The 58,566-nt window shown below is 35.7% G+C and overlaps 1 protein-coding gene across 1 annotated transcript; it reads right to left on the bottom strand.

Moving 5' to 3' along the window:
• Positions 1 to 8,857: 8,857 nt before the first annotated feature.
• Positions 8,858 to 30,281, bottom strand: LOC110610329. The gene is made up of 22 exons (XM_021750200.2): positions 29,231 to 30,281; positions 26,894 to 27,009; positions 25,332 to 25,540; positions 24,487 to 24,606; positions 23,832 to 23,960; positions 23,618 to 23,743; positions 22,280 to 22,335; positions 22,109 to 22,208; positions 21,918 to 22,035; positions 15,994 to 16,203; positions 15,325 to 15,661; positions 14,093 to 14,186; positions 13,417 to 13,525; positions 12,800 to 13,071; positions 12,485 to 12,612; positions 12,117 to 12,351; positions 10,843 to 11,031; positions 10,430 to 10,707; positions 10,007 to 10,220; positions 9,660 to 9,902; positions 9,403 to 9,491; positions 8,858 to 9,315 (listed from the first exon to the last, which is right to left on the bottom strand). The coding sequence occupies exons 1-22, from the start codon at positions 30,055 to 30,057 to the stop codon at positions 9,168 to 9,170; spliced, it is 4,347 nt and encodes a 1,448-aa protein (XP_021605892.1). The 5' UTR covers positions 30,058 to 30,281; the 3' UTR covers positions 8,858 to 9,167.
• Positions 30,282 to 58,566: the final 28,285 nt, after the last annotated feature.

Genomic DNA, 58,566 nt, shown 5'->3' with positions numbered 1-58,566 from the left:
ATCTTCACTTAGCATTTCGATAAATTTGTCTTGATTCCAAAGGAATTATCGGGTGAAGAACGGACATTATATGTTACATAGTCCATCTTGTCTCCCCCTCCAACCCAACTCGATCCTTTCAAGACGAGGACATCCACAAGATCAGCGAGCAGCACATGATCCTCATCCACGAGCTTTATCGTTTTGTGGAATAACATAAATCATCGTTTGATTCCACTTATGCTTGTTGTGACCAAAATTTATCCTCTGATTACACTTAATCGTTTGTCGGATGGTTAAAATCAGTTTGTTTGATGGGTAAGAGTGAACAATTAGGTGGGTAGTCCCGTTCTTTGGTTGACATGCAATGATTTCAGTTGACAGTTAATTCATGTGGATTAATCAATTTGGGATTTGAGGTCATCCATTTACTTGGATAAATGGCCAATATGGTTCGGGTAATATACAGACCGTCTTGGAAGCAATATTCAGATAGAACTGAAATAATTGATCAATCTATATCAATTAGAAATTTATTTTGATTTTATATTTTTTTATTTAATTTAATTTTAAATTTTAAAAAATTAAATTATTTTAATTTATTTCGATTATAAAATTTTTTTGATAAAATTCAATTTGATAATATAAAAAGATTTTAAACAGAAATTAAATATTTCATCTAAATTTCAGAACACAAAATAAAAAGTTAAATCGATTTAACGGAATCAAATCAAATTATATCAGTTTAATTTAAATTAATTTTTTCTTTAATATAATTTAGTTGAATTTTCATAAATATTTATATTTTAATTTTTAATTTATTTAATTTAATTCAATTTTAAATCTAATTAATTAAATATTTATCCTTAGTCTGGAAACATTTGAGTTAAACATCTACCAGGCTAACGATATGACCATTATCCTCTATTGATCAATTCCATATATTTTGTTCTATTTGGAGGTCCTCGCAAATGCTATTTTAGATTTAAACAAATGTGGTTGTCTCATCAGGAGTGTTATCATACTATTGTCAGTAGTTGGTTGGGAGATGTCAGTGGTTCTTCTTTTAATCACAAATTGCAACATTGTAAATATGTTTTGCAAAAATAGGAGAAGGATATTTTTGGCAATGTTGGGATAAAATAATTGTCTTTATGGTAACGGACTCAGTTGAGCTTTGTGTGCCCACTCACTTGATTTATTACTTATATTTTCTCAGTGATGAAGCTGATCCAATTCCAAAATTAGCAAAGCCCGAGTCTCCAAAAGATTATAGGACCATTGTGTTAATGTGGTCTTCAAAATTTTAACAAAGTCTATAGCTAATAAACTAAAAACCATTCTCCTTATGTGATTGAAGATAAAAGTGTTTTTGTCTCTTTGGTTATGCCTTGTGTTTCAACAATCTCATACTCATTCTGACTAATGGCACTCCATCATCATCTTTAGGTCAATGAAAGGCCTTCGACAAGGGATCCCCTACCCTTGAACCTCTTTCTGTTATGTGCTGAAGGATTGTCTTCTCTCATAAAAAAACCTGAGCTTGGAGATTGCCTTCATGGTGTTAAATTATGGCTCCATTTATTAGTCATCTCTTCTTTGCAAATAATAGCTTACTATTTGCTCGAGCTAATGTTAATGAGGCTCAAGTTATCTGGGATTTACTTCATCAGTATAAACAAGCATCTAGACAACAAACTTGAAAAACCCGAACAATTTACAAGTTAGAATGTCAGTGCTAATGTGCAGAATTTGCTTCGATTGAAGTTAGGAGTTTAAGCAGTTGATAATCTAACTGTTTCTTTTGCCACTGTCACTTTGCAATGAACTAGAGCAAATCATAGCTCAATTCTAGTGGGATAACTAGCATTTGGCTTCAAAGGAACACCTTCTACTATAAAGTCAAAAAGGGGTTTGAGGCTTTGAGCTTTACTTCACACGAGTTAAACTTGGCTATGCTCTTCAAACGTATATGGGGTTTATTAAAATTCCTTCATACTTTGGCTGTATGGGTTCTTCATAATATATATTTTCCACATTCTTCTATTTTAGAAGCTCAATTGGGATCTCAACCAAATTATATTTGGTGCAATAATAGTGCATGCAAAAGATTATCCAGCTTCAGGCTTACGATGGAGAGTTGGGAATGGAGATACTATTAGAATTTGGAAGGATGGATGGCTTCCATTGCAATCAAGAGGTTATTTATGGTTCTCCATGTTCACATTTGCCTACTGATGCTATTGTGGATTCTTTGATTTCTGTAGGATCATGGAATCTATTTTCCTACCTTTTGAAACTCAACAAATTTTATAAAGGGCGTGCTCCTCCTACCGTTACCTCCATGACTCAAAATTTGTTCCCTGATCGGTTCATGTATTTTGATCGGAGAAACAGTACCCTTAAGTCTCTCTATAGGTTAAGGTGTTTGTTTTTTTTGGAGGCTGCTCAGGTATATCCTCCCAACAAGGGAAAACTTACAGGGACGCCATGTGCTCATTATCCTATTTGTCCTATATTTGGTGATGCGATAGAGAATACATATCATCTTATCATCTTTTGCCAATGTCCTGCAGTTCAAAGAATGTGGTATCTATGCCCTTTGCGATTGGGTATTTCTCAACTTGTGCTCCCTGAATTTTTATCAGCTTTGATACGTTTATCTAGGGATGGCAGATGGGCGGGTTTTTACGGGTACCCGATCCGCCCAAATCCTATTAGGACGAATTTAGATTTTTACAAAACGGATTTGGGCGGATTCGAATTTAAAAAATTTTACCCGTTTCGGATTCGGGTAGGGTTCGGGATTAGGTGATCGGATACCCGTTACCCGAACCCGATTAACTATACTAACAAAACTAACCCTAATCCCTAATTTATTTTTTCATTTTACTCTTTCCTCTCTTCGTCTACGTCTCTCTCTCTCCCTCGCTTCCCTTCCCATAGTTCTCAGTCACGCCTCTCCCCCACTTCACTGACGACTGCCGGCGGCCCAGTCATCACCGGCGACGTCTCCTTTCTCTCTCCAGTCGACGATAAATCTTCTCTCTCCCCCGTCAATATCTCCTTCTCTCTTTCCAGCGGCGACATCTCCGACTTTCCAGTTGAAGACAACTCTTCCCTCTGCCCGGTCGGCATCGGCGATATCTCCTTCTCTCTCCCCAGTCGGGTGAAATCTACTCTTTTCGATTTACGCTTCTCTCCCCGCACTTCACTGACGCTAGAGACAACCCTTCTCTCCTCAATCGGCGACATTTGCTTTGAGTATAACTCTCTTCAGGTTTCAAGATCTTTTATGTGTATGTTCTTAAAGAATTTTATAATTTGTGAACTATTAATCTGATTATTTGGATATGTTAAAAAATCTAATTATTTGCTATTTGATTAATGTAATACTTTTTTAAAATTTATGGACAATTAATCTAATTATTTGATTATAAATCATTATTTGCTGGGTGCTGAGTTGCTGGATCTTGTCATTGAACATTTCTCCTCCTACTGGGTTGTGCAACTGTTAGATAGTTTATTTGGTTTTGTCATTGAATTGAATTAAAAAAATTATTTGCTGAGTTGCTGGTTTGTATCGGGTTCGGGTATTGTGCGGGTATTGTTAAACGGGTTTGGGACGGGTTCGGATAGTAAAATTAAAATATTAAACGGGTTTGGGACGGATTCGGAAATTGTATATATAATCGGGTTCGGATTTGGGTACTCTCAATTTTGCGGGTACCCTACCCGTTTACATCCCTACGTTTATGGGACACTATTTCTGATGTTATCAGTTTATTTGCTGTAATTGCTTGGAGGATTTGGCAGGGCGAAAGGATCTCCTTTTTAATAACAGGCCTTACGAGATTTTGGATATCATTTCTGAGTCTTTCCTTCTGCAATGCTTACATGGATCTACTCAAAACCCCAACTTCAGTTGCTCATTCTCCATCAAGTTCCTCTCACTAGCAGCTTCCTCAAATAGGATTTCATAAACTAGATACAGATACAAGTGTTTCTGATCTTGGAGAAGTGAAACTGGGTTTTGTATTTCCAAGTGATAAATGAGAAATGTTACTTGCAGGTTTGAAAAGTATTGACGTTAGTCTTGCAGATATATTAGCCAATGATTTTGGACTTGAATTTGCTCTTTGGGATTGCGATTTCTGAAGGATGAAAATGACAATCTTCCTTCCATTACTGCTCTAACTGGCAGCTCCATAACATCCCCATTGCATGCTCTTTGTGTTGATGAAATTAAAGAACTTAAATCTGGTTTTTCTGCATGCTCGTTTGCCTTTGTGTGACGCTCTTTTAATGCCACGGCATCTATGCTCTTACCATATTGTCAAGGGGAGTGTTTGTGCCGGTATGATTTCTGATGAATTGAGATCCATTAGAGTCACCAAATACAGACACCTAGATTGTGGTTTGGTTTATTTGGTGATGAATGAACTGTAATTGGTTTGATAAGAGAAGAATGCCTTCGAGATTTCATATGGGTCCCTTCATGCTCGATCATGAGAAATGGACCTAAAAAATATGGAAAAATGGTCAGAGGCCTACCGGAAAATGTCCCGGTGGAAACCCTCCGACGCTCAAGTCAAATCTGGGACTTTTCAATTGTGTAAAGAGAAATAAAACAGAAAGAGAGCTTTTGAGAGAAGAGAGAGAGTGTGTCCGAGAGTTTCTCTGTGAGTGTGGGAGAGAGTCCGAGCCAAAGATCCTCAGAGGAGTTCCCCCAAGTATAGTTGGTTCAGGAGTATTTATAGCCCGATCGTCCTAGCATTCTTTGACTTACGTCCCATCAGATTGGATGGAGACATCCTATGACAAATATGTCTAAGCGGTTCATTAATGACTGGCAATCGGCTAATAAATATGAAGCCGATTAGCCCATATCAGTCTATTTTACCGCAAGCACATTTATGATCCAAGTGATATACCAAGGAGACGACCAGTGCGTAGGAGGTCGGCATCCTACTCCAGTCTTATTAGGTTATGCTTGGCTCACCCAGTCTATATCGAGGTGGAGTCCATTCCGTCACTAAGGTCGGTACTTTTCATATTTAATTCTCGTTTGTGGTACGAGCTTTGAAGAGGCCTGCCTATTCGTTCTAGGTTTTGGTAAAGTCAGAGGTGTTAATCTTCATACTCTATAAGTTCTGCTTTCTACTGCCCGGTCGGACCAGATGGAAAGGATTGCACGACCTTTCTGAATCCTGTGTACACATGTCATAATCTTATTGGATCCTATTTTTTATATATTATCAAATTCCATTTCGCTTCTCCGAGAGTTATTTATGACGGTTGGAAAAGGGAATCTAATCTGCTGATTCGACACCAACTATTCATTTAGTAAATGCTTATGAATTTCGAATCGAAGGAAAGTGTGATCAATTGAATTAATCAACTTAACATAGATCGCACTAATGGAGTAAATTTTATATTTATAAAAGCGAGAAAATTCTCAATGAATTATTTTTTCAATGTAATATGAAATAGTTTTACCCTTACTTCTAAAAGTCTTTTTATTAGAGGTTTTATATAGATAGTCTTCCATTTGGAAGATCTGATCTTGGCAGTCTTCTTTATGGTAGATCTAATCTTAGTAGTTTTCCTTTTGGAAGGTCTGACTTTGGTTGTCTGCCCTTCCTACTTAACCTTAGTGGGTTGCCCTTCTAGGTCTTATCCTTTCGACCTTGACCTTCCGACCTGACTTTAGTGATCTATCCTTTTGGGTCTTCCCCTCCAGCCTTGGCCTTTTAACATGACCTTATTGTCTGCCCTTCTAGGTCTCCCCGTCTTCCTTTTGGAATGTCTGATCTTGGTAGTTTGCCTTTCCGGCCTAACTTTAGCGGTCTGCCCTTTCGAGTCTTTTTTATGAAAGGTCTAACATCGGTTGTCTAATGAACTTGCGTCATCTGAGAAAGTTCAAAAGTAATTTATTTGTAAATAAATGGTAGACTTGTTTTTGCCTTGCACTTGTTGGTAAAAAGTTTTTACTTTCTTATAATGCACATCTTTTTATTTAATGAAATTGCTTTTGTTTTTTTTATTGTTATTCAATGTTTGATATTTTTTTGCTCTTCTATTTGATTTTTTCTTATTGGACATATTCAGCCTTGTCATTTATATAAGATTTTAATATCTCAATAGATCGACAGGTCATTCATAACTTATTTTAGCCCTGATGGTGCATTGGTCAACAGGTTATTCATAACTTGTTTTAACTCTGATAGCATATCGGGATAACGATACTTTAAGATTCATATAAACGAAAAGAATTTCAGATAAACTATTTGACAAAGATCATAAAAAAATTATTGCAAGTTGCTGTATGGAATCTCTGATCCTTTTTTGTTTCTTTTTTTTTTTTTTGTGTCTTGACGGTTCGACCTCTTTGACTCTCCGTATTCTTCCGAACTCTTTAACCCTGATTTTTCGTCTGAGCTCTTTGGCTCTCTGGTCGGCTTCCAGGCTCTTTAGTCCTGATTCTTCATCCGAACTCTTTGCCCTTAAGCGTCTTCCCAACTCTTAGCTCTTATTATTTTCCAAAGTATTTTTGCTCTTAAGTGTCTTCTAGACTCTTAGCTATGACTATTTTTCCGAGTATTTTCGCTCTTGTGCATCTTCTGAGCTCTTAGACCTGATTTTTAGTCTGAGCACTTTTAGCTCTTTGTATTCTTTCGGACTCTTTTAGCCCTGGTTATTCGTCCGAACTCTTTTGCTCTTTGTCATCTTTTGGGCTCCTAGCCCCGATTATTCGTGCGAGCTCTTTTGCTCTTTGTCATCTTGGCTCTAGGCATGGGTCTCTGTTCGAGCACTTTGGCTCTTAGACATCTTTTGGGCTCTTAGCCCTGATTCTTCGTCTGAACACATTACTTTTAAGCATCTTCCAGACTTTTTGTTAGTTCGAACATTTTGCTTTTAAGCGTCTTCTGAGCTCTTAGCCCTAGGTCTTCATCTGAGCACTTTTCTCTTAACCGTCTTCCGAACTTTTTGCCCTGGACCTTAGTCCAAGCATTTTTCTCTTAAGCATCTTCCGAACTCTTAGTCCTGATTCTATTTCCGAGCATTTTTGCTTTTAGCATTACTTTATGCTTGGATATTCTGACCCTCACTTTGCTTTAAAAATTTATCTACAAAATAAAAGTTTGCACAATACGTATGTAACAATGAATACTCATTGTAAATTCAGTAATATTTACCAAAAAATGATATGTCACGCATGGCATTTAACCTTATATTTCAAATGAATGTAAACATTAAATTTGACTAATAATATATGATTCAAAGAGTTCAATAAATAATATTTTGTATGTGTGAATTTCTCTAAAACGTTCATGCTAATTTTAGCTAATAATAAAATTTTTGCACTAGGCTGAAATTCTATAATGTTTGTATTTGTATAATCATGAATTTCATCTAAAATTTAATTTACGTAAATAGTCATGATAATAAAACGTCTTGATCTAGAGAAGGATCTATATAGCTTAGTTAAATCACGCACATCACTCTTCTCCCACGATTGATGGACCGCCCTTATGTTGCACTTTCTTTTCACACCAGCATCTTCCTCTATCTAACTTTCACCATGTGGCTTTTAAATGTAGCTGGTGATTCTCGGGTCTTTCCACCACCTCTCTTCTCTCCTATCTTTCCTATTGCTAGTTAGTAGCCTTTCTTGGCTTGCCATATAAATCTCAATGGGTTTGTTTGAAAATTTTGGCGACAAATTAGTCTTCTTTGTTCCCACAGACAGCGCCAATTGATATGGACATTGTGATTGGTTTGATAAGAGGAGAATACCTTTGAAATTTTATGAGTCCCTCCATCGAGAATCTTGAAAAAGGAGCCTACAAAATATGAAAAAGGAGCCTACAAAATATGAAAAAATGATCAAGAGTCTACCGGATATGCCCTGGTGAAGACCCTCTGATGCTCAAGTCAGATCTAGGATTTTTAATGGTGTAAAGAGAAATAAAACCGAGAGGAAAAGAGAAGAGAAAGCTTCTAAGAAAAGAGAGTGTCCAAGAGTTTCTTTGTGAATGTAGGAGAGAGAGAGTGAGCCAGAAATCCCTAGGAGTTCCCAAGTATGATTGGCTCAGGGTATTTATATCCCGATCGTCCTGGTGTTCTCTGACTTATCTCCCGTCAAATTAGATGAAAACATCTTGTAGCAAATATATCAAGCGGCTCATTAATAACTGGCATTTGGCTAATAAATGCGAAACCAGTAAACTCATACTTTATTTATCTTATACATCACGTCAATTTATTTTACTGTACACACATCAAGTGATGTACCAAGAAGACGACTAGTAAAAGGTTGACATCCTACCTCAATCTCATCGGATCATACTCAGCTCACCAAGTTTGTATTCAAATGAGATCCACTTGGTCACTAAGATTGATACTCTCCATATTTAATACTCGTTCACAATACGAGCTTTAAATGAGAAGGTCTGCTATCAGTCTTGAGCTTTGATAAAGTCAAAGGTATTGAAAGTCTAATTTTCGTACTCCATAAGTCGATCTTTCTACTGAACAGTCAAACTGCTATCCATTTTGAGTTTTGATAAAGTTAAGTATTGAAAGTCTAATCTTCATACTCCATAGGTCGGTCTTTTTACTGAACGGTCGAATCAAATGAAAAGATTCACACGACCTCTCTAAATTCTGTCTAAATTCTGTGTATACATAGTCATGATTTCACGGGCCAAATAGGTTATCAATTTCCCTACTTATTTTTTATTGTTAGCTCACAGGATTTCTGTGATGACCATTCTCCTTCGGGAGTACACGCGTAACGTTTGCAAATTCTGTTAATGAAGTATTTCTTCTCAAAAAAAATAAATAAATAAATAAAAGATCAACAACTCAAACATGAAGTTTAAATTAATATGGTTAGAATGCAATCTTTTATGTGGATGGGTATTAAGCCCCTAATATTTACATTGCATCATACATTAGAAACGCAATACAGGAAAAGAAAATATGTATCCTGACTGCATATCGTTCAAAGAAAATACATGAATGAATGCTTTCTCTCTCTCCTATTTTCTATTTCTACTGCTGTGTCAACCATTTCTTTTTGCTCTCAAATAAAAATAATATATATTTTTCTTTTTTGAAAAAAAAAAAAAGCATAGAAAACAAGAAAAGAACCTCCTCAATGTAGAATGTCTTCGACATTATCACGACTGCCAGAAGAGCTCAAAGTCATTACTGTACAGCGACCGATCTTGAATCTCCAAATTTGCAACATGCCAATTAATAAGTTGCGATTGTAGAATCTTACAGAGAACCAGTCCTGACGGAAATATCCACCATTCACTTTCATCCCTGCATCATCGCACCCACCAGTGCTATGTTAGTTTCAAAACCCTAAACTAACCAATCAATTTCATGGAAGCTAAAGAATAAACTCACATGCTAATATTCCATGGCTGAAATGGGAATTTTTTACTCGAGGAAGATTGATTGTGATAGTGAACATACCCACAAATAAACGCGACAGCCTGGCAGAAGGTCACGGGGAAGGGTTAAAAAAGGCACACAACCATTGAAGAAGACAATAAAAGATCATAATCTTGCTGCCATCCAACTAAATGAGAACTACTTTGTTAAGGTTACTGATGCAATAGATGGATGGAGCATGTCTGAAAATGGATTAAAAAGCAACTCACAACATTAATTAAGGACGTAAGATTCCACAAAGCATAGATACGTGCAAGGCCAGCAGAACGCCTAGGTCCATGACTGAATAAAGCGTTGATTCCAGCAGGAAATGGCAGGAGAATACCAAGAGGTAAAATAAACAAAACCAGAAACACGTCTACAAATGAAATTGAATACAACTGGAGCAAAGTAAGCAATACTAAACTAAAATCTCCTAGAAGCAGCATTGAGATGACCAAACCAACAAGATCCTACAAGAACAAAATAAGACATGCACGAAAAAGTTAAATTGCTAGTATACTTCGACTAGAAAAATTAGAAGTAAGCTCATAAGCTCATTTGATCCAAGAGATACCTGGTGGCCAACAGGTTTAGTATTATGAATTATGAAAGAGAGAAGGCAAAATATATCTGTCTTCTCTTCAAGCATTTGTAAAGTGTTAGCATCCACACTGCCCCCGTAACCCTTTTTCTGCCTTGTATAACTTCCTCTGATTATGGGGGCTTGGCTTGACAGTGTTTCAACTCCCAAATGACCAGATGAATTTCCTCTATAAGCACCCTTCATACTGATTAAAATGTGGTCAGAAGAAAACCATGTTAAATTCCAATGAATTTGCCAAATGTATGCGCACAATGCAAATGTATGCACATTTATGAATATGGGCATCACAGCTGATGTAAAATAACGAGTCTATGATAGACTCATTATGAGGTCAAAACATGAAGGCTAACAGATCAAGTGGCAATATACTTGAATATGCATGAAAACCATTACCATGACTCTTGTTCAGTTTGTTTAGTGCCATCAATACTTTCGACAGTTTCTTCTTCAACAGCATAAACCAAGAGTCCATACTGGCAATAACCACAAGCTGTGGCCTGAAACCACGCAAGATCTACACGTATCCCATGGACTCTCAAAGCAGGATTGCCATGAGTTTCAAGCCATCTAACGACAGAACGAAATGTTAGTCTTAGCTGCCCCCTACGAACTAGGCGTAGTTGTGCATTCAAACCAGCCACCATTCGATACCAAGTTGTAGGAGGGACCATCTGCATGCCAAAAGGACAATAAAATGAATATAATCGGCAACAAGCACACAGAATTTTGGTGAAGTCAAACTATTCCCCTAAACTGTAAACTTGATGGTAAAACAAACTTGAGTTCCCAAAAATCAGAAAATAAACCTGGCTTATAAGGCTGGTAAGGATATTATCACTTTGAATTGAGAAGGGAGCCAAGTAACTTCCATCACCTCCAAAAATTATAGACATTGGAAATCTTTGACCTAAGGGAGGAGGAAGATCTGTCCTCTTTTCATCTCCACCAAGGAAGAAGTCCAGATATGCAAGCATTAAGTCAGGAGTTGCAGCTACCTACAGTGACAAAAGGACAAGTACTTCTGGACTCAAAAGGCTGCATGCACATGCAAATATCATACTTTGCCCCACAACAAGATCTTGATTTTCGAGAGATGCATATAAGATAGATCACCATTTTAAACTCTAAGATAGGTTTTCGTATTAAAACAATTAAAGATTCCTATCCACAAAATACTACTACCTTCATCCCACAATGACTATCGTTTTAGAGAATTTTTTTGTCCCAAACGACTCGCTTTGAGAATTTCAAGATAACATTAATTTTTATTTTCCATATATATCCTTACTAATCTTTAAGTCATTTAATATATGTGAAAAAAGCATGACCATCTAAAGGGTATTGTAGACAAATTATTATAATTTTTTCTAAAATTAAGGCTACTAATTAGTTTTATTGGTCTGGGTGTAATATTGTGGGATGGAGGTAGTATTATTTTGTAAACAGGGAAGGTAACAGTCCTCAGAGTACAGCAACTGACTGGAAACTAAGACATTATGCAATGAGATTTCTAGTAGCATTGAACACATTCAAATAAATTAATTGATATAGACAGCCCTAAAGCTCATGGAAAATAAAGCATTAGAAATTTATAGCACAAAAGTGGTTGGAGGCAGCAAAAAAAAAAAAAAAAAAGAAAATATCACACATGATTTGGACAACACAGAAAGGTTCAATTAACTAATAACCCCAATCAAATTAGAATGAAAACTTACATTAAGATAGGATAAAGAGAAAATACAGAGCAACCAAACATTCTCTCACATGTAACTAGCATTTAATGTTCTTGTGCTTATCCATCAAAACAAAGAATCTCACTTGCATTAATGAACCAACACTGAAGACACTTGACTCTCATCATACACAAATAAGGATCTGATACACCTTAGGGAGGAAAATAAGAAATGCGGAAGAGATAGAAATCAATATACCGACTTAAGTAAAGACAAACATTTAGTGACGCAGAATATATTATGAACAACATACATGAAGATCTGAGTAGCAAGAGGGCAACCATGCTACAAGGATTCAATTACTACACAACCTAACAAACCAGACAAAATGCTTAAAGAATACAAACCTTAAGCCCTTCATAAAGAGCTCGTGAACGACAAGAACGTAAGCAAGCATGATCATACTCAGATCGAACAAACTCACGCAATCTTTGTAATTTGATTCTTCTGCGCCACTGTTGCCATGACCATGCCAGGGGATATGCCAGAACAGAAAGAATGCTGTACATGGCACCTTCCCACCATTGATAAGCAGTTATAGAATTGATCTCATCCACAAATGTACCGTATGCACCCTCGTATCTGCAAGTTCAAATAAATGAGAAACAAATCAGCTTGACAATAGTAGAATATTAGCAAAATCCAAAGATGGAACAGCTGAAGATCACATATCACCATGATAGAAACCATTCCAACTGAAAACTATGTAACTTACACAATTTCTGTTATTTGCTCAGGAGGAGTGTGTGGAAGATGCCAAGGTTCACTAAAAGTATTAGGACCCATAAAATACATTCTGTGCACATGGCTCTGAGACTCCTCAGCTCTATTTGTTTCCAAGACCTGAAAAGTGATTTTTAACCATTAAACCTACCCGTCCCCAAAAAAAAAAAAACAACACACACACACACAAAGTAACACCCTCCTCTAAAAAACACAAAAAGCACAAGAAGAAACAAATGCTTCAAAAGCACGGGATTAAATAGAAAATTTTCAAATTTTCAGAAATTAGTAATCATCATTGCAAAACCTCATTCAGCGACTCCAAGAAAGGGAATGAGTGATCAATTTGAGAGCCATGATGAGTGGGAGCTGGGCCTGGTAATTCATCAACACCAACAAACTTCATCCGCGCAACACTAAGTACCAAGGCTAAGAGGATGAGAAGACCCATGAGAAGAAGACAAAATAACCATGGACCACCAAAAGTGTAAATCAACTCTTCAAGTGTCGTATAACAATGCGGCATATGAAATCTGTCTGAGATGCATTTGTAAGGACATGGTGTTTCAGCAATACCACCTGTTTAAGAGGACAAAGTGACAATTAATTAATCTTTTACAAGCATAAATGTGCTTGAGCAATATTGTGTATTTACCATTAGTGAAACACCAGAAGTGTTCATTCATCCCAAGATTATATGTCCTATTGCATTCACAGTAGAATTCAGATAGTCACAGCTATGATTATATACCCCAATAGAAATGATAGTTTCAGATATCTAAAATATCTACTAAAACATAAACATTGTTAACTTCTATAGACGACTGATTTAAAAAATGCATGAATCAAAGTGCGTTGGGCTGCCAACCACGTGCACCCAGGTTTTAGTCTTTAACATCATCATGACCATTGCATTCACAATACCTCGGACAGCAACATAAATAGCACGATGGGGAAGCTCATTGAGAGGGCATGGATGGCAAAGAGCTCTATCAGATCCAGTGACATTCTTATAAGTGCCAGCTGGACATTCCTGAAGATGCCAATAAATAAATAAACTGTCATATAAACTTCAACCAAGCAAAACAACCACTGAAGGCATATTGCACTTAAAAAGTAGTAAAATTTCAGCAACCATCAATCATGATACTAGCTTTCCTAACTAGCCATTGTGGTAACCATATATTTGAGGGAAAGGGGCTCCCCACTTGTATAGGCCCATTGGACAACCATTATTCCCATCCAGCATCTACTTAATTCCAACACACACACACAAAAAAAAAAAAAAAAGAAAAAAAGAAAAAGAATGAAGTGTGACCCATAATTTTCAAAATAATTTCAGCATTGCAGGAAAGGGGATAACAATAAACTCCCAAAAACTGCACTATTAAGGCAAATTCTCTTCCTTTGGTCTGTCTAACTATTGCCGGAAGCTTGCCACCCTTCCAGTTCTACAGTAAGTGAAAATATCACATTCTTCTTTCAGTCATAATCTACTAAATGATGGAAGAATTAAAAGTCCTTGACGGTACACATATAATATACAGATGAGGAATGGCAATGAAAAGTTAAAAATAGCACCAATAAACTGCAATGTTACCTTGCAAAATACTCCATAAAGCCCTCTTGGGCAAGCTTTCCCAGTCACTGTTCCATTTTCTCCAGCATGACCCTCATCTCTACCCAAACCTCCACTGTAAAGTTAAAAAGATCAAAAGGATATTGGGTCAACTATGATTAGCATTGCTAGTAAAAACCTAGGATAGCTTCCCCCATAATGCAACAATGCCTATTACGTTAAGTGAATCAAAGAAAAGATTTCTACTCAGAAACAACTAATTCAAAAAAAAAAGAGAAGGGAAAAAAGAACTGCCCTATTGATGAGCAGCAAATGCAAGTAGATGCCAAAAGGTACAATCAGGTTTTGCCATAAAAACAGAAGAGTCGAGGAATAATAGTTAGACAGCATAACAATCTATAGCTTTGCAGTGGGTAAATACATGAAACAAAATTAAGTGATGCACCTCTCAGGCTCTCAGCAATGTAGGATTAGGACTGTCCTCTGTTCTCAATAATGTCTAAAGAAATTATCAAGACAAAAGCACCACGTAGCAGTCTCCCCCAGGTTACACATACATGGTAATAATCATTGCGACATCCCTCCATCACTAACAATGCCCTTACAGTTGTGCTATGTGGAAGCCTTTGAATAGGCTTTTCCACTCAATATTCCTCAGTCTCTTATTTTGAGATTAAATTTTCTAAAATTCCAAGTAATCATTTATTTCATTAATTAATTGTCTGATTTTAGCTTTTCTGTCAATTTTTGACAGTATTTCACAAAAGTTAAATCCTTAAAGAGAACCCAATTGATGAAAGTGAACCATGTAAGCAACCATAAACCAGATTGAGATGCAAGCTCAGTTGAGTAATTATTATATTACCATGTAGATTCTCAATTTACCTTCTTGTCCAACGGCTTTCAAGAATGTTTGTGTATGGAAACTCAACCAAGCTATATTATAGAATAAATGACCATAAATTCACCATAAATACATCACACAACATAGTATTGGTTAGCATAATCAGAACTCCCAATGAACTCTTTATCTTTGACTTTCCATTAGGTAAACATGATCAAGTACAAATCAATTTTTCATGGCTACAACGAAAAGTCAGGCTTTACATTAAAACTTTCTTTTCATCAATACAAAGCAAAAAACTAAATAAATGTGCCAAGAGAAAAGACATGCTTTCAGGAAAATATTGAAACCAAAAAGAAAATTATCAAGGTGACCACAAGAATATCAAGTATTTGGATAAAATACAAACCCAGTGAGAATGCTTCCTTTTACACTGGCAATGGGCTGGTATACATCTCCAGTGGGAATGTCTGACCAGTGGAAGTGAATCCTTCCACCACCTCCACCACCACCCCCATTCGGGCTACCATAACCCCCAACACTTGAAAGAACAGCAGACTCACCAAGATCTAACGTATGCAAAAACAACAGCATAGTTCCTCCAGAACCACCCCCAGGACCTCCACTGGTACCATTTCTAACAATAAACTCTCTCTGCTTGACAATTTCTTCAAAACTTTCTCCATCAGCTCCCACTGAGCCTTCAACAGACAAACTTGACAAAGGATGCTCCAATGAACCCATTACTGTTCATAGAATTGGAAAGAACAAGAACAAGTGAATGTAGCTATCAGCTCACAAATACATCAATATACTCAATTCTAACATAGCATTAGACGAATAAGGAATTGTGAAGAGAAGAAACAATCAATTAACAAGATGCCACGAAAGTAATAGATTAAAATTAATGAATCAGACACATTAATATCACATGCAGGCGCTAAAAAATCTAGCACAGAGACACATTTTGGATATTACATTGGTCCCTGTTCTACAACAATGTATCCAAAATAGAAGCAAAAAAATAGGTAAAAACAATGAACTACTTGGTCAGTCAATTGAAACAAATTAAGCGTACCTATGATACCACCACCTGCTGTTTTACTGGATGAGTTATCATCTCCACTTCCGCTACCAAGTTCACAAGGAAACTCTGCATTTCCATATGAAATACCACCCTCAACACAGCTACCATTGTAACATCCAAGCCCACCTTTACCGCCATGGCCACCACCACTGCCAATACCATTTTCTAAAACCTGACCTCTACCCACACCACCTGTGCAACCTGCATGAATATAAACACGATGGGTTTGTATTTCCATACAAATCATAATTCTAAAATTAAGTATGCAAGCCTGTGAAGGATAGCATATGCATTCTATCTTTATCAGATTATCCAAGGCATGGCTCAATTCATGTGCAAGCACATAGAATTATTTATGGGTGTGAGCATGAAAAAGTGAAAAAGAAAATATAAAAGAATCTTATAGAATGTTATAAGTTATAGAAAGTAAATATGTTAATATAGGAAGTAAATATTGATAGATGGGTCAGTTGCTTAATCTTAGGGATTATATAATCATAAGCTTGATTTTCCTTCCTGTTTAGATACCGTCTCTCATATATAAATAGGTTGTAATTTCTATTGTGAAATATAACAACAAATATTATCCTTCTACATGGTATCAGAGCCACCCTGTGTCAACAAATTGTGCAGAGCTAGTGGACCTGCGAGGAAAGGGCTACCCGTGAGAGACAAGGTGGAGCCGCCAGAGTGACTAGCGAACCATAATACCCAAGGGTCAGATCCTGATTAGCAATTGTATTTGATCTAGTTGCGACGAGAATGTCGCAAATTTAGCGGGACCGAGTGTGACGGTCAACTGCCTGCTTGTGGCTTTCGTCCCACATCGTCAGATTATAGAAAATCTAAATTGTATATAATAGTTAGTACGAAACCACTAAATAACTTAAGTTAACCATTTTGGGCCAAGTGGAGACTTAGTGCCCTGTTCATTTGGGTTACCCATAAAGGGTAACATTTGGATCTCACCATCGCCGGAGTCGCCACACCATTCCCTTGTCAGATCTGAGGTTTGTTTGCCGTTCGGGTGTTGGGTGGAGGTGTTTTAGGTACTATTCATATTCGGGGGTACTGTTCATCAGCACTGTTCACAGGTTCTGTTCATCAGTACTGTTCACGGGTCCTATTCATCAGTACTGTTCACGTGGTACTGTTCATCGGTACTGTGCACGCCGGATACTGTTTTCTGATTTTGTGTTTCTTTTGTTGCTATCGTTTTGGGTTGGTTGTCCTTATGGCTGAAGTTAAAACCACCACCGTAACTGATGTGATTCCTATGATTACTAAAAGGGTAATTTACGATTTAGTCCCTGGGTATTGCCATTATTAACAAGTCAGTCCCTGTATTTTTAGAAACCTATTAAAACGTCCTTATGTTTTATTTCCGTCAACGAAATAGTCCTTCCGTCCTATTTTCCTTTAAAATTAGATAAAGGAGGAGAGAGAAAATTTTTAAAATCCAATTTTACCCTCAAATAAAACCATTTATTTAGTCCTTGTATATTGTAATTATTAACAAGTTAGTCCTTACATTTTCAAAAATCTATTAAAATATTTTTATCTTTTTTCATATCTATTAAAACGTCCTTATTATTTTTTTCCATCAATGAAATAGTCCCTATCTTTTCTCACATCTATTAAAACATCCTTATCGTTTATTTAAGTCAACGAAATAGTCCCTCCTCATCGTTTCTTTCTGTCAACGAAATCATCTCTCCCTATATTTTTAGAAATATATTAAAACGTCCTTATTGTTTCTTTTTGTCAACGAAATAGTCCCTATCTTTTCTCAGATCTATTAAAACATCCTTATTGTTTCTTTTTATCAACAAAATAGTCCTTATCTTTTCTTTCCTCCTCCTCCTCCTCCTCCTCCTCCTCCTCCGAAAAAGAAGAAGAAGAAGAAGAAGAAGAAGAAGAAGATGAAGAGAAAGAAGAAAAAGAAGAAGAAGGAGAAGAAGAAGAAGAAGGAGAGAGAAGAAAAAGAAGAAGAAGAAGAAGAAGAAGAAGAAGAAGAAGAAGAAGAAGAAGAAGAAGGAGAAGAATGAGAAGAAGAAGAAGAAGAAAAAGAAGAAAAAGAAGCAAAAGAAGAAAAAGGAGAAGAAGCAGAAGAAGAAGGAGAAAAAACAGAAGAAGAAGAAGAGAAAGGAGAAGCAGAAGAAGAAGAAGCAGAAGAAGAAGAAGCAAAAGGAAGAAGAATTGATGAAGAAGAAAAGGAAGGAGGAGGAGGAGAAAAATAATTGGGGGTAATTTAGTCTTTTACTATATTTTTAACGGCAAAAATAGACAGAAGGACTATTTCGTTGACGGAGAGAAAACATAAGGACGTTTTAATAGGTTTTTGAAAATACAGGGACTGACTTGTTAATAATGGCAATACCCAGGGACTAAATCGTAAATTACCCTTACTAAAATCACGGAACACAAATTGAATGGATCTTCCGATTAGGGAATTTTGATATCTGCAGATGAATATGCACAATTCATCCAATACCAGGCATCTTTAAAATCCTCTAATTCCTCTATCACTGCAATTGCTGAGTCAGGTAATTCTACTGCATGTCTTGTGTCTTCATCCTCCAAATAGGTTATTGATTCTGGTTCTACCAATCATATGTCAGGTAATTCTAACCTTTTGTCGAATCTTGAGTCTCATACATCGCCTTCTTATATTACTCTTGCTGATGGCACTAAATCTTCTGTCATGGGTTCTGGTCATGTCAACTTAACACCTTCTCTTTCTGTATCCTCTGTGTTATGTCTCCCTAAGTTCGCGTTTAATTTGCTTTCCGTGAGTAAACTCACTCGTGCATTGAATTGTTGTATCTCATTCTTTCCTGATCACTATGTTTTTCAAGATCTTTCGACGAAGCAGATTATTGGTAGAGGGAGTGAGTCAGAGGGTCTTTACGTCTTGGATCAGCAACAACCTCGATCTCCTCGATCTCTGGTATGCCCCACGCGTTTAACACCTTTTGATGTTCATTGTCGTTTAGGGCGTCCTTCTCTCTCGGCTTTGACGAAGTTATGTCCACAGTTTCATTCTTTGTCTGTTCTGGATTGTGAGTCTTGTAAATTTGCCAAACATCATCGTTTACCTACACTGTCTTGAGTCAATAAACGGGCTTCGTCCCCCTTTGAGTTAGTCCATTCAGATGTTTGGAGTCCTTGTCCTGTTGTGTCTAAGTCTGGCTTTAAGTATTTTGTTACTTTTGTTGATGATTTCTCTCGTACTACTTGGTTATTTTTAATAAAGAGTCGTTCAGAATTATTTTCTATTTTTTGTGCATTTTACGCTGAAATACAAACCCCATGCAATACTTCCATCCGTATATTGCAAAGTGATAATGCTAAAGAGTATCTCTCGGGGGAATTTCAAACTTATTTGTTACAAAAAGGGATTCTTCATCAGTCCTCTTGTGTTGCCACTCTTTCACAAAATGGAGTTGCTGAAAGAAAAAATCGACATCTTCTTGAAATAGCCAGAGCCCTCTTATTCCAAATGAAGGTACCTAAATGTTTTTGGGCTGATGCTGCTTGTTTTTTGATCAATCGCATGCCTTCCCCCATCCTTCATGGTGATATCCATTATAACATTTTGTTTCCCACTAAATCTTTGTTTCCTATTGAGCCACATATCTTTGGTTGTACTTGTTTTGTTCGTGATGTTCGTCCACAGGTTACTAAATTGGATCCCAAATCACTCAAATGTGTCTTCCTTGGCTACTCTCGACGTCAGAAAGGGTATCGTTGTTTTTCTCCTGATCTGAATCGGTATTTTGTGTCTGCGGATGTAACATTCTTTGAGTCCACTCCGTTTTTTCCGCCATCATCTGTTTATAACACCCAAGAGGAGAAAGATGACCTCTTATTATACACTGTTCGCTCTCTGTCTCCTCAGACTACTCCTACACCTTTCGCTCATGTGCCAGGTCGCCCTCCCATCTTTCATGTGTATTCCAGACGCTTAGAGGACTCTGACTCCATTCCGCTACCCGCGTCTTCGTCGACCGATCCTACTCCCACTGATCCTTCACTGTCTGATTTGGATTTGCCCATTGCTCTTCACAAAGGTAAACGTACTTGCACTTATCCTATTTCATCTTGTGTCTCTTATGATCAATTATCCTCCTCTTCTCGTTGTTTTGTCACTGCTTTAGATTCTATTTCAATTCCCAAAACTGTTATTGAGGCTTTGTCCCATCCTGGTTGGCGTGCTGCAATGGAAGAGGAAATGATGGCCCTTGACACTAATGGTACTTGAGAGTTGATGTCCTTGCCCCCAGGAAAGCGGGCTATTGGGTGCAAATGGATGTTTGCAGTGAAAGTAAACCCTGATGGATCTATTGCTCGCCTCAAGGCCCGTTTAGTGGCCAAAGGTTATGCACAAACTTATGGAGTTGACTATTTTGATACATTCTCCCCAGTTGCCAAGCTCGCATCTGTCCGATTGTTTATTTCCTTGGCGGCTACTCATGATTGGCCTTTGCATCAACTAGATATTAAAAATGTTTTTCTTCATGGTGATCTTCAGGAGGAGATTTATATTGAGCAACCACCTGGTTTTGTTGCTCAGGGGGAGTCAGGTAAGGTCTGTAGACTTCGAAAATCTCTTTATAGCTTGAAACAGAGTCCTCGGGCATGGTTTGGCAGGTTTAGTGAGGTGGTCCAACAGTTTGGAATGAAGATGAGTAAGTGTGATCACTCAGTATTTTATAGAAATTCTGATAGTGGAGTAATTCTGCTTGTAGTATATGTGGATGATATCGTTATTACAGGAAGTGACATTGCTGACATCACATCTCTAAAAGAATTTCTTAAAACACAGTTTCATACAAAGGATTTGGGTTCCTTGAAATATTTCTTGGGAATCGAAGTCATGCGGTGTAAGAAATGCATCTTCTTATCTCAAAGAAAATATGTTCTTGATTTGTTGGCAGAAACAGGAAAATTGAGTGTTAAGCCTTGTAGTGCCCCAATGACCCTTAACCTTCAACTTACCACAAAAGACAGTGAGCCATTTGCAGATCCTGGAAGGTATAGAAGATTAGTTGGCAAACTGAATTATTTGACGGTGACTCGTCCTGATATTGCATATTCAGTGAGTGTGGTAAGTCAGTTTATGTCTTCTCCTACTGTTGCCCAGTGGGATGCTCTGGGACAGATTTTTTGTTACCTTAAAGGAGCCCCAGGGCGAGGCCTATTCTATGGTAACCATGGGCACTCAAATATTGAATGCTTTTCTGATGCTGATTGGGCAAGCTCGAAAGTTGATAGGAGGTCAACTACTGGGTATTGTGTTTTTGTGGGAGGTAACTTGGTCTCATGGAAAAGTAAGAAGCAAAATGTGGTCTCTTGTTCTAGTGCTGAATCTGAATATCGAGCCATGGCACAAGCCGTTTGTGAAATCTTGTGGGTACGTCAACTGTTGGAAGAAGTTGGATTCACAAATTCGGTGCCTGCTAAGTTGTGGTGTGATAATCAAGCAGCTATCCACATTGCCTCCAATCCAGTATTCCACGAGAGGACTAAACACATCAAGATTGATTGTCATTTTGTTCGTTAAAAGGTCCAACAAAAGATAATATCAACAGGACATATCCAAACTGGAGAACAATTAGGAGATATTTTCACAAAAGCTCTAAATGGGACTCGAGTTGATTATACATGTAACAAGTTGGGCATGATTAACATTTATGATCCAACTTGAAGGGGAGTGTTATAAGTTATAGAAAGTAAATATGTTAATATAGGAAGTAAATATTGATAGATGGGTCAGTTGCTTAATCTTAGGGATTGTATAATCATAGGCTTGATTTTCCTTCCTATTTAGATACCGTCTCTCATGTATAAATAGGTTGTAATCTCTATTGTGAAATACAACAACAAAAATTATCCTTCTACATAGAACATACCCATCCCAGATGCACTAATTGTTCCATGAGATAGGACAGACACAGTTCTTGTCCGATGGAAATGAACAACAGATCCCTTTATGAGTCCTTCAACAGTGATATCCTCCACTCGACATATCTGAGTTTAACAACACAGTCAGATAAATAGGTAATTTGTACTGTATAACTTCCAACCACTGTTTTATGATCACCTGAAGAGTAAAAGACAAAGATGAGTTCACATTGCAATCTTCAGGTGGATGAAGGAGTTCAATAGGGCAATCTTCAAGTTCGCAATGAAGCCTTGGTGTCCTAGACAAGTAAAAATGCAGAATTTAGGATACATTAAAGATACAAAGAAAACAAATAAAACCAGAACTTACACAGCATCACTTGTTGCATTTTTCAGAGGACCGCGTAAAACAGATCCAGGTCCAACCTTCAGGCATATCAGTAATAAATTAATAGATAGGTAAAGGTTGAGAAATATAACCTTACTACTAGCAGTAGCACAGGAGAATCAAGAATGATATTCAACAAATTCAATCAATTCAATGGATCTTAACCAAATAGTATCATAATAAAAGCTTATCACTTCACATTATTGTGGTGGCTGTCTCCAGGATTCAAACCATGCCACAACCATATTACCTATGGCTAGTCCAGTTTACACCAAAATTATAGAAATTACAAAATTCGGTCAAAACCCATAAAACCAGGTTGGCCTGTTACAGGTATACCAATGTTCAGATTTTACTTTTTGTACATGTGACAGTCATTGTTTAGCAACACGTGGCAACCTTCTAATGAAAAAAGAGACCATATGTTATGTTTTTTCACGTCCTAAATGTAATATACCATGCATTTATCTAAAAGTAAAACTAAACTCCTACTATGGATTATCCACGTTCAAACATTGAATTTTGAGGAATGCTTATACACTAAATATTAACTTGAAACTTAAATGTAAATTGGACAAGATGATTAAATATTTAAATGATAGAATTCTGATATACAAGCCAATATATTAGAATCAATTTATAAATGATAACCTTTACTGTGGTAATATTAATTAATAAAGAAAATCATTAATTGCATTAATTAATTTAATATTTATTGAATAACATGTCATTAACTATTAATTTACTAACTAATAATATCAATGCATAAAATATTATTAATTATATAATATAACTCTAACATTGATTGAAGAGCATTTAGGATGTACAGTATAGCAGTTCAATCCTCAAATCCTTAACCATCTGGCTTTACAGGTTCTCAAACTGGAGATGGGTTTGAAAACCTTGGCTCTAGAAAGGTGATAAATGCATTAATTAACAAATACTAGAATGAACTTCTAGCCTTAACTAACTTGATATTCACAGAAAGAGTTCACTTATTTTTATGTGATAAAGGAAGCAAATTATTGGAAAAATTTTATAAAAAAAAAATACAAGACATAAACCAGTAAATGAGATATTGCAAGAGGTATATAATTCTTTTATTCGGAATCTATAGATATTAGTAAAACAGTTTAAAAAATTCACAATTACATCACCAGTCATTTGAACAGCAAGGAAAATGGTGCAATTACCTACACGATAAACAATCTTCCTCACACTTAAATTATTATTTAAAAAATACACGTATGCAAAACACAAGCAAACAAATCTCATAACCATCAGAGGCAATATCAGCAGATATATCATATAACAGCTTACATGAATATTGTAAAATAGTGATAGAACCAGACGTTGCGCTTCAATTGAGTCGCCTGGTCCTGACAAATTCAATAAACCTTGTCCATGAACTCCAAGATTTGCATTAGAATGTATGACAGACGATTCCTGTTTTACAGAAAGATGATGAGTCATACATCACTGCATTACATGCAACAAAATAGAGAGAATAACGAAGTGAGCTTGAGAAGAGTACCTTGAGAACAATTAAATTACTAGCCTCAAGCCAAGAAGTTTCAACTGTTACATCTTCACCACCGTCTATTATCATTTTGGAATTCCACATTAATAATATTTTTACAGTCATGCGCAAAGCCCCATATACCTGAGGCATAATAAACACAACCACCACATGCATCATTATCATATTACATATAAACAAGAAAGCATTAAAGGAGCATACGCACAACACAGCTCATGATGCAAGCTCTGTGCATGGCACGATTAAGGCAGTGCAAATAAGGAGATGCATAAAATTCATCCATCTATGGAGATAACAGCATTCAAAATCTAAAATAAAATATGAGGAGATCAAACTGCAGTTACCCCCAACATCATCCCAAAAAAACAGGTTGTCTAGGCATATTCAAATTCAATGATTCAAAATCTAAAAGGATTAAAGACATAATGAAGTTGAGCACACAAAAAAAAGCAAATAATGGTCAAGTTTCATGTTAAACAGGGACAGGTCTGGAATTCATGTGATATCAGAGAAAAGCACATGGTCTTCCACATTGCCAGAAATACTACAGTTACAATTGCAAGGATTTCAAGCAAGTAATAAGTGCACATGGCAAATCATCAGGTCAATTTGCCAGGATTATGTAAGGTAAAGGACAATTTTTGTTTACCTTCATTACAGAGTCACTCATTAAGAGTTCTTCTGCCAATAGTTCAAATTCAGATGAAGCATAATGAGCTAGACCAAAGCTCAGCACTCCACCACACAATACACTTATCTGTCCTTGGACCTACATATAGAGAGGACTATATCAACATACAATTATATTCATATCAAATACTTTAGCATATTTTGAAAACCAGAATAAGGAAGATTTGACCCAAAGAATATGATAACTGATCAACAGAAGAAAATTGTAAGGAGATAGTCCTCCTACTAAATGATAGGAGAATAAATCTCAAACACACTAATGAAAAAATTTAAAAAAGAACCCTACAAGAATAAGTTCAAAATGCATTACTTAGAGCTTCAATAGATGATATAGCAAGTAAAGTCCAATATTGAATAAGGTCCTCCTAAGAAGAGAGGAGTGTGTGTATGCGGAGAGTGATGCTTGTGTAAACAAATCACCAAGAAGATGCAGCAAGTCATTACAGATGCATCCTATGATAACATCTTATTTTGCCCTTTTTGGTACTCCTCTGCAAATGCATTTTTCAGCCAGCAGCTCTATATATATATATATATATATCCTACATCCTAGATTTGCCTCATTCCATATTTCAACTCCTTTTTAATACCTGCTGAAATTTCAACTTCTTGAGGTTACACATCTGTTCTTTTTACACAAATGCAAATCCAATTCATATATTTCAAGAAATATCATCAGCTTTTAGTCAATTGTACCAAGAAAGTTGTAAATTTTGCATGTCTGTATTTCTTTCCTCTAGAAAGCAAGTAAAATATAGGGGGGAAAAGAAGGATGTACAAATTGACTATTCAAAATTTGAAAACCTGGACACGACTCCAAAGCAAAGGTACGGTGGCCCTGGCATTATTTCGAACATAAACATTTGTCCAAAGCGGCTGATAAGGAAAGTCTAAAAGAAGGGTCTCAGTATCTGTTGACATGTTGTAATTATTAACAATAAGGCTCCGAGGAACAGAATCATATAAAGTCCCCGCAGCACCTGCATTTTCTGGGCAGCCACGACTACTTCCTCCTGCAAACACAATAAGTTGCATATTTCAGTTTGATCCATGAAAAGTATGATTGAACTGAGAAATTCAAATTTTTAAAACGTGCACGCTTCAGTGCTTCGAACAAATCAGACACGCACAAACAAATATATGATAGTTGACAGATACACAGCTAGTAGCCTAGACCCCAGTATCAAATGTCTTAATCTATGCCTACGCACAATTCCAAAGGAACAAAAATTTGTCAAACAAGAGAAAGAAAGAGCTGCAAACGCAGAAACAAAATTTCCAATAACCTTAGGACACAGAATATAGTGCCCAAGAAAAAAGATCAAATAAAAATTTAAGCAAGCAATTAGATCAGGAACTGAGGACACATTACTAAGACAAAATCTGTTAAAACGGGAGAAGACATGACAAGATCATGTTCACAACAAAAATGAGAGACAGGATTCTGTAATTAATATCATCTCAAGTTTCTACTACAAGAGCCAATCAATTTTTCATGTGCAGGTGACTATTTTTATGCTGGCTGTTACTGTATCACAACCCTTTACCAAGCTTAGGACCACAAGAGAGTCCTAATCCAACACTACATAAAAATTGACCTTGACAGATTTGGAAAAAACTAGTATCAAAATCCACACGGCAGTGAATGAGAAAGAATATGGTATAGATGCTCTCTTGGGGATTGAATACTATGCCAGAATACTCTAGCCATCTAGTCCAATGATGTTCACAATGAACGCAGATATAATTTAAAGCAGCAAAGCCCTTGGTCTTCATATTTTTTTTCTTCTTTTTTTTTTTTTGAAATTTTAATTTTAATAATTTATTTTCCCATTCAATGACAGATATAAAAAGACTGCTATTTTTCTTTCCCTAACTACAACTCATCTGCTGATTCTTCAACATCAGTAAGTTCAGACCACCACCTAGTTTCACCCAAACCTCATCCTGTTCATGGAAAGACCATCCAGGTTTGGGTCCAAAAGCAGTGAAAATGCCCTATGAAGACTCACTTTTGCTATGTCATCTATAAAACATACAAATGAAAAAGAGAACTCAAAATTGCACATGCATGAACCTCCAGAATTATGTTAAGCTATGCTTGAAACAAGAAGATAAAATGCAAAAGTTAGAAATTGAGCAAATGCAATTATAATAAGCATGAACGCCCCCTCTCCAAAAGACAAATCCCTTCTACTTACATTTATTATCTTCATCAGTAACAGATGAATAACCACTCGAGATTAAAGAAAATAATATACTAGGGGAAAAAAACGGAATTTGGAGTTGTAACTGGCAGATTAGCTTGTTGTTCAGAATATTTGCTAAAGTAGAACACTGTATCAAAAGAACATATTGAGCCTTACCATGCACAAAAATCTGAGGCTCGTCATGCCTACTGAAAATGTCAACTGAAACTCTTCCACCGCCACCACCAGCAAAACCACTGCCTCCACAAGCACTTATTCTGCCACTTCCAGTCCTGCTCTTCATAGAAAGAAAGTTATAGAGAAATTAAAGCCTGTACATTGATTATATTTTACAGGAAATGGCAGCTGAGGCAGAATCCATAATTTCATCAAAATTAATAAAGCTATGAGGTAAGCCAACTGCTCATCAACTCCACAATCAGAGAAAACCTTCAAACATTCCCGGTCCTAGCTTTGACAATGCCAAACAAAAATATAATTAAAGACAGAGGTCAGAGGTGTTCATGTATTTTTTTTTTTTTAATCATTCAATTAAATCAGGTACAATTATTATAAGATGTTGTTCTAGTCCTCTGCTCTCACTAAATCTGTAGAGTAGTTTAAAATTAGAACGATTTATTTCACTACTGCATGTAAACCAGAATGAACACAGTTATAAACCAATATACATAGACCAAGACAAGGAAGAAACAAACAATCAAAGGCCATGACAAAGATTAAAGATAGTAAGAAACAACAAAACAAAATGCTTCCAAGCTTTATGTATATCATAATTTTTATGATCCACACACATTTTATTTTTGCCTGCTGGAGTTTGCCAAGTTAATATCTGTCCATTAAGCTTGACTGAAGCATTCCCCACATCAATCTTTAGTCATAAACTTTGGTAAACCACATATTTAACTTCAAAGAAACAAAAATGCATATTTGAAATTCAACAATATAGAGAAAAATTTGCTCACTGTAGAAGCAGAGCTTATAGATGAATCTTCATCAACAGCTAATGCCAAATTTTCAAAGCATCAACCATGCTGCAAATCATGGTTTGGACATTTAAAGATAAAACTACCAGTGATTCTTAAAATAGGATCTCTCTTCTAGTTCAATGTCAATGTTATTAATTGAAAAAATTTTAAAAAAAAGGGATAAGCGTAGACAAAAATGCAAGAAAATTACATCTAAATGCTACTAGGTGTTAAAAAAAAAAAGGAAACCTTATCATGTAATTGTCATAATTGCCATGACCCTTATAGCTTTTGAATCAGGAAAAGTATATTATACTATAGACAAGGGAAACTCACTTCTCCCTGCTAAAAGTTGACTCCTGCTCCTCTTCATTATTGCGAGTATTAATTCCCCACCAACATAATTACAACAGCAACTATGCTTCAAATTTGCCACTCATTTTCCAATTCAAGATACTTCTGGTGGTAAAAGTGTAAAAAGTAAAACATGGGTTTCACCCCCATTTCCAAGTTGATTTTGCCCAACTGGAAAATATGAAAAGAGCCACTTCCAACAATTAAAGACAAGCACAGAAACCTAGAAGTTTTACACTTTAACCTTGCATGAAATATACTTGCTTTTAGCTCAACTTTCCTATCACTCAAAAACAACAAATCATAATATTTACTTGCCAAATTTACCAAAACTTACTAATTAACATTAGCATGTGTTTAAAGAATCAAATCAAGTCAAAGATTTTCAATGCCTGTTTGGCATTGTGATTTGAGGGCGAAAACTGTTTCAGAGAAAAAGAGAGGAAAAAAAAAAGCACCATTATAAATACCTAAAAAGAAAAACTAGTTTGCAAAGAAGTTGTTTTCTTGTTTAGTGTTCTTATGTCTAAAACTTATCAAATTCAATTTTTAATCATTTTTTAATACTAAATAACAAATATATTTAAAAAAGCACTTTTAATCATTTTTTAATAAAGTAGCAAACAGAACCTTACAGTAATTAATTTCATGGATAATGCAATGGTAAAAACCTTTACAGACCAAAATAAATCACAAGAAATAAGAAGAGCAAATGAGAACTATTTAGGATTTTACTTGACCAACCTCTTACACCTGAAAGGCGGGGATAGGATACAGTATATGAGAGAGAGAGAGAGAGAGAGGGAGATTAATTAAACTGCATGATTTGGAAATTTCTAGATTAGATTTAAGAAGGCACAAGTTTTGCTGTAACGCTACAACTAAACACCACCCCCCCCCCCCAAAAAAAAAAAAATTACAATCTTAATTAATAAATTAATCAATAATCATTCAGAAAGTGTGGTGCTTCACTTCCCTAGTATTTCATATATGCTCTTCAGAGTTGAATCAACTCAAATCTTTAATACGTCTTTTACTCCATAAATCATTAGTATCTTTCCTAAACCATATACTCCAATAAGAATGTCAACCAAGTAATGTTAAATTACTTTCCATATCCAAATTCAGAATTTCATACTAAGTACACATACACAAAGTCAGCAATTAAACTCACATTCTATGGGCCTTTATGCAGATGCTGCCACCAGAGCCTCCACCTCCCTTGGTACCCCCATCACCTCCATCAGCCAATATGTAGCCATCGACTACCACATGCTCGATTATGGTCAATGTCACTTTTCCACCCCCTCCACCGCCATAATTCACCTCCTTACTCGTAGTCCCTCCCCTGCTTCCATAACTTGACGGAGTCTGCAAAGAAGACCACGAATACGCGTCCCCTCCCCAAACATCCTCCGGCAGCTTCTTATCATCCACTACACAACAAGCCCCCCTTCCTCCATGCCCTCCTCCAGCACCATCTGTCCCCTGAGGGGTTCCACTCGTCTGCGGTGGCGGTTTCCCAGCCAATCCCGTCGTGTTTACTACAGTTCCATTGAGAAAGCCCGCATCATATGCCACGAGCTCAAAGCTCCCAGTAACAATGGAGGCATTGATTGACAAAGTAAAATTGCCTGTGATGTTAACGGTTATAGAACAACCAGCAGAGGGACAATTGAAACTCACCCCAGGATGGACATAAAAATTGCCCTTCCCTGCTATGTACACATCACGGGTAAGGTTCACGTCAGAGACTATCTGGCAAGTGGTGTCCAGCGAGCCTATTCCGCCGAGATCTTCAGTGCAAGAAACCGACGGAGCGTGCGGCGGCGGAGGTGGTGGCGATGGAGGGGAATAATCCTGGTGAAATAGATTGGAATCTAAATCGATTATTGATAAATAATCCCCCCTACTCCAGCAGAGAACGAGGTTATGGTTTGCAATTAGTGTGTTTGCGAGAATGGCGAAATGGAAGAGACTAAAAGAGTGAAATCGAGCCATTCACTGGTGGCGAAAGTCATTACAATTGAAGGTCAGGATTCTGCAATTGGAAGCATAGCATTATCAAAATTAAGACCACCATTTAAGAGGGTAGTTTCTCCAATTTCTAGCAATAGAGACGAACAGAAAACCCTAGAAATGGCTCCTCTGCAATTAAGATTTGAGCTTTTTGAGGGGAAAGCAAGTGCTCTGGAGAGAGAAAGAGAAGCAGATGGCAAGGACACAGAAAGAGCGAGAGAACTTTATTGGCTGAGGTTAGGGATTATGATAAAACAAGGTCGACTTCACCTGTGCTCAGTTTTTTGTCACTTTTTTATTGGATGATATGTGGAAGGCCTTTCGAATGTCAATGCTCTAGCCAATGGGGTTTTACTATGTCGAGAAAATAATGAACTTGCCTGTTATGCCTCTCTTCTTACTGTTAGCAGTTTTTTAAAAAGAATATAAAGTTAGGAGTATTTGTCAAAATTAAATTTCCTAGTTGGACAATTTTAAATGCGGAGATGGCGATTGTCCATTAACGTAGATCTGAAAAAATAATTATTTTTATAAATTGATCTTAGCCTATTAAATAATAACTTATGATGAAAAATGATTTTATCTATTATTGATCTCAATAAAAGTAAATAGGGCATGGATAATTTATGATGAAAAATTTATTTCACAACTTAAAATTTCTTTAATAATTTTAATGTTTGACTTCATTATTAATTTCACTAATATTTGTTTTAAACTTCTCTTACTTATTTTAAACTCAATAATTGTTAACTTTTAGAATTATCTAATTTAATATATTATGATTAATAATTCATTTCATAAATTAATAATATTACAAAATATTTAAATTTTATTTATTAAATATAAAATTCCAGAACATGTAAATATTATTATGACATGCATTAATAAATTATTATATAAATAAATTTAAAAGAGTTAATGGCAAAAAATTTATGTAATTTTAATTTTATAATAATTATCTCTATATTTTTTATTAATTAAATTTTATTTTTTTAAAATTACTTCAATTTTATAATATTGTTATTTATGCCATTAAAAATTAAAAAAATTGTCATATCACTCTAGTAAATTTCAAAATAAAATTAATAATAATTTAAAAATTTATAGTAAAATTACAATAAAATTAAAAATATAGAATTTTTTAATAATTATCTATTTTATTAATAGTGCTTTATTAGGAGATGGAGAAATGGAGATCAAATCTATAATTTGAGATGAATTACATATTTTTTAAACTATTTAATCAAATAAAGTTAGATAATTAAATATTTTATCCCATATATTATTGATTTTTTTAAAATTTATTGTAAATGTTAGTATAATTAAAAAGAAATAGTAGATTAGCATTATATTTGAAAATTTAAAAAATAATTTAAAAAATATTCTAAAAAATATTTTTTTATTTTTTTATTTTTTTTAGCTGAATCATATTAAATATTATTGTAAATTATTTTTTAATAATTCATAATTAATATATTTAATAATGTTATTTTTTTAATGATAATTTTAAAAATAATGTTAAATAGTAAACATATTGGACAAATTAAAGAAAAGTCGGTTGATAATAATTTTAGTTAAAATAACATCAAAATAAATTGTTATTATAAAATTATTGATAAAAATTAAAAAAATGAATAATAATATAAATAGTAATTTAAGTAATTTTATAATTTTGCAAGTTTCTAATAGTAGGGTGCATTTGATTAGATATTAAAATGGATAGAGTTTAATTGGCAAAAATAAAAGTATTGAATGAAATTGCAATAAAAGTAAAATATATATTTTTTTAGTAACTAATTATAAATTTTGCTGACATGGCGTATTGATATAGTGTTGATCTAACGAGTAACATGGCAATTTCATTAGTTTTTTAACTGCACAAATAATAGTTATGTGTATTTGAAGCAATTTTAAGAGATCATTTAATTGAAAAAAAAATAAATATAATTGCAATAAAATCAAAAGTACGAGATTTTTTTTCAATTAACTCAATTTAAAACACTAGTTCTATATAAAATTCAAATTTGAATTAATATTATGCTTTAGACGTGTTATAACTTTGACCTACCTCCTCATGTTAATGATGTTTAAATGTTGATTTGTTGTATTGATTGGTTGATTGAATTTCTATCCACCTATGCCATATGACAATTTCTAAGGTTTATGTTTTTTTTTTCAAAATTAAGTACCACATGGAAATTAAATGTTTCTAAATACCTATACAACACTAATAAATAAAAATTTAAAATATTATATCACGGGTAAAAAATAATATATTTATTATATATAAAAAACATTATCAACAATCGAAAATTGAATCACTTTATTTATTAATATAAATATATAATGTATTTGGATAATAAATAATGGAATTGTCTTTTATAGATAAATTATAATATTATACTATTACTCGATTTTTAATTGAATGATAAATGATAATATACCTTTATGAGTAAGAGAGTATATATACTAAATACTTAAAATATTTTATTTTTATTAAATCTAAAAATAATTATTGATATTTGGATGTATAATTTTAATTTTATATAAAAATAAATTCAATCGTTATTAAATTAGAAGGAGGAGAATCAAATTAAATTTGATAATTTGATAATTTTAGTTTTAATTTGAAATTTGATACGGAGTACTAACAATGTAGTTAATAAATATTATTTTAGATTTTATTTAGTTTTATTATAGAGTAATAAAAAAAAGGACAAAAGTAATAAGTGAGATGAATATATTAGGTAGTTATTTAAGCAGGGTTCGAACTCTTATCCATATAGGTTTAACTGTATAAAACATAAAAACAAAAGGACTATATAAAAGATTTATATGAACTGAATGTATATCGTATGGACTAGAGAAATAGCAAAATAACATTGATGGAAAATTTTAGTAATTAAAGATGAGGATTAAAGCTGAAAATTAACCAACATCCACATTTGAATAAATTACAAGCTAAACATAAGTAGAAAGGAATAAATTCAATTAACAGTAATCTTAAATAACTTTTTTCCTTTAGAGATTCTGATTTTATATGATAAAAATTATTGAGTAAAAGAAAACATGAGAGATAGATAAAATTATTGAATCTCATGATAAATGTTTGATGATACAAAATAATGGAGGTATTGTAGTTTGAGATATTAGTGATGAAATTAGTAACATAAATCACTATGGTGTCCTAATTGAGATTCTTTAATTGTAATACATGGAGAAAGACGTATAATGTTATTTTGTTATAATTCGTGGAATGTTTATGATAAGGAGTTCATTTATACCACCAGGTATATTAGGTAAAAGAGGGGATATGAACATTTATCTTGATCATTCTTTCCTGCAATAGTCACACAAAACCATACTACACTATTTACACATAGTTATTTAGAGTTATATGGTGATACTTCTATATTTAAAGATGGAGATTATAGAGAAAAATATAATGAGATACACAAACAAGTGCATAAAGGTAAATTTCCTATTTTTATTTATTTCACGGAAGGTTATGTTTTTTGCGTTAACATAATAATTTGTTAATTGTTGATATTGATAAATTTTGATACAATAACTTAGGTAGAGGAACAGGATCGTACTACACCACATGCACAAAATCGTATTGCACCATTTGCACATAGCCATTAGAGGCCCATGATAATGTCTCTATAAAGATAATCATATGGAACAAGATAATAATATATATGAACAAATATATGAAAGTGAATTTACTAATTTTATTTTGTGTCATTCAATATTAATAATTTTTTAATTATTAATATTAATAGATTTTGAACTACGCTAGGTAATACATTAAGCATCTAAAAGTCAAAAAAATTATTATCATATGCATTATTATTATTTGTTAATCATATTTATTTATTATTGATATATTATTTCAACTAATAAATTTTAATTCTTTTTTAATCTTTAAGAAGTTGCCACTTTACAAAACAAGAGGAAAACAAGAGGCATGAACAAAGTTTTGAAGTTCTATCACCGAAAGGAGAGAAACTGGAGGTGACTTCTTATAATAATCAAGTTGTTAGAAAAAATTAAGCTGATTGGTCTAGACACTTGGGGAGAGTAGTGCGTGACCTGAATATTTGTCCAATAAGGGTGACATCATGGGATAAAATTGATAAAATTATAAAAAAAATCGGCTTCAGTCAAGATACTTTCATTTTTGAGCCGTTGTGGTGCAATAAATATAGTTATATTTATTAATTCACTTTAATTATTTGTTAGGATAAGTTTAAGAATACAAATATTGAGCGATACTGTTGATAAACTTTAGAGCATATAAATTATTTGTGGAATAATTGGCAAAATGTCGTTACATAATATACTTTGTCGTTCTATTCCGGAAATATTAAAAAATGTCTTTCCAGGGATACACATAAAAAAGACGAGTGGCTGGTTAAGGACTATTTTTTCACCAAACCGTGTAAGGTGCGATATTTAAATTCACTGATACATATATTATAGATTATGTCAATTAAATAAAATTATTTTATTAATGTTTATTATCTTTTAGATATAAAGTTATATTACTACATTGCAATTGTAGGAAGCAAGTGCTCGAAATTCTGAAAATAGGAAAAATTTAAACATTTCAGACTGATAGCAAGCCTTACAGATAGATTATCTATGACTTGATAATACTATTCAAATTATTGATATTTTTATATATTTGGAATTATTATTATTATATTAGTTTCTTATAAAATTGTACTTTATAATGGGAGATCAAGATGACAAACCTACATATGTAGGAACTATATTTTGTGAGACTCATAATAAAAGTGGACATTTGGTTTACTCTAATGTGAATATGTATGTTAATTTTTGTTCATTATAAATATGTTAATATCATAAATTGTTGTACTTGTATCACTAATTTATCACTTATATTATAGGATAAAATTCATGATAATATACAATCTAATCTCACTTTGTCTCCTGTAGAGGTAGTAGAAAAATATTGAGTCACAACATTGTGACTATGTGATTAGCTATGGGGTGAAATGAAGGCAAATGAATAAAAAAATTACGCTCACGTTCAAATATTAGCCTTTAAGAGGATAATCGATTGCTAAAAGAACGTTTAGCTGAAGTAGAAGTTACAACAAAACAACTTTAGAATATTATACTGCAGATTCAAGCAAATGCTCCATATGCAATTCTTTCATCTACATCATTGTGATAAAGTATAAATCAATATTTTTTATGCTCTATATTCACTATAAATATTGTAATATAATTAATATTTATAAATGAGATGTAATATTATTTTTATTGTGTCTATCTACTATACATGTAATACATTTGAATTGAGTTGTATGAGAATCAAGTATAATTGATTTGTAAATTGATGAGTACTTTAAAATTATATTGTATACAAGTTGTGAGATTGCAATGTTTATTGGAAATTTTAGAAATGTTCAATATACAAACGGAATCAGATTGTTCATTAAACAATTGCACTTAAAATTGATAGATCAAATATGTATACTTGAATTGAATAATATGATAATGACAAATATGTAATTAGATTGTACAATGATGAGTACTTTCAAATTTTAGATTTGTCCACCATACAAGTAAAACTCTGCGGATTTTTTTTAATATTTATATATGAAATTGATTATAGATGAAATATTAAAAAAATTTAAGTTAATGTAGATAATTCAGATGAATTATTAATAGATTTCAAAATACTAAACCATTCAGTTTATATTTAATATATTAATATAAAACTGTATAGAAATTCATATTATGGTTGTTAAATATAATTATCGCAGTATCAATTCCTATACCACAATATTATATCTATAGTCCGAAGATGTACCTATATCACTCCATGTATTCAGAACGGTAATAGAGTGAACCTTCTAATTGTGCAAATTTGAGGACTCGTTAACACATTTCCTCCCATATTGCAACCTGCCTTGCATATTTAACAGTCCAATTACAATTACAATTAGATACCTGCAATGAAGTTTTGTGAAGATTTTTTTATCTATCATGGTGCATGAAATAAGACCATAACAAAAGACTTTCCATATGATTCTATCCAATAAATCAAGATGTCCGAATGGATTAAATATAAGACCGCAACATTTGGCTGTCATCTCTAATGAGTAGTAAGGATCAACATATTGCTCATAATCAATAAATTTATATAAGTATGATGCAATTGCATGCGAATATGGAATTTGCATCTCTCAAAACTTCCCATAGTTACATATTCTTTCATACAGTTTAACAATTTATTTATTTCCACCGCCATTTTTCAAACTTCAACAACTAATGTCTCGCTACTAAGGTCCATTTTATTTTTTTGAATAATATCTTCACATAATTTAGTGAAATAATTCATTTTCTATTGTTCTAAATATATAGATCAACTTGTGTTGAAATAATGTGTGCATTAATGGAAAATTTTGCATGAAATATCTTTAATATACTATTAACAGATTCAATGGTATTAATTATCATTGATTTATATTATTTCCTTCCATCATGCAAACGAATCTAAGTTTCTAGTAGTATTTTCACCGTCCGATCAAACGTCTCTTAATGCACTCTCTTTAGTTTCTGCATGACATCGTAAAAAATTTCGTTTTTATCTCTCATTAGCTATATTTATGTATTATAATTAGATTAATTAAAAATATTATATAAATTCATTAACTACTACTTAAAATTAAATGAAATGTAATATACTTTTCTCAAAGCTTTTTTCAAGTCAGCATACTTAAATTTTGTATTATAATTACTCAATATATGTTTCGGGTAATATCAATGATGAACAACAGAGGGTTGCCACAAATTTTTTGCATAGCTTTTTTTATGTTGACATGTCTGTCTGATATGACATATAATTCATATTGATCGGTTACATATAATCTTAAGTAACTCATGAACCATACCCAATTATGATTTTTCTTTTTGCTAAGTGGAAATATGTGATTATTTTCATTAGGTGCAGTAACACAAAGTATGCATCTACCATATTTATTATATAAAAATGTATCATCAATAAATATGAAAGTCTATATAACTTGAAACACTCTATTAATTGTTTGAAGGAAAAAAAAATGCAATAAAAAACTCTAACCTCTTTAATAGATCATTTACTACCCAATGCAGATGAACTTTGATTATAATAATAATTTTTAGATTAAAACATAAAATTGTATTAACGTACTTTTGCAATCAACCATATAATTCATCCCATCCACCAAAAGATTTAGCTATGATATATATCTGCATTTTCCTTCTTTTGTAGATGTCCACTTACAACCATATGCTTTATCATTGCACTTCATGGAGTACACTCTACTTTTTATTTCATCATAATAAAAATGATGATGTCTAATCATATGATATTCTTTAGCAGCAAAAACAATATCATTTGTTAATCTGAAGAGCATTCTAACACAATTTTCCTTTATATTGTTCCAAAGTATATTCATGAACTTGTATTACATTAAAGTTAATATCTAAGTAAAGAGTGTTGAAAAATTTATAAATTTTCTAGGATCCAAATAATTAAATAACACACTAGTACATATTGTATCACATACTTCATGCATATAATTTACAGCCTAAGAGTTATCTGGAATTACAGTGTATTCCCCAAGAATCCAAGTACTTGGATATCCTCAGATTCCACGACCGACACCCTTTAGTTCCACACGAACACAGGAGGTCGCCGACACAGACAGAAGGTAGCTCGACATCCATAAAAAAATAGCCGGGCAGAACTAAAAAATGAGAACAACCTTTTTGTTCTCCCATCAAACTGTTTTGAAAGGAGAGTCCGGAAAATTATTTTTGACAGAATGGAGAAATAAAAGAGGAATTTGTTTTCTTGAGAGCTATTTCTCTTTGGAGAGCAAAACAAGATTTTAGCCTCTCTTATTAACAATAGATTGAGAGAAAAGAGGGTTAGTGGGCAGTTATGCCCACCACCTACAAAAAGGAGCAATTACATAGGCTTATATCTGCCAAAAATTTAAAATTCAAATCTTATTTCTCTTTTTTTTTATTTATATAAAATAAATTAAAACTGGACTATTATAAATAAAATACAGAATCTTATTTAAGCCTTTTTATTTTCATCTCTATCTTGAGTATTTAACTTGTTTCAAGGAGAGTATACCAATAGTCGCAAGAGATTTTATATCGTCTATTATAATATGTTGTTATCCTAACATCAGTATTAACTTCTTCATCAATCTCCTTTTTATTTTATAGCCAATGATGATCTCCTTTACTAGCAAGCTCTTTACAATAATCACACAACTACCGATTTCTCTAACATTATAATATTCATTATGCAAACCTACAACCTCTTGTCTTTGAATGTTACCTACATTATCTACATTACAATCAAAATCCATAAATTTCACTTTCCTAGTGTTAGAAACTCCAACACTAGTTAGGTAACCAAAAATCATTTCTACACTAGTTAGGTAATACTAGTCAGGTAACATGTTGTTATATGCCTGCGAATTATATGGATATATAAAACAACTGCATCGACAACTCTAACACTAGTCAGGTAATCAAACATAGGTTATCCATATATTATATTGGTAATACATTCATTGCCACTTAGCAATCTAATTATGTGTACAATTTGCACAACTAATTCTTCATGGTTCAATTTTCTTCGAATATGAAACATTTTAGATTCATCACTACCATAATCATATCTTGTATTTGTATTAATAATTTATTCATTCCGATGAATAAAGCCATATTGAAGAATTGTTATTTCATAAAATTATACCTCTATTACAAATTAATTATGTGAGTAAAAAAATATGAATTATAATTATAATAATATGTATTGTTACACGTTACTAACTATAAATTTATTGCATAAATGATTTAATTTACACAACTAAATACAATAAATTGCAAACAACCTTATAAACAGTAGTAAAAAAATATAGATATTATTCTACACTGTATTTAAATTTTATTTGTAATTTATAACTATTTTTATGTATTAATAAGGAAAAAGTACAAAAAAAAATACATTTTAGTTTCACTCATTTTCACTTTAGGGTCCGTAGTTCAATTTGAATCAAAATAGTACCTAGTTGTAACGACCCGGAGACCGGACCGCTACCGGCGCTAGGATCCAGATCGGCTTAAGGCCGCCGGGACCCGTAGCAAGCCAAACATTTATCCTGTATACCTGTTTAATCACATACATGATCAACACATACATAAAAATTTTGAACTTTTCTTTTCATTCATTCACCAAACTCAACCTATGCATGCACTAATCATATACATAATCATTAACCCCACATTGGAGTCCTCAACATTACTCCAATGGGGTAACATAATATATATTAAATTTGGTTTGCATAAACATCATAAAAACATTTTATAGATCATGTATCAAAGGGGATAACCATACATATAGGGTCAACCACAATTCTAATCCTCAATATCATTATTACATGACTATTCAATATTTTACAATTTATCCAGTCCACTTCTAACTATTACATAACATAACTTTACTCTTCTTGACCTCCCGACCTATCCCGTACCTGCAAACCTGGGGGATTAAGGGAGTGGGGTGAGCTACTAAAGCCCAGTGAGCAGAATAACATAAAACATCATATTAACATTCATGCTTTCATGAAATGCGTCACATCACAAACAAATCACATCAAGGATGAACTTATCACCGATAGCCCACTACACATTCCAATAGTGCCAGGGGCATAGAATGGGCCTCACTGGTCTTTCTCTTATATTAACATAACATAACATAACATTCCAATATGCCAGGGGCGTAGAATGGGCCTCACTGGTCTTTCATACCGTATCATCACTATCTCATATCATATCATATCATAGTGCGGGCTAAAGGATCATCCAACATTCATCCACATCAACAACATAATATGCAATGCAACATATTCGTGAATTCTAATGCAAACAACCTAGAATATCTCATGGCATACGTGATGCATGTATCATGCTCAAAATTCATTTACTTTAAACATAAAGTTTATTCCACTCACCTCTGGCTGATGCTCTAAAGACTCTGAAGCAGCTAACTCACTGCTGGGGTCCTTGGTTCCTCGGGTCCGAACCTACACAGGTGGACTCAAATGAGGGACCAAACATACATGAACATGACTCTAAAATACTCCCCAAAAACCCCCTAAAACACCATAAAACAATCACATAAATCATGCAAAAGAAGGCTGAACAGGGCACTTTCGGCGGCAGGTTCGGCGGCCGAAAGTCTCTCTAGAGCCGAAAGTCATGCACCTTCGGCGGCACTTTCGGCGGCCGAAGGTTCCTTCCAGAGACGAAACTCATGCATGTTCGGCGGCACCTTCGGCGGCCGAAACTCCCTTCCAGAGCCGACAGTCCACTTTCGGGGGCAGGATTCGGCATCCAAAGGCTTGCCTCCACAGGCAGGTTCGGCGACCAAAAGTCCCTTCGGCTGCCGAACCTGAGTTCTTCCAAAGGGCAGAACTCAGCCTCTTTCATGCACAAATGCCTCCCAATCCATTCCATCATGCATTTACCTAGTCTACAACATGCAAACTCAAGCCAACAAGCACATAGGGGTCTCAAACTAACTTAAACCCCAACCAAAACACATCAAACATACACATACTACCCACATTGCTCATAAACATAATATAAACCCATAAACTCAACAATAACCTAAACATGCATTTCTACCCCATAAATCTTCATAAAACTTGTTTAAAACATACAAGGAAGGTTGGATTTAAGCTTACCTCTTGAAGATCGAGAGGAAATACGATCCTAGCTTAGAGATGGGGAGAAATCAACTCTTTGGTCTCCAAGCTTCAAAACTTGCTCTTTTGCTCAAATATCTTCAAACCAAGATAAAACTTGTTAAAACATGAAAGATCGAAGGAAAAACATAAAAAATGACCATGGGAGAGCATGGACTCACCGTTGGCCGAAAATGGGGAGAAAGCTCACCCATTTCGGCCATGGAGCCCTTTTATAGGGCTGGCCAAACCACCCTTCGGCAGCCTAAAATGCCTCTAAAACTCATGCAAGTTCGGCGGCCGAACATGAGGTTTGACGGCCGAACCTTTGCCTCTTTCGGAAGCCTAACTTGCCCCCCTAAACCATCCAATGTTCGGCGGCCGGACTTGAGGTTTGGCGGCCGAACCTGAAAATGCCTCCATAGTCTTTTTCATTCAAAACTCAATTTCTTTCTTGCTCAAACCATAAAATACATTAAAACATTTTATAAAAACATGATTTTGCCATTCTAGAGGTTTTCGACATCTGAGATTCCACCGGACGGTAGGAATTCCGATACCGGAGTCTAGCCGGGTATTACACTAGTTATATCATGTTATTAGTAAATAACAACAATTTTTTAACACCATAAAAAAATGTCGACGTGGCAAGAAAAATACAGTTGTTAATTAAAAAGGGAAAGTATAAAAAAGTACCATATTATTTACTTATTTTTGTGTTAAATTAGTATATTGTAATATAATTTTCATATTAATATTTTTCATGGCCTTTAAAAATTATTATTATTTACTAACGTTATGATACCACATATATTATTTTGACATAAATTGAATTATAGACTCTAGAGTAAAAAATCGATAAAACTACAAAATACTTTTTTTACTTTCTTCTAACAATAAATATTTAAAAAAAATATTCAACTTACTAAATATATATACACAAAATTTATATTAAATTATAATTTTTAAATTTTAATATAATTATGGTATATGCCAATTTATTATATGTTTAAATGTAATATATCTATTAAATAAAATATATTAACAATAATTTATTAATTTTTTAAAATTAAATTATTTACACAATTTCATGAATTTTGTCCTATAAAAATGTTACTAAACAAAATGTATTAATTCATTATATGTACTAAATATATAATACAATAATAAATCGTTAAAATATGTTAAAGAAAATTATATTGAAGATTTTCATCGCATCAACTATGACTCATATTACTCCCTAAATCATATTGAAGATTTTCCATGAATTGTGTAGAAATTTTATTCTTTAACAGCTTATATCACTTAATTAATACCTTTTTTTATTGTTATTTTTCATGGTATCAGATCCTACACCTGCAAGTCTCAATATGTCCACATTCGCAAATGAACCTCAATTCATTATCCAATCATTTTATTAATGTTCCAATCTCATTTCTATAAAATTAAATTTGACCAACTTTTTACTATGACATTCTCAAATCATACACTTAATAAAAACTTTAACTATTTATTATTATCTCATGAGTGATACAAAACACTAACTAGAGACCTACTGTATGAGCCTTGGATGACCAATGATGGTCTTTTCACTTTCTAGTTGTTTAGGACCATGAATGAGGACATCATAAATTCTATCTTTGGGCTAGAAACATCACATGAGGTATGGATAATATTGGAACAATAAATTATTCCAATGACTATTGAGAAAGGAGGGCATTTGAAGTATATACTCATGACCTTCAAGAAGGGATCAAGATCCTTAGAGCATTACCTAAAAGAATTTAAATCAATTTGTGATACTCTTGCTACTATTAAACAATCTTTATCAGAACTTGAAAAAGTTTTTCAATTTGCTCGTGGGCTTGGTTCAAACTATGAGAACTTTAAAAATGCCATGCTCATAAAACCACCTTACCCATCTTTCACACAATTTATCCAGGCTCTCTAAGGTTTTGAGAAGAATCAACTTTCAAGAAAAGAAGAAGAAAAAGCCTTCTTGAAACGTGCTCAACCTTTCGTTGGACAAAGAGATTGCAGACAAAATAATAAAGGAGGACGTGAAAATTTCACCTCAAGAGATAAAGACTTTACTCCTGCAAGTGGCTACAACTTTAGAGGTTCTTCATCAACAAACTCAAAATAATAAAATAATAATAATAAAATTCAAGATAGTAGCAGTCAGTCACCGAAAAACACTACTATCTATGGACAACATCAAAAATATAAGAATAAGGATAAAATTTCCTATCAAATCTATAACAAACCAAACCATACTGCTATTGATTGTTGGTATAGGTATGATTACTCTTATCAATTTGAAGAATTTTCCCAAGTACTGGTTGCTCTTACCATTGATGATCATAATAACCCATCTTTCCATATATTCTAGAGCTACAACACATATGACAAATGATGCAAGTAAACTTTCTCGCATTAAATCATATAATGGAAATGATGTTATCTATATGTGGGATGAAAATAGTTTACCTATATCTCACACTGGAGAAGTAAACAAATATTGAAGATGATCAATATGCTATCTGTGTAAGTTCAAATGGAAAAGAGCTGTAAACTACCTTTCCATTCATCAAATAAAATTTCAAAATATCCTCTTAGAGAAAATTTATTGTGATATTTGAGGTCCGGCCCCTTTGGTTTCAAATTAGAAATTTCGATTTGATGTTATTTTTGTGGATGACTTTTTTAGGTTGATATGGTTATATCTATTACGTAAAAAAAAAAAAAATGATTTCTTTGATGTTTTTAAGGAATTCTACAGGTTGGTTGAAAACAAATTTGAAGGCGAATTCAACTATCATGAATTTTTTTTCTTATTTAAAGACTTATGGAATTGAAATACAAATATCATGTCCAGGAACTCTATACAAAATGGTATTGCAGAAAGGAAGTATCATCACATTATTGAAACTAGTTTAACTATTGTGTTCATACAAATTTGCCATTAACACTTTGGGTTGATGTTTTCCTTAATGTAGTTTATCTCATCAATCGGATATCATCCTCAGTTTTATCAAATGACACTCCATATCATAAACTTTAGAAAAGACATCCAGATTATAAAAGTTTGCGGGGCTCTTGGATGTTTGATAGAGCATAATTTAGATCATTTTATCATGATGATATTGATGTTAATTTACACTTTTTCTGCCTAATTTAGTTATTTTAATCTTATTCTGCAGAAAATGGTGTAAAGAGACAATTTGGTGAAAATTCCCCTAAAACTGCCTAAAATGGAGCAAAGGAGAGCAAGCATGCCAAATGCAATTTGAAAGGAGCCAAATAAGGAAAGTAATTTGAAATTCAAATTTCAAATCCTTAAGAGAATTCAAAATTCAAATTCAAGTTTCAGCTCATTAAGGAAAGTACTAAATAAGGAAAGTGGCAAATAAGGAAAGTGCAGTCTGCAGAGCAGTTTGAAATTCAAGATCTTCAAGAATCATTTTCCTTATTGAAGAAGCCAAATCTTTAGAAGATGCATATTCAAATTTGAAATTCAAATTTAGCTTGTCAAAGAAGCCAAAGAAGTCACACATGCCACCTCAAGTTTTGCACATTCAAAATTCAAAATTCAAAAGGAGGCTCCACCTCATTAATGTGCAAGATATGGGCAGCATGGGCAGCCAAGAATTCAACTTGGGCAGCAAGGACCTAGGGCAACACTTTCAACTATAAAAAGACACATAAGGAGCCTCTCATGCTTTTTCTACTCTCCCTTGGACACACATACGGGATTGCAAGTGACACCATCTCTTCTTCTTCCTTTCTTTATTTTCTTGTTTTGTTTTAGCCATGAGTGGCTGAAACCTTTTGTTCTAGTTGAAGATTAGGTGATACTTTGGTTGTTTTATGGATTGTGAAATCTGAACATAAGTTGTTTATCTTTTGGTTATTCAATATTTATGCAATTTCATGCTTGATTCCATTATTGCTTTGTTATTATGATCAATGTGGCCACTTGATTCTTGATTGCAAGGCAATATATTATTAGTTTGAATAATTTTGAGTCCGTAATTGCTCGGATTGTTTAAACATAAGAACACTTGGTGTAAAAACTAAGGAAGTTGCATAATCTAGCAATATCACCATGCGTTTAGGTAGTTAGGATTAGATCTCTCTATTTCTTAATGCAATTGATAGTTGTTTTGATGCCTAAGGCCCAAGGACGTTCCTGGGCAACTTGTTGATTAGTGATTAATTAGAGGACATTCTCTAATTGGTTTATGATTAAGGAGAGACAAGGTGGTGATAAGTGTCTTTCATCTCTATAACTAATCTGTAACGACCCGAAAATCGGACCGCTACCGGCGCTAGGATCCGGGTCGACTTAAGGCCGCCGGGACCCGTAGCAAGCCTGACATGTAACCTGTAAACCTGTTTAATCCCATACATGATCAACAATCATACATAAAAATTTAAAACTTTTCTTTCATTCATTACTCATACACCAAACTCAACCTGCATGCATTGAACATAAACATCATTATAAACTTGACCCCTCTATGGGATCTCATCAATGCCCCAATGGGCGATATACATGTGTTGAGTTGGCTAACATCTGTATCATCAAATATCTAAGATCATGCATCAACAAGGGATTACAATACTCATAGGGTCAAGCACATCTATAACCTCAATATACCTCATTACATAACATACTGAAATTTCTTACATTACATCATAGTACAATTGTCATGTCCACAATCTAACTATTACATAGACATACTTCAAAACTCTGGCTAACCTCCTGGTCTACCCTGTACCTGCACATCTGGGGTTAGGGGAGAGGGGTGAGCTACAAAGCCCAGTGAGCAGAATAATAGAAAACAACTAATCACATCTCGGATGGTATTGTCACCAATAGTCCTCTACATAGTCCAACTGTGCCGGGACGTAGAATGGGTACAACCGGTCTTTCTCTTAACATCACATATCATACAGTCCAACTGTGCCAGGGACGTAGAATGGGTACAACCTGGACTTCCTCTTACATCGTGCCAGGGACGTAGAATGGGTACAACCTGGACTTCCATACCATATCATGCCATAACATCATCATATCATATGAGGACTAAAGGATCATCCAATGACCAATCCACATCAACATCATAAATGCAATGCAACATATTCGTGAATACTAATGCAAACAACCTACTATATCTCATGGCATTCATGATGCATGGATCATGCTCAAAATTCATATTTCATTTATTTTAAAACTTAAGGTTTATTCCACTCACCTCTGGCTAGCTCTGACAAACTCTGTAGCAGCTGGCTCACTGCTGGGGTCCTCGGTTCCTCGGGTCCGAACCTACACAGGTGGACTCCAATGAGGGACCAAACATACATAAACATAACTCTAATATACTCCCAAAAAACCCCCTAAAACATCATGGAATAATCATAGGAAAACATGCAAGAAATGGCTGGACAGGGCACTTTCGGTGGCACCTTCGGCGGCCGAAAGTCCCTCCAGAGCCGAAAGTCAGGCAGGTTCGGCGGCACCTTCGGCGGCCGAAACTCCCAGACAGAGGCGAAACTCATGCATGTTCGGCGGCACCTTCGGCGGCCGAAAGTCCCAGACAGAGACGAAAGTCTCTTTTCGGGGGCAACTTCGGCAGCCGTAAGGCCTGCCTCCCCAGCCACGTTCGGCGGCCGAAAGCTCCTTCGGCTGCCGAACTTGGTTTCTGCCAAAGGGCAGAAACTTGGCTCTCTTTATGCACATTTGCCTCCTAACTCTTCCAACATGCATATAACTCATCCAAATCATGCAAAAATACATACAATGGTTCCTAGGGGCCTCAAACTAACTTAAACCCCAACTACAACACACAACAACAACACAAACCAACATACATTGCTCAAATCATATCATTAACTCAAAAACCTAACTATGAGCTAAACATGCATTCTACCCCATAAAACAACTTAAAACTTACTTAAAACATACAATGAGCTTAAGATCGGCTCTTACCTCTTGAAGATCGAGAGAGAGACGACCTAAACTCGGAGATCCAAGCAAATGAGCTCCTGAGTTCCCAAAGCTCCAAAACTTGTTTCAAAAGTTCAAAATCTTCAATGCAAGCTTAAAACTCAAGAAAAATGGTGGGGATTTGAAGGAAAAACACTAGATCTGGGGAGAGGGAGGTCGGAAGCTAGCTATGGCCGAAAATGGGAGAAAGCTCGCCCATTTCGGCTAAGTGACCCTTTTATAGGTGGCTGGCCAGGCCACGTTCGGGGGCCGAAAGTGCTTTCGCATGCATGCCATGTTCGGCGGCCGAACTTGGACTTTCGGCGGCCGAACCTGGCCTTCCCTCACTCATGCTTTCGGGGCCTAACGTGCCTCCAAAACGCATGCATGTTCGGCGGCCGAACTTGACTTTCGGCGGCCGAACCTGGGTTTTCCTCCAAAGACTTTTCATGCAAAAACTCATTTAATTTCATACTTAAAACCATGAAATACTTTAAAACATTTTTATGAAAACATGTTTCTACCCTACTAGAGGCTTCCGACATCCGAGATTCCACCGGACGGTAGGAATTCCGATACCGGAGTCTAGCCGGGTATTACATAATCTATTGAATCTATCAAGGGAAACTAAGTGTCAATGATCAATCCCAATAACTAAAGTGGACCCAATTCTTCAACTAGATCTTTCTCATTATTAAAATCTCTTTACTTTTATTATTCGCTTTCTTTTATTACTTTCAGGTTTAGATCAATTCAATCAATCTCAAATCCCCCCATTTTACTTTACTTGCACTTTATTTTTATTTTGCTTTCAGTTTCTTTGCTTTCAGTTAATTCTCTTGGCCTTGACAAGGAAGATAGATAATTTTTCAATTCCCTATAGATTTGATCCTTTCACCACTATCTAAATTTGTAAGATTATTGATAACCAGAAAGGTTATTTTTGACCGGCTTCGACAACTGCGAGTCAAAAATTGGCGCCATTGCCGGGAAATTGATATAGCTTGTTTATTTTTCTTTCATGACCAGATCCGGACACAAGGAAACTCTGTCTTACGATCCAGAGATTGAGCGCACAATCAGGAGATTAGGGAAGCAAGCAACTCGACTTTGGGAGACAACTGAAGCCAAATCTGCGTAGGAAGAGCACCCATCGCAGATCCACCTTCTGAATCCTCTGAATCGCACCACCAAGCCACAGAGATGGCTGAACACATGGCACAACCTGCTGCCCATGCTGGACATGCTGTCCATGATGAATTAATACAAGAAAATCTAGTCATGAGGGCCCCAATGCCAAGAGAAAGAACCATGAGAGAGTTGGCAGCACCTACAGGTGATCAAGCACCTCTTTGCATCACTTATCCACCTCTTACAGTTTCCTTTGAACTGAAAACAGGTTTGATTCATCTACTCCCTAAATTTAGAGGTTTAGAGAATGAAAATCCACACAAACCCTTAAAAGAATTTAACATTGTCTGTTCATCCATGAGGCCGCAAGGCATAACTGAAGAACATGTTAAATTGAGAGCTTTTCCTTTTTCACTTGATGATTATGCTAAGGATTGGTTATTTTATTTACCACTTGGATCTATCACTTCATGGGATGATATGGTAATAGCCTTTCTGAACAAATACTTCCCAACTTCTAAAGCCATTGGCATAAGAAGAGAGATCAGTAGCATTAGGCAAAAACAATATGAGGATTTATATGACTATTGGGAAAGGTTTAAAAGATTGTGTACAGGTTGTCCTCAACATGATATCTCAGACAAGTCACTCATAGAATTCATCTATAGAGGTTTGCTACCATCTGAAAGGAGATTTATTAATGTGGCATGTGGAGGTTCCATTGCAGATAAAACACCTAGGGAGATGAGAGAGTTGATCTCAACACTTATAGCCTCATCTAGGCAATATGGAGAAGAAAAGCAATTGCAAAGAGGAGCCAATGAGGTAAGTACATCTGTTCTAGCTTCTCAGATTTCTGAACTGACCTCTGTTATGAAAAATTTTGTCATAGGTCAAGCTCAGCAGGCTCAAACACTCCAGCCACCTCGGCCATGTGGGATTTGTGCATATGTAGGACACCCAACTGATCAATGTCCTACACTTCAAGAAGATAGCCAGCAAGTGAATGCCATTGGAGGATATAATAGCCAGGTGAGACATAATCCCTATTCTAACACCTACAATCCAGGTTGGAGAGACCACCCCAATTTTAGCTATGGAAGGGCTAACAACAACCAGAGCTATCAGAATTATCAAAGAAATCAAGCCCAATCAGCACCTCCAAGTTCCAACCAGCACCTTGAGAAGATGATAGAGACTTTGGCAAACTTTGTGTAAACTCTCCAACAACAGGTGGGACAGATGGCCAAATCTATGAGCAAGTCTGAATCCCAAGGTAAGCTACATTCCCAAACTGAAACTAATCCTAAACAAAATGTGAGTGCTATCACATTAAGAAGTGGGAAAGAGCTCCTAGATGCCAAATCTGATGAAGAAGAGCCAAGGGCGCAAGAACAAAGTGTTCCAGAAGACCAACCGGCGCACCACCTCTCAAAGCCAAAAGAGCAAGCCAAACCGGTTCAACAGCCAAATGCAAATCAACAGGTAAGTTTCAAAATTCCACCTCCTTTTTTAAAAAGATTTGAAAGGACACAAAAAGAAAAAGAAGAAAAGGAGATCCTTGAGACCTTCAGGAAAGTGAAAATCAACATACCTCTGTTAGATGCTGTGAAACAGATTCCCAGGTACGCAAAATTTCTGAAAGAACTGTGTACCAACACAAGGAAGCTTGCTGAGAGAGGAAAAGTAAGTGTAGGTGAGGTTGTTACTGCTGTGATAAAAAGAGAACTTCCAACTAAATGCAAAGATAAAGGAATGTTTGCTATTTCTTGCAAAATTTGCAATGTTGGGATAAAGAAAGCTATGTGTGATCTAGGTGCATCCATTAATGTTATGCCTCTTGCTATTTATAATTCTTTGAATGCAGGTGCACTAAAAGACACAAGAGTAGTGATTCAGTTGGCTGACAGATCTGTGGTGTATCCAAAAGGAGTTCTAGAAGATGTTCTAGTACAAGTAGATGAACTTGTCTTTCCAGCAGACTTTTATGTGATTGATACAAAGGAAGACAGTGGTAACACTTCTTCAGACATCCTTCTTGGACGTCCTTTCTTAAGCACAACCAGGACTAAGATAGATGTGCATGATGGCACTCTCACCATGGAGTTTGAAGGGGGAAGTGATTAAATTTAATGTTTATGATGCTATGAAATATCCCCATGACATGTCCCCCATTTATGATTTAGATATTATTGATTGTTTGAGCTAGAAAATTTTTGATATGAATCAATATGATATACTAAACAATGACCTTTGCAGGAATGAGAGCCAGAAAGAGCCAGAACTGAAAGAAACAGTCTGCAGCATCCAGCAGATGAGCTGCAGACAACCATAGGAAGAACAGAAACCAATCGCACCTCTTCAGATCAGTTCGCAGAAGAACCTTGTGCAGACAGAGGGCATTCCAAGCGTGCCTCTTCAGCTTGAACCGTAGTACAGTCATGCGATACACCCATTTCAGACAGGTCTTGCGCAAATGGAAAAGGGAGAATCCAGTTCAGCCAGACAGCCAATGCAAACAGCCCATGCGCACAAGGAACAAATGGAATTCCAATCGCCCAAAGCAAAGGAGCATGAGAAACACTTTCTGCCCAAGACACCAGATAAGGCAGAATCTCGTCTGCCCAAACAGAAGCTCTCAATGTGGTAACCTCCTGAATGTGTAGAAAGCAACTTCCCATTTGATAGGCCTAAGCACATAAAAGATAAAATCAAGAAGAATGCAAAACATGATGTTTGGGAGGAACCATATCTGAAACCATACTATGAAGGGTTCACAACACAAGTGGTGCAAGAAATTCCAGTACACCATCTCTCTCAGTCAGTCTAGATGATCACACCATGCACACCATCCCAGGGGAGTACTCAGTTTCCTTTGATCTTTTATATTTTCTATACATTGAGGACAATGCATGATTGAGGTGTGGGGGTGCATATCTCTGAACTTTTATTTTTAGTCAACTTTGCTTTCAGTTTACTTTCAGTGTGTTCTCTTGGTCTTGATAAGAAAGATAGGTAAGTTTTCAGTTCCCTGTGGATTCGATCCTTTCACCACTATCTGCAGTTGTAAAATTATTGATAACTGAAAAAATTATTTTTGACCGGCTTCAACAACCGACTGTCAATGTTGTTGCTTCCCAGCTTTATACCAAGGTGGCAACAAGTTTGCCAAGAAGACATATTCATGTGTTTTCATTGGCTACAATCCTATTCATAAAGAATATCCATGTTTAGCTCCCACAATAAGAAGAGTATATATTTCTCGTCATGTTATCTTTCATGAAGAATGTTTTCCTTACAAGGAACCTATATCTTTTTTACCATATAGAGTAAAACCCAACAATATCTTTGTCTGAGTTTCCTGCTCATGATGAATCAATTGATAAAAAAAATGATTCTAATATGACACATAATGAAAGCTCAAATCATTCCTTCAAATTTTGTGATCACACTGGTTTTACAGATCAATCTAAGAACACTATAGACAGTTGATGAACAACTCATCCTCACAGAGTGACATGATATCAATGAAGAGACCCAAGCTGTCACTATAGATTGTCAAGATACATCTGGAAATTCTCAAGAAATAAATGATTTGCATGCCTCTTATAGCATAAACAATCCTTCTACCGCTGATGCTCAACCAACTAGAGTTTGAAAGTCACCTGCATATCTAAAAGATTATGCTATAGCTACTGAAGCTTTTCCAACTGAGTCGAAAACTCTTAAAACAACCTTAAAAGATCCAAAATGGGCATCTACCATGAAAGAAGAATTTCAAGCTTTACAGGATAATGACACCTGCAATCTTGTTCCACGGTCTCACAATACAAATATTATTAGCTCAAAATGAGTCTATTACGTCAAATATAAGGAAGATGGTTCCATTGATTGTTTTAAGGCAAGACTAGTTGCTCAAAACTTCACATAGGTTTCTGGACTATGATGAAACGTTTAGTCATTTGGTCAAGCCAATCACTATGCCTTAGCATAGCTCTCTCCATCACGCTCAAATGGAATATGAGACAATTAGATGTTAAGAATGTCTTTCTCCATGGTCATCTAAAAAAAAACAGTGTATATGGCAACCACTAGGATTTATTGATCCTATATACCCAGACCACGTTTGCCTTCTTAAACGATCTCTATATGGTCTTAAGCAAGCACTTCATGCCTCGTTTGATCATCTTTCTCAATTTCTCCTTTGTCTCAGGTTTTATTGTAGAAAGGCTGATTTCTCTCTCTTTATATATCATCATGATTCTATCATGATCATTTTTCTTGTGTATGTTGATGATATTTTAGTTTGCAGGAAACAACGCTTGCTTCATCAATACCTTAATTCACTAACTCGGAAGGAGTTGCCATCAAAGATCTCGGTTCTCGTCAGTACTTCCTTGGAGTGGAGATAAAACCTTTCCCCGGAGGGGTATTTCTCACTCAAACTAAGTATATTCGGATCTTTTCAAATGCACATGTATGCTTGAAAGCTCTTATATGTCTATACCTTTAGTATTAAAGGACAAGCCCACTGCTTCAAATGCAAAACCAATGGATCCCACTACTTATTACAATATTGTTAGCACCCTATAGTACCTCACATTTACTAGACCTGATATTATTCATGATGTAAGTCGAGCCTGACAATATTTTAATAGTCCTACAGAAATTCACCTAAAGGCAGTCAAATGAATACTATGAAACCTAAAGGGAACTATGAACTATGGAATTCAATATCTTGCTCAAAGTTCTATTTCGTTATATGGTTTTAGTGATACTGATTGGGCAAGTATTCCTACTACTAGACGAAGTACAACTGATTTTTGAATTTTATTTGGAGCCAATTTTATTTATTGTTGCTCTAGAAAGTAGCTCACTATTGCTCATTCCAGTTCTAAAGCAGAATACAGATATATGACATTTACTACTATTAAAATTACTTGGCTCATTTCTCTTTTTAAAGATATTGGCATCTCTTTTTATCAACCTCCCAAACTTTTATGTGATGCTAGTTTTAATTAATGTGCTTTGCACGTTGTCTATACTCATTGAATGAACTCATTATTTGTTTTATAATATAATCATTGAAGGGTTGTCATAAAAAATAATAAAATATAATAGATAAAATATAAATATTAATATTAAAATATAAAGTTACATCACATTTTATGGTTTCTGCATTCTTCGGTGTCATTGTTGCAACTGAACAATTGGCTTCTGAATATATGTTCATTGCATTATTGAAATTATTATATTAGTTAATATTATTTTAATATAATTACTGAATATTTGATTATATTTGAATATATATTTTATTTTCTTTTACCTTTATGGTAATAAGTCTTCCTTATATACTACGTTCTTCTTATATGTTTGCTTCTTCTTTCTCTTATTGTTTGACAAGGACTTTTATATTTGACATTGATACTTTTGATAGTGTGACATACAATTGACCAAGAGAGAAAATATCATGTGGTAAATACAATCAATGTTTGATATTGTTTGTCCCTAACCTTTGTTTATTATCATTGCAAAGCATAGAAGAACGAGAAATTGCTTTCTTTTGAAATGAAAAGGGTATCCTTCATTTTCTGCAGGTGACAATGATATTCTAGTAAATAGAACTTGCTTACCAATATGTTGTCCTACTGTTATCTCTGCATGAATTATATTTTCCCCAAAACTTCTACACATCATTCTTATTCTATTGCATAGGCCATTTGAAGAATCTAGGTTCCTTAGCAGTATTATTGGACAATTCACCTTTAATTTCAGCTTGTGCGGAGGCAATGCATTCGATAATAAAGTGTTTAAGAATTCCTATTGGTAATAATTTTTTGTATCAACATGTTTATCATCTTTTCATTAAGTTGTTACGTATCAGAGGAAAATGTATAAGATTAGGGCTGGATAAGCACTATAATTGGAGGGAAAAGTTGTTAGAGATGGTTATAACTGTTAAAGTAGTTAGAGCAGTTATTTTAGGAGAGAAATCTTGTATAAAAAGGGGCTGAAACTATGTACAGAGGCATGAAGATTTCTTGAAGAGTCATTAATAATTCTCTCCTTCTTCGTTCTCTCTCTCTCTCTCATTTCCTTATCTCCTCTCTGTTCTTGTTCTTCTATCTCTCTTCCTATTTTCTATTCTCATAATATTCTGAGTTAGGGTTTCTACCTAACATTGGTATCAGAGCAGGTTCGAAGGTGGGCATCGATTGCAAACTAGTTTTTTTTTTTAAGATCAAAGGAATGGCGCGATCAGTAGTGGTGGGTCGGATGCTGTCAAATTGGCAAAATTGGAAGATCAAGTCAGAATTCTCCAGGGAGATTCTCGTGAAACATGGAAAGATGTAGAAAGAGTAAGAGTGGATCTTAAAGAATTGCAGGAGGAAGTTAGTAGAGTAAACAAGAATATTGCAGAATTAAAGCAATCCATCGTGGAAGAATTGAATGCTGTTATGGCAAAAATGTGGGCTACTCAGGGTAAAGAAAGTGGTTCTGTTGAGAAAGAATCGATGAGAAGTGGGGAAAATAACAATCTTGGAAGTAAAGATTCCATAGGAATCTTGGGGAAGGGAATATTACCAATTCCATAGGAATCGGGGGTTGGTCGGGATGGAGGTGCCAGCAGCTCCACTTCTGTGGAGAATTTGAAACTTGAAAGGATGCTGCCAAAGATTGAGTTGATTACTTTTGAAGGGGGTGACCCAAGGGGTTGGCTTAGGAAATGCAGCAAATACTTTGAAGTTTATGAGGTGCCAAATAAAAAAAAGGTAAGCATAGCAAGCCTTTATTTGATGGGGAAGGCCGATTCTTGGTACCATAACTGGGTAGAGGAAGAAGTAATCAGTCTTGGGAAGAATTTGAGGTTGGTCTATGTAGAAGGTTTGGAGAGAAAGGATTAGAAGATGTTGTTGAAGAATTTATGAAAATGAGACAAGAAGGGTCCGTGGAGGATTACTAAGATAAGTTTGAGGATATAAGTGTAACAGCTCGGCCTCGTACGACCGGCCCTGTTACCGCTCACAGCCCGTGACCTTCCTCTGGGCCCAGCCACTGTGAGCAGCTCTTAACATCCCTTCACCCTCACGGGTTCCAGGCAGGATTTGTCCCTCGGGGGAGCCATTACGGCCCGCCCTAGCCCGAGTGGATTTGGCCCAATTCCTTCCTCTGGGAATTAGGTCGCCTCCCCCACTGCTCGAACCCTTGACCTCCCACTTTAAGGGAATAGTCAAGGGTTCGAGCAGTGGGGGAGGCGACCTAATTCCCAGAGGAAGGAATTGGGCCAAATCCACTCGGGCTAGGGCGGGCCGTAATGGCTCCCCCGAGGGACAAATCCTGCCTGGAACCCGTGAGGGTGAAGGGATGTTAAGAGCTGCTCACAGTGGCTGGGCCTAGAGGAAGGTCACGGGCTGTGAGCGGTAACAGGGCCGGTCGTACGGGGCCGGGCTGTTACATAAAAAAGGCGCCTTTTTATGTAACAGCCCGGACGTGATCCCCGGCACTGTTACCGTTCACGGCCCAGGGCTATCCCTCGCCTGGCCCTCTCGCCACCTCGGTCTTTCCACTGGCGTCGTGAACAGCTCTTAACATCCATTCACCATTACATAAGCAAAACCTTAACTCTTGAGACTTCTCGATCTTCCTCAAACCTGCAACACTGGGGTTAGGGTAGAGGGGTGAGCTAAAAAGCCCAATGAGTAGAAACAAAGAAAACAGTTCATTAATTACATGCTTTCATGAAATGCGTCACAGCACAAACAAATCATATCACGGATTGGACCCAACCCCAAAACATCCCTAAGCTATTTGCCCGGCCACCATAGAGGGCACCACAGGACTTCGTAATGCCTGGTCCAGCCAGGTCTTCTCCATAGGGCTAGTGGGGTCGTCCTTGGTCCATCCCATCAACACTAATAATGCAATGCAGCATATTCGTGATTTCTAATGCAGTCAACCTATTACATATAAACATGATGCATGAGCATGCTTTAGGCATTTGATTTCATAAAATAAAGGTTAAGTCTAGTTCTACTCACCTCTAGCAGACGCTGAACTGACTCTGCAACTGCTAACACTGATGGCCTCCTCGGTCCCTCGGGTCCGATCCTACATAGATGGACTCGAATGAGGTGCCAAACACATTCTAAACAACTCATAAACAACTACCCAAAAACCCCTTAAAACATCACTTAAACACGCATAGAAAACAACCTTGAAAAGGCTGGACAGGGCACTTTCGGCGGCACCTTCGGCGGCCGAACCCTCTCTCCAGAGACGAAACTCGGGCACTTTCGGTGGCACCTTCGGCGGCCGAAAGTCCCACTCCAGAGACGAAAGTCAGGCACTTTCGGCGGCCGAATCCTTCCTTCGGCGGCCGAAAGTCTGCTTTCAAGCCAAAACTCAGCTTTCGGGGGCAAGGTTAGGCGGCCAATCCATGCATCCAAAGGCAGGTTCGGCGGCCGAAACCACCTTCGGCGGCCGAACCTGAGTTCTTCCCAGAAGGGCAGAACTCAGCTTCTCATGCATTCAAGCCTCCCAAACCTTCCAAACACCCCCAAAACAAGCACCCAACTTTACCAAAACATGCATAACCCTTAAACCATGCACAAAGGAGCTTAAAAGCTTGATTAAACTCCAAAAACAACATCAAAACATACATAGATAGCTTATGACCCACATAGGCCAAAACCATCAAAACAACCCATAACCTCACTTGCTCTTTCCCAATCATGCATACCCTCTCCCACATGCATAACCTAGCGTAAACATTCAACATAGCATCATATAAACATACATTTACATAAAAACCCCATGAAGCCTAACATGCATATCTACCCATTAAAACACCATTAAACTTACTTAAAACTTCATGAAACGTAAAGGAAGCATAGATCCACACTTACCTCTTGAAGATCGAGGGTTTGTGCGAGCTCTAACTTGGAGATGGGAGAAACCAACTCCTTGGGTCTCCAAGTTCCCAAAACTTGATCTAAGCTTGAAAACTCTTCAAAACAGCCATAAAACTCATGAAAACATGAAGGAGATGGAGAAAAACATGAAAAACGGCCAAGGGAGGACAAAAACTCACCTGAGCTCGAGAATGGGGAGAAAACTCGCCCATTTTCGATCTGAGGGCCCTTTATAGGTGGCCTGGTCAGAGACCTTCGGCAGCCTAACGTGCCCCCTAAACTCATGCATGTTCGGCGGCCGAACTTGACTTTCGGCGGCCGAACCTTGGCTCGTTCAAACAAGACTTTCGGAGGCCAAAGGCGCTCCCGAAGCCTTTCCATGTTCGGCGGCCGAACTTCACTTTCGGCGGCCGAACCTGGCAAACACCTCCTTGGTCTTTTCTTTTTTCAAAACTCAATTCTTTTCCATTTAAAACCATAAAATCAGTAAAAACATTTTAGAAAACACATTTTACCCCTCTAGAAGCCTTTGGCATCTTCAAAAATTCCAGATTCCAACGGAAGGCAGGGATTCCGATGGCAGAATCTAGCCGGGTATTACATTCTTCCCCCCTTTAAGAACATTCGTCCCCGAATGTTCCACAAACAAACAGGCATCTCAAATCATAGCATCAATCATACATAAACAAGTAAGCAAAACCTAAAAAAAAATCTCTCCCCAGAAAGAGAGACACAGGCACTGCTGGAGTAAAACTCCCCGGGTCTCTCAGGCACACTTTTCCATAAGAAACACCTTAGCAATACCCAACCTACTCCTGAACTCCACTGGCTTCGCTGCGCTACTCTGATCCTTACTCTTTTCTCTTCATCTCCACTAACTAGCTTTTGCTCACTGCTAACCCAAAACTAACTCTAACTCTCACAGGTAGTACCCGGATTTCAGACCTATCTTGGAAAACAAACAGCTCCTACTAGCTGTCCCAATAGATCATCCATCCTGCACGGGAATACCTGCCCTTGGTAGTGACCTTGGTCAACTGCTTACAGTTGTTACAAAGTCTCAAGAATTCATCCTTCTTTTCCCATCACCACACTGGAACAAACCAGGGTGAAGTACTAGGTCGGACAAAACCCCTGTCTACCAAGTCTCGCCTTTACTCTGACTACTACCTCTCTCTATGCAGGTGCCATCCTGTAGGGAAGGAAAGAAATGGTTCTGCGTCCAGACACCACTCCTATACCAAACTCTAACTCCCTGACAGATGGTAAACCTGACAACTCGCCTGGGAAACAACTAAGAACTCTCTCTCTAACACTGAGGCTGGTTCCTTGACCTGACGGCTAAACTCTCAAACAAGAGCTAGAACCCTCTGACAACCCCTCCTATGCACCCTACGAACCTGACAGGCTGATATCAAACCTCTAGGCATCCCTACTGTGTTCCCTCAGAGGAAAACCTCTGACCCATCATGTCCTCTGAACTTAACTACCTTGTCTCTACAGACCAAGATAGCACCACGAGCAGAAGAACCCAGTCCAACCCTAAACTGACATCCAGACAGTCAAGTCTAGGACCTCAAAGTCGGGTGGAAGGCATCTACTCTCAACTGTCACAGAACTGAACCTGCAGACTGACTCTGCCACAGATGGATCACACGTGAGT

Source organism: Manihot esculenta, chromosome 3 (assembly GCF_001659605.2).
Source record: "Manihot esculenta cultivar AM560-2 chromosome 3, M.esculenta_v8, whole genome shotgun sequence".
In the NCBI taxonomy this organism is placed as follows: domain Eukaryota; kingdom Viridiplantae; phylum Streptophyta; class Magnoliopsida; order Malpighiales; family Euphorbiaceae; genus Manihot; species Manihot esculenta.
Note: the sequence above shows the minus strand (reverse complement) of the source record. Positions and strands in the feature narration are given on the sequence as shown.

Coding starts and splice junctions, on each gene's coding strand:
- LOC110610329 (XM_021750200.2), bottom strand. CDS start 30,057: ATGGCTCGATTTCACTCTTTTAGTCTCTTCCATTTCGCCATTCTCGCA. Junction 27,010..29,230: donor TGCATAAAGGCCCATAGAAT/GTGAGTTTAATT, acceptor TATGAAGAGCAG/GACTGGAAGTGGCAGAATAA. Junction 12,613..12,799: donor TCTTGGAGTCGCTGAATGAG/GTTTTGCAATGA, acceptor ATCACTTTTCAG/GTCTTGGAAACAAATAGAGC.